Below are 71,860 nucleotides of genomic sequence, written 5' to 3' on the forward strand. Positions count from 1 at the left end.
ACTTGCTCCTATACTTCAATCCCAGTTTCTTCTATAGTCCAACTTTGTTTCTCTACCATCAAGCTTCTCCTTTGTTGCTGCTCCAAGCCCCGTCCAAGCTGACCTTGAATACTTTCAGGGATGGGACACCCACAACTTCTCTGGGCAACCTGTCCCAGTGTTCCAGCACTCCCACAGTAAAAAAGGCCTTCCTTTCATCTAATATGTGTAGGAAATCATAAATCTAGGCATAGAAACTTGGAGTGCAAATTTGAAATTCTTTTGATTTGAAGCACATTTTAGATGAATACTGACTTACAGATGACTAAAAGATGTTGATGGGCATTTGAGCTGACAAGTTTTGAAAAAGTGCACGGAAATTAAAATTGAAACCACTAAAATTAAAAACTTCTTGCCATTTTCTTTTTCCTCTCCTCTTCAAAATTGCATATGTCAGATATCAGTGCTTCGTGCAAACCTCTCAGATGCTCTCAGAGAAAAAGCTTTTCTTTCAGACTAAGTTGTGGTTGACGTAGAACACTAGCAGGAGTGAAAGTTTTTCTGGGCATCGGGGCAGCACCTTCTCCTTGGATTTGTGTGCAGAAAGCATTTTATCCAAACTGGAAAATAGACCCAACTCTGTTCTATTCATCATTCTTACTGCATCAGGCCTGAAGATGCTGTGAAAAGTAGCCTGTGGACCTTGAAGATAGCGCATGTGAAACAGATGAGAGGTGATGGAGAAGTTGAGAGAAGAAAGAGCACATGGCCCAGTACGGACGCCAGAAAGTATTTCTTCATGTGATCATGGCAGATTGCAGGAGCCACTTGGTACTATCAAACCAGCCCGACTTGGCACTGGTGCCACCTTGGGTCTGGGAACCATCCTGCGTATCGTGGATTTTCAGGAGCCAGCCGGCCACTCCCAGCCACAGGCCCTTAAACACAGACCTCGGCCCTCTTACCTGGCCAAAAAAACTCACCTGCCCCGCTTCTGCATGGCACATTGCAGGAGCCACTTGGTAATATCAAACCAGCCCGACTTGGCACTGGTGCCACCTTGGGTCTGGGAACCATCCTGCATATCATGGATTTTCAGGAGCCAGCAAGACACTCTTGGCCACAGGCCCCCAAACACAAACCTCGGCCCTTTTCCCTGGCAAAGAAAAGTCACCTGCCCTGCTTCTGCATGGCACATTGCAGGAGCAACTTGGTACTATCAAACCAGCCCGACTTGGCAATGTTGCTACCTTGGGTCTGAGAAACATCCTGCGGATCGTGGATTTTCAGGAGCCAGCCGGCCTCTCCCAGCCACAGGCCCCCAAACACAATCCACGGCCCTTTTCCCTGGCAAACAACACTCACCTGCCCTGCTTCTCGATGGCAGATTGCAGGAGTCCCTGGGTAATTTCAATCCAGCCCGACTTGGCAGCATTTCCACCTTGCGTCTGGGAATCATCCTGCATATCAAAGAATTTCAGGAGTCAGCCGGCACTCTCAGTCACAGGCCCCCAAACACAAACCATGGCCCTTTTCCCTTGCAAACAAAACTCACCTGCCCCGCTTCTGCATGGCAGATTGCAGCAGCCACTTAGTCCTATCAAACCAGCCCGAATTGGCACTGTGTTGAAAGCGAAGGGAAGCCAACCCACCTTGTCGTTTATCAGCATTGACTCCAATTTACTGATTAAATCAGCCACTTTATATAACAGTGTTAATTAACTTCATGCATATTGCAAAATCCAAGCTCACTATAGGTTAACAGAGAAAACTCTAAGCCCTCCTTTTGTTTTACCATACCCATGATTGTTTCTTGCAAACAGGACCAGCGTTCCCACTGTGATATGAAAGTCAAGTATTGGAGAGTGCTTTTGTTACTTCTTTAGAAGGTTAGAATATGCCGAAAAGATGCTAGCTGGGGACTTGCAATTAATGAATTATTTGCTGTAAGTAGGTCAAATGACATGAGCTTTCAAAAAGGAAAAGTAGTCTTATTCCACCTGCCAATTCTAAAGTAGATTAATAAGCCTTAAGCAGAAGATGGATGTGAAGAGGGATATGACATGAAAGCTTAAGCAACACTGCTGACAGCAAAAGGCTTACCTGCTGCAGATACAGGAGACAAAATACTATTTGGACACAAACATTGCTATTCAGACGACAGTAAAATTCTGAGGGACAGCAAAATTTACTCAGTCATCATGACAGTAAAATTTGCTCCCATCAAAATGTGCTCATCAATTCTTAGTGTAAGCTAAGCACCTTAAGCAGAGGGTAGTTCAAGCCTAACTGGTATTTGATGGCAAAAAAGGCAACTTGGCCTGCGTTTCTCACTTCTACTCCATTCAAAAGCTTACTCTGTCTCAGATTCCTTTGGTGGGATACCAACGCAAGCCGCCAAACTGCACGAAAATGATGATTTAAAGAAAGATAGATGAGAAAAATGGAATAATGGTTCATGTTCTTTTCCTTCCAACTGCTTTGTTTGCCCTTTTAAATTTTTGAAGTCCTTTCTGGTGTCACCATGGTTGCACTGCAGCAAGTGTTGGGCTGTAAGCTGTCCATATTGCCAGCTTCTGGACTGCCTTCAGAAAACTTCCCACTGGTTTTGTCTAGAAATCACAAGCAGTAGAGATGACAAAGACTGCAGAAACCTTCTCATCTCCTTCTAGAGCAAGACCATGTCTTTCAGCCACTCTTAACTAGACAACTTTCATCAGTCATGAGGGAGTCTCATGTTCAAGAGCTAAGCAGTGGTGACAGCTGTAAATGACAAAAAGCAGACTGAAATTCTCTTGGGACTCCAGCAGAGAGCAATGAAGGAGGTTGAATTCACCTTCTTGGGAAGTTCTAAAATGCACCTTCCCTTGAGCACAGGAGCTAAGCCATCGTAACCTTTGTTGAGTATGTCTGCGTAGACAGACATATTTAGACCATGTTATTTAAGCCACGTTATCATCTCTAGCTGCTAAGCTGCACTTCTTGCAAAGTATCTGCAACGTATTTTACAGGGTGGGCTTTGATGTGTAATCCCTGAGTAATATTGCAAAGAGAAGTACTTGGGGTGTGGGGTGGGGGGGGGAGCTGCAACTCTTAGGTTTTTCAAATCATGGTTCCATTTGAAAGTCAAAAAAGATGTCAAACCTTTCTTTCCTAGACCTATTACCAGCACAAACTGTACCAGAATTTATGACCTGTAACTGTACCGTGGACGCTCTTTCTCTGGACTATTCCTTAAGAAACAAAGTCCTCACTAGAAATAAAACAAAATTAGCCAAGTATTGGCCTGGATTAGTTCCAAGGCTCTGTACTAAAGGCCAAACACGTGTAATAATAGTAACCAGTGGACTAAAAGTTAAGTCAATAGAGCATGACTCAGTTCAAAGACATCTTGTGTCCTAATGTTCTCACAGAAGACTGTAAAAACCTGTCTGTTTTTGTGGGTTTCTTTTATCCATTTAGCTGTACCTTCTACTTCTCTCCACTGTCTGAGAACATTGATGATAAGGTTGGATGACCTCATGTCAACTTGTAGAAGTAAAGAAAGAGAAGCCAGTAAAGAAAGGCAAATTTGTTAATTGCAGGTGGAAAGAGGGAGGCCAACAAAAGAAAACAAAAGAACAGTACTAATGAAATGCTCCCCTGTCTTCTGTGAAAAGTAAAGGCACAGACAAGAAAGAACAAGTGCAAAATTCTCACTAGAGAAACGCACTTGATCTGACTCAAGTATTTTGCGGTACATTTCTTGCTGTTTTCTCATGCCAAACATATTAACCATTGAAGGTGTCCCTTTCCTCTCTCTGGAATCCAGCTAGGAAGATGGCTGTGTCATTGCTGACAAGCAGCTATTCTCAGAGGTGTCCAGCTGAAAGTCCTAGATCAATTGATTTGCTCTGTCACTTTGATATGGCATGACTTACAGTTTCAGCACCTGAACTTGCCAGCCCTACAATTCTTTGCCCCTTGAATGCTTAGATAGGCTCCTTGGCAACTGGCATTTGTAAGGACTTGAAACTATGCAGAATTTGCACCGTGAGATGATGCCAAATGAGTCACACCAGTAGATTAACTGGGGCATGCAAGGCAGAGAGAGGGAAATGAGAGCACAAGAAGAGAGTACACAAGAAGAGAGTACAATCTCCTTTTTTCTGAAACACTGAAGAGATCAAAGTGAACACAAATCCTCCTAGGAGTAGTTCTTGCAAAAGACTAAGAGTTCTTTTTGTGTTCACAGGCCTGGAATATTTAGCTTTGGATGACGGCAAAATGCAGATGACAAAACGAGGCCTTGAAGTCACATCCAGTATGAAGCAGTAGGAAAGAGGAAAGCAGCTGAGAGCGTCAGCCCTGCTAAGTAGTCTCAGTATTCTTCTTGACATGAGCAGAAATTTGAAATGAGTCTCTGAAAATGACAAAGGAGGCAGAAGAAAAGGGAGCGATGACTCCTCTGGCATAGTGCTTCCTAACAGGGATCTTCAAAATGTCAAGGTTGTATCATCCTTTCAACTGAAGGAAGGTATGAAAACAACAGGAAGGAAAAGGCATCCAATACTCTGGGCAGTGTACTTCTAGACAGAAAGGCCACTGATGGAAAAACCAACTAAACTGGCACCAATGCAGCAGCATTGTACTAAAGCCAGAAACGTCCAGCGCTTCGTTCTCTGCCATTCCATTCAGATGCACACAGCAGCTCTGCAACATTCCTACTGATCATCTCCTTGGCAAAGTGGCAGTGAGGGTCCGTGGTGATGCAGAGTCCCCAGGCAGATGCAAAGGAGAGCTGCTTTCTTGCAAAAACCAGGCTTTTGAAACACTCAGGCCTTTCTCATTTCCATAGCTTTAAGCCATAACAAACACAATTCAGCCAACCACCATGCACCACGCTGTGAACACACGACGCTTCTAGAACTTGTTGATCTACCTCGAAGTCAGCTGCCTCACCTTGCCACAGTCCTTTTCTACTTAGCCAAAGTAATGGGCCTCAGCCCAAGGCCTTCCTTTTGTAAGCTTCTAGCTCTATGCAGCAGCAAACCACTACTTTCTTCCGTGCCAAGACTTTAGGTAGACGATTTGCATCTGCCCTCCTTCCAGTGAAACCTAATGGGGAGAGAAAAGCCTCCCAGAGATGTTCAGTCATTCCATTTTCTAGACAGGCCAAATCCAAAGAAAAGCAAGCTATGGCATTGTGTACTTGCTCTTACAAAACACCTGCTGCCCTCTGACAATCAACTAGCAGAAAACCAGCCAAACTGAGACTTGAGGAAAACAACCCTTGGAAGGGAATAATGATGTGATCAATCAAGACAACACTTTTCCAGGCTACCGAGATACTGGAAATGTCAGCAAAGCCTTGAGAGCAAAGGCTGCACTAATGGGAAAAGGGTAAAAGAATCCCAAGAAAAACATGACCAAAGATTAAAACAATTCCAAGAAGAACATAGGCAACTAACCTGTTGAAGCCTTCAGAAAAACAGTGGCCGCTGATTTACATAGGCCATTCAAGTTAATTGACCCGTGCCCCTTCCACTCCCTTTTCGGCACCATATTGAGTGAATTGAGACCATGGAATCACAATTCCTTGGATTCTGTTCTTAACTTCAGGAGAGAAGAACAGCAGCTGAAGTACCTGTTACTGATATGATACCCAGGAACACCGAGTTGACACATTTCTTTCTTGGCCGATCACAACAAGCAAGGCTAAGAGGATAAGGCTGGCTTATTTCCATGACACTTTTCTTGTTTTACAGCCTGCTCTGATTCCGGTGAAACTTTTTCATTAGCTTCTCTCTAAAAGGAGAAAGTCCAATTCAACGTCCCGCCCTACTGCTGCAAGTATACCATTTGGTTTGTGGGGCTGAAAAAATTGAATTGGAAGGTACGATGCTCTCCGAAGCTAAGAGCCGCTCCCGGGCTTCTTTCGGCAGAAGCGGCGCTAAGAGAGCACTGTGAGCGGTACAATCGTCTTTGCGCGAAGAAGCCGCTTCTTCGGCTCCGGGAGCCGGAGAGAGCGGCAGCATCGCAAAGGTGAAGAAGGAAGCTGTACAACACTGGGATTGTGTGCGCAGCTTGCCAACTGATAGAAAACAGTACCTTACACTTTCCTGACGTTTCCAATCACATGAATCTTCGAATGGAAGCTGTTTTGGACAACTTTTCTTTCCTTCATGCCAAACACTTGGCAGACCTCCGTGCAACGTCCAGAAGACGATGGGAGATGTTTTCTGTGCTCCCGCAGGTTTTCCTTGCCAGACAGAGTGGAAAAGCTTTCTGCTAGGATGTAGACCACAAAAGACGCTAAAGACGAAGGTACGATGCTCTCCGGAGCTAAGAGCCGCTGCCGGGCTTCTTTCGGCAGAAGCGGCGCTAAGAGAGCACTGTGAGCGGTACAATCGTCTTTGCGCGAAGAAGCCGCTTCTTCGGCTCCGGGAGCCGGAGAGAGCGGCAGCATCGCAAAGGTGAAGAAGGAAGCTGTACAACACTGGGATTGTGTGCGCAGCTTGCCAACTGATAGAAAACAGTACCTTACACTTTCCTGACGTTTCCAATCACATGAATCTTCGAATGGAAGCTGTTTTGGACAACTTTTCTTTCCTTCATGCCAAACACTTGGCAGACCTCCGTGCAACGTCCAGAAGATGATGGGAGATGTTTTCTGTGCTCCCGCAGGTTTTCCTTGCCAGACAGAGTGGAAAAGCTTTCTGCTAGGATGTAGACCACAAAAGACGCTAAAGACGCAGGTACGATGCTCTCCGGAGCTAAGAGCCGCGGCCGGGCTTCTTTCGGCAGAAGCGGCGCTAAGAGAGCACTGTGAGCGGTACAATCGTCTTTGCGCGAAGAAGCCGCTTCTTCGGCTCCGGGAGCCGGAGAGAGCGGCAGCATCGGAAAGGTGAAGAAGGAAGCTGTATTGCACTGGGATTGTGTGCGCAGCTTGCCAACTGATAGAAAACAGTACCTTACACTTTCCTGACGTTTCCAATCACATGAATCTTCGATTGGAAGCTGTTTTGGACAACTTTTCTTTCCTTCATGCCAAACACTTGGCAGACCTCCGTGCAACATCCAGAAGACGATGGGAGATGTTTTCTGTGCTCCCGCAGGTTTTCCTTGCCAGACAGAGTGGAAAAGCTTTCTGCTAGGATGTAGACCACAAAAGACGCTAAAGACGAAGGTACGATGCTCTCCGGAGCTAAGAGCCGCTGCCGGGCTTCTTTCGGCAGAAGCGGCGCTAAGAGAGCACTGTGAGCGGTACAATCGTCTTTGCGCGAAGAAGCCGCTTCTTCGGCTCCGGGAGCCGGAGAGAGCGGCAGCATCGGAAAGGTGAAGAAGGAAGCTGTACAACACTGGGATTGTGTGCGCAGCTTGCCAACTGATAGAAAACAGTACCTTACACTTTCCTGACGTTTCCAATCACATGAACATGTAGTGGAAAAGCTTTTTGCTAAGATGTAGACGACAAGAGAGGCTAAAGACTGGATGAGAGCAAATGACACCCATCTCTATAAAAGGCAATTAGGAGGACTCGGAATAGTAGAAACCAGCCAGCTTCCTTTTTATCCCCAGGAAGTTGATGAAGCAGCTCTTCCTGGAAAACCTTGCCAGGCACATGCAAGACGACAAAATAATGTAGTTAGCATGATTTTTCAGGGGAATTTCATGCTGAACATCACTTTAAACTCCTCTGATGAATCAACTTGACTGGTAGATGAAGGGAATATTATCTGCCTGGGCTTCAGGGAGGTTTTTGACATATCTCTACATGGCAGCACGCATCCATATGGAAGCAATAGTGCAAAGGGGAGGGAACCAGTGTCTTTTCAGTGATGCTGAGTGAAAAAAACAAGAGGCAGTGGGCACTCTCTGAAATACAGGAGATTGCCATTGACCATCAGCAAATGATTCTTTACTGTGAGGGTGACTGAACCACGGCACAGACTGCCCAGAAAGATTGTGGAGCCTGGATCTTTGAAGACATTAAAAGTACACCCAGATAGAATCCTGGGCAAGAGGCTCTAGGTATCCTGGTTTAGGCAGGGGGATTGGGCCTGGTTAGCCTCACCAACCCCTTCCACTCTCATTCATTCTGTGCTAGTGAATTCTCTTCAAGATGCATTTCAAGCACTTGCATGACAAAGTTCTGTGAAGACAGAGATCCAAATGGACACGGCATCTAAGTTCCTTAAGCAGTGTTCAAGAAGAATGTAAAACTCTGGGACGAGTGTCTCTTCCCTAACTGAATCCCTTTCATGGGAAAATTCCCAGCTCTAGAAAGATCTTCTGATACGCATGCTTAAGACTGACACTGGCTGAGCAAATTTCTCCCTATGTGTATCCAAGACCAGTTAGGATCTTCACCCAAAGTGCTGTCAACATAGTCACAGAATGTCTATTGTTAAGAAGTGACAACTTCCATCAGCATGGCAACTATTGGTCCACCAAATGGATGAATGGATGGGAATTATCTACTTGGGTTAAAAACAAAAAGAAAGAGTTGGTCTTTAGTTATCAATTTCATTGCAATATTATAAGGGAAGAAAAAGACCTAAGTCCTTGACTTTCTTAACTCGAGGAAAGATTTTAAGAATTCCTTGTAAAAATGTGTGATCACAATCAGACTATTGAAACCATCTGAGTTGGGAAAAGAGTTCACAAATTGTCTAGAGAGTGGCAAAGAAGCCAAGAAAAATAGGAAAGAAACAAAAAGAGAGCAGAAGCGTCAGCTTCATTGTACAAGCTCGTTCTAGAAGTGGTCTGCTGGGAAAAGGAGGCCCCAGTTGAATTTCCAATGTATTCCTGCGCTTGATTCAGTAACCGGTCAATGTAAAAACCAATCCTTTTGTACAACTTCTTCCAGCAACAAAAACTCCAACAGGTTGACACTACCATCATGCCTGTTCCAGACATATTTCAAAGAGAAATGATGATTTTCTTGAAAACCTACTTGCATAAAAGTTGCAAGATGGTGGAGGGATTCCCACATCCTCCTGCCTCCATCTGGCTTGAAAGTAGATTTGATAAAATATGCAACAAAGCACATGATTTATAAGGTAGAGTCAAATGGATGATTTGGGAATTGATCTCTTGTTGATAGTAAACTTCATATCCACTCTGTGTGACCTTTCTAAAACAAAATGTGGAGCTGAGGCATGAATCTGCCACAACAATTGTAAAGCAAACATACACACTCCCCTTCACATGCCCCCCCTTCCACACACACCTAGGCACACACAGAGATCAGCATAGCAGATCATGAACACCTTGGAAAAGACTGAAATGCTCAATGCCTCTCTTGATGGGCAAAAGAGCTGGTGCAGTAATTCAAATGCCTGGTACAGAAATTCTGTTTCATATTTAGCTCCTATTTAAAACACAGCTTTTCATTTCATTCTATTTACAGAATATTTTCATGTCATTTGCTTCTTTAAAATTACTTAGTTCTCACCTGTTGTATGTCTAGGAATATTTTCTTCCAAAAATAGAAAAAAATAGATGCTATCTTTTCAGCAGAAAACATTGGTTGATACAATTTGAAACCATCATGATATGGAAGAATTGTTCTGTCCCTCTCGAAGGTGGAAGAAGCATTTGGATCACAGATCATCTACAATGAAATACTTGACATGTTTAAGATGCTTTCAATCAATTTTGATCGTCAATTGCTTCTTCGTTGTAAACAGTCATTTTTCAGTGAAGGGAAAGTGTGTGTGGTATATCTACATGATGTGGTCAAACCCAGTTCCTACTAATGGCCAGGCTGAACTCCAGTAAATAATGTCCCGAATGATATTTTGCCGCCTTCTTTGGCACTTCATGAAATCTTACCATGATGAAGTGCTGAAACACAGAGATTTTCTCTGAGAGAGTGTCTCATGTTGTAACCCGTCCCATGGATTTTATGCTGTAATTCTTATCTCTTTTAAAATTTGCTATCTTCTGTACAGTTTTCATGAACCTTTCTGTTACAGTAGTGAAAATCACAGATAAATGTCATTTTGTACAACTTTGAATTTACCCCAAGAGCTGAGAGAAAACTTGCTCCTATACTTCAATCCCAGTTTCTTCTATAGTCCAACTTTGTTTCTCTACCATCAAGCTTCTCCTTTGTTGCTGCTCCAAGCCCCGTCCAAGCTGACCTTGAATACTTTCAGGGATGGGACACCCACAACTTCTCTGGGCAACCTGTCCCAGTGTTCCAGCACTCCCACAGTAAAAAAGGCCTTCCTTTCATCTAATATGTGTAGGAAATCATAAATCTAGGCATAGAAACTTGGAGTGCAAATTTGAAATTCTTTTGATTTGAAGCACATTTTAGATGAATACTGACTTACAGATGACTAAAAGATGTTGATGGGCATTTGAGCTGACAAGTTTTGAAAAAGTGCACGGAAATTAAAATTGAAACCACTAAAATTAAAAACTTCTTGCCATTTTCTTTTTCCTCTCCTATTCAAAATTGCATATGTCAGATATCAGTGCTTCGTGCAAACCTCTCAGATGCTCTCAGAGAAAAAGCTTTTCTTTCAGACTAAGTTGTGGTTGACGTAGAACACTAGCAGGAGTGAAAGTTTTTCTGGGCATCGGGGCAGCACCTTCTCCTTGGATTTGTGTGCAGAAAGCATTTTATCCAAACTGGAAAATAGACCCAACTCTGTTCTATTCATCATTCTTACTGCATCAGGCCTGAAGATGCTGTGAAAAGTAGCCTGTGGACCTTGAAGATAGCGCATGTGAAACAGATGAGAGGTGATGGAGAAGTTGAGAGAAGAAAGAGCACATGGCCCAGTACGGACGCCAGAAAGTATTTCTTCATGTGATCATGGCAGATTGCAGGAGCCACTTGGTACTATCAAACCAGCCCGACTTGGCACTGGTGCCACCTTGGGTCTGGGAACCATCCTGCATATCGTGGATTTTCAGGAGCCAGCCGGCCACTCCCAGCCACAGGCCCTTAAACACAGACCTCGGCCCTCTTACCTGGCCAAAAAAACTCACCTGCCCCGCTTCTGCATGGCACATTGCAGGAGCCACTTGGTAATATCAAACCAGCCCGACTTGGCACTGGTGCCACCTTGGGTCTGGGAACCATCCTGCATATCATGGATTTTCAGGAGCCAGCAAGACACTCTTGGCCACAGGCCCCCAAACACAAACCTCGGCCCTTTTCCCTGGCAAAGAAAAGTCACCTGCCCTGCTTCTGCATGGCACATTGCAGGAGCAACTTGGTACTATCAAACCAGCCCGACTTGGCAATGTTGCTACCTTGGGTCTGAGAAACATCCTGCGGATCGTGGATTTTCAGGAGCCAGCCGGCCTCTCCCAGCCACAGGCCCCCAAACACAATCCACGGCCCTTTTCCCTGGCAAACAACACTCACCTGCCCCGCTTCTCGATGGCAGATTGCAGGAGTCCCTGGGTAATTTCAATCCAGCCCGACTTGGCAGCATTTCCACCTTGCGTCTGGGAATCATCCTGCATATCAAAGAATTTCAGGAGTCAGCCGGCACTCTCAGTCACAGGCCCCCAAACACAAACCATGGCCCTTTTCCCTTGCAAACAAAACTCACCTGCCCCGCTTCTGGATGGCAGATTGCAGCAGCCACTTAGTCCTATCAAACCAGCCCGAATTGGCACTGTGTTGAAAGCGAAGGGAAGCCAACCCACCTTGTCGTTTATCAGCATTGACTCCAATTTACTGATTAAATCAGCCACTTTATATAACAGTGTTAATTAACTTCATGCATATTGCAAAATCCAAGCTCACTATAGGTTAACAGAGAAAACTCTAAGCCCTCCTTTTGTTTTACCATACCCATGATTGTTTCTTGCAAACAGGACCAGCGTTCCCACTGTGATATGAAAGTCAAGTATTGGAGAGTGCTTTTGTTACTTCTTTAGAAGGTTAGAATATGCCGAAAAGATGCTAGCTGGGGACTTGCAATTAATGAATTATTTGCTGTAAGTAGGTCAAATGACATGAGCTTTCAAAAAGGAAAAGTAGTCTTATTCCACCTGCCAATTCTAAAGTAGATTAATAAGCCTTAAGCAGAAGATGGATGTGAAGAGGGATATGACATGAAAGCTTAAGCAACACTGCTGACAGCAAAAGGCTTACCTGCTGCAGATACAGGAGACAAAATACTATTTGGACACAAACATTGCTATTCAGACGACAGTAAAATTCTGAGGGACAGCAAAATTTACTCAGTCATCATGACAGTAAAATTTGCTCCCATCAAAATGTGCTCATCAATTCTTAGTGTAAGCTAAGCACCTTAAGCAGAGGGTAGTTCAAGCCTAACTGGTATTTGATGGCAAAAAAGGCAACTTGGCCTGCGTTTCTCACTTCTACTCCATTCAAAAGCTTACTCTGTCTCAGATTCCTTTGGTGGGATACCAACGCAAGCCGCCAAACTGCACGAAAATGATGATTTAAAGAAAGATAGATGAGAAAAATGGAATAATGGTTCATGTTCTTTTCCTTCCAACTGCTTTGTTTGCCCTTTTAAATTTTTGAAGTCCTTTCTGGTGTCACCATGGTTGCACTGCAGCAAGTGTTGGGCTGTAAGCTGTCCATATTGCCAGCTTCTGGACTGCCTTCAGAAAACTTCCCACTGGTTTTGTCTAGAAATCACAAGCAGTAGAGATGACAAAGACTGCAGAAACCTTCTCATCTCCTTCTAGAGCAAGACCATGTCTTTCAGCCACTCTTAACTAGACAACTTTCATCAGTCATGAGGGAGTCTCATGTTCAAGAGCTAAGCAGTGGTGACAGCTGTAAATGACAAAAAGCAGACTGAAATTCTCTTGGGACTCCAGCAGAGAGCAATGAAGGAGGTTGAATTCACCTTCTTGGGAAGTTCTAAAATGCACCTTCCCTTGAGCACAGGAGCTAAGCCATCGTAACCTTTGTTGAGTATGTCTGCGTAGACAGACATATTTAGACCATGTTATTTAAGCCACGTTATCATCTCTAGCTGCTAAGCTGCACTTCTTGCAAAGTATCTGCAACGTATTTTACAGGGTGGGCTTTGATGTGTAATCCCTGAGTAATATTGCAAAGAGAAGTACTTGGGGTGTGGGGTGGGGGGGGGAGCTGCAACTCTTAGGTTTTTCAAATCATGGTTCCATTTGAAAGTCAAAAAAGATGTCAAACCTTTCTTTCCTAGACCTATTACCAGCACAAACTGTACCAGAATTTATGACCTGTAACTGTACCGTGGACGCTCTTTCTCTGGACTATTCCTTAAGAAACAAAGTCCTCACTAGAAATAAAACAAAATTAGCCAAGTATTGGCCTGGATTAGTTCCAAGGCTCTGTACTAAAGGCCAAACACGTGTAATAATAGTAACCAGTGGACTAAAAGTTAAGTCAATAGAGCATGACTCAGTTCAAAGACATCTTGTGTCCTAATGTTCTCACAGAAGACTGTAAAAACCTGTCTGTTTTTGTGGGTTTCTTTTATCCATTTAGCTGTACCTTCTACTTCTCTCCACTGTCTGAGAACATTGATGATAAGGTTGGATGACCTCATGTCAACTTGTAGAAGTAAAGAAAGAGAAGCCAGTAAAGAAAGGCAAATTTGTTAATTGCAGGTGGAAAGAGGGAGGCCAACAAAAGAAAACAAAAGAACAGTACTAATGAAATGCTCCCCTGTCTTCTGTGAAAAGTAAAGGCACAGACAAGAAAGAACAAGTGCAAAATTCTCACTAGAGAAACGCACTTGATCTGACTCAAGTATTTTGCGGTACATTTCTTGCTGTTTTCTCATGCCAAACATATTAACCATTGAAGGTGTCCCTTTCCTCTCTCTGGAATCCAGCTAGGAAGATGGCTGTGTCATTGCTGACAAGCAGCTATTCTCAGAGGTGTCCAGCTGAAAGTCCTAGATCAATTGATTTGCTCTGTCACTTTGATATGGCATGACTTACAGTTTCAGCACCTGAACTTGCCAGCCCTACAATTCTTTGCCCCTTGAATGCTTAGATAGGCTCCTTGGCAACTGGCATTTGTAAGGACTTGAAACTATGCAGAATTTGCACCGTGAGATGATGCCAAATGAGTCACACCAGTAGATTAACTGGGGCATGCAAGGCAGAGAGAGGGAAATGAGAGCACAAGAAGAGAGTACACAAGAAGAGAGTACAATCTCCTTTTTTCTGAAACACTGAAGAGATCAAAGTGAACACAAATCCTCCTAGGGGTAGTTCTTGCAAAAGACTAAGAGTTCTTTTTGTGTTCACAGGCCTGGAATATTTAGCTTTGGATGACGGCAAAATGCAGATGACAAAACGAGGCCTTGAAGTCACATCCAGTATGAAGCAGTAGGAAAGAGGAAAGCAGCTGAGAGCGTCAGCCCTGCTAAGTAGTCTCAGTATTCTTCTTGACATGAGCAGAAATTTGAAATGAGTCTCTGAAAATGACAAAGGAGGCAGAAGAAAAGGGAGCGATGACTCCTCTGGCATAGTGCTTCCTAACAGGGATCTTCAAAATGTCAAGGTTGTATCATCCTTTCAACTGAAGGAAGGTATGAAAACAACAGGAAGGAAAAGGCATCCAATACTCTGGGCAGTGTACTTCTAGACAGAAAGGCCACTGATGGAAAAACCAACTAAACTGGCACCAATGCAGCAGCATTGTACTAAAGCCAGAAACGTCCAGCGCTTCGTTCTCTGCCATTCCATTCAGATGCACACAGCAGCTCTGCAACATTCCTACTGATCATCTCCTTGGCAAAGTGGCAGTGAGGGTCCGTGGTGATGCAGAGTCCCCAGGCAGATGCAAAGGAGAGCTGCTTTCTTGCAAAAACCAGGCTTTTGAAACACTCAGGCCTTTCTCATTTCCATAGCTTTAAGCCATAACAAACACAATTCAGCCAACCACCATGCACCACGCTGTGAACACACGACGCTTCTAGAACTTGTTGATCTACCTCGAAGTCAGCTGCCTCACCTTGCCACAGTCCTTTTCTACTTAGCCAAAGTAATGGGCCTCAGCCCAAGGCCTTCCTTTTGTAAGCTTCTAGCTCTATGCAGCAGCAAACCACTACTTTCTTCCGTGCCAAGACTTTAGGTAGACGATTTGCATCTGCCCTCCTTCCAGTGAAACCTAATGGGGAGAGAAAAGCCTCCCAGAGATGTTCAGTCATTCCATTTTCTAGACAGGCCAAATCCAAAGAAAAGCAAGCTATGGCATTGTGTACTTGCTCTTACAAAACACCTGCTGCCCTCTGACAATCAACTAGCAGAAAACCAGCCAAACTGAGACTTGAGGAAAACAACCCTTGGAAGGGAATAATGATGTGATCAATCAAGACAACACTTTTCCAGGCTACCGAGATACTGGAAATGTCAGCAAAGCCTTGAGAGCAAAGGCTGCACTAATGGGAAAAGGGTAAAAGAATCCCAAGAAAAACATGACCAAAGATTAAAACAATTCCAAGAAGAACATAGGCAACTAACCTGTTGAAGCCTTCAGAAAAACAGTGGCCGCTGATTTACATAGGCCATTCAAGTTAATTGACCCGTGCCCCTTCCACTCCCTTTTCGGCACCATATTGAGTGAATTGAGACCATGGAATCACAATTCCTTGGATTCTGTTCTTAACTTCAGGAGAGAAGAACAGCAGCTGAAGTACCTGTTACTGATATGATACCCAGGAACACCGAGTTGACACATTTCTTTATTGGCCGATCACAACAAGCAAGGCTAAGAGGATAAGGCTGGCTTATTTCCATGACACTTTTCTTGTTTTACAGCCTGCTCTGATTCCGGTGAAACTTTTTCATTAGCTTCTCTCTAAAAGGAGAAAGTCCAATTCAACGTCCCGCCCTACTGCTGCAAGTATACCATTTGGTTTGTGGAGCTGAAAAAATTGAATTGGAAGGTACGATGCTCTCCGAAGCTAAGAGCCGCTCCCGGGCTTCTTTCGGCAGAAGCGGCGCTAAGAGAGCACTGTGAGCGGTACAATCGTCTTTGCGCGAAGAAGCCGCTTCTTCGGCTCCGGGAGCCGGAGAGAGCGGCAGCATCGGAAAGGTGAAGAAGGAAGCTGTACAACACTGGGATTGTGTGCGCAGCTTGCCAACTGATAGAAAACAGTACCTTACACTTTCCTGACGTTTCCAATCACATGAATCTTCGAATGGAAGCTGTTTTGGACAACTTTTCTTTCCTTCATGCCAAACACTTGGCAGACCTCCGTGCAACGTCCAGAAGACGATGGGAGATGTTTTCTGTGCTCCCGCAGGTTTTCCTTGCCAGACAGAGTGGAAAAGCTTTCTGCTAGGATGTAGACCACAAAAGACGCTAAAGACGCAGGTACGATGCTCTCCGGAGCTAAGAGCCGCTGCCGGGCTTCTTTCGGCAGAAGCGGCGCTAAGAGAGCACTGTGAGCGGTACAATCGTCTTTGCGCGAAGAAGCCGCTTCTTCGGCTCCGGGAGCCGGAGAGAGCGGCAGCATCGGAAAACTGAAGAAGGAAGCTGTACAACACTGGGATTGTGTGCGCAGCTTGCCAACTGATAGAAAACAGTACCTTACACTTTCCTGACGTTTCCAATCACATGAATCTTCGAATGGAAGCTGTTTTGGACAACTTTTCTTTCCTTCATGCCAAACACTTGGCAGACCTCCGTGCAACGTCCAGAAGACGATGGGAGATGTTTTCTGTGCTCCCGCAGGTTTTCCTTGCCAGACAGAGTGGAAAAGCTTTCTGCTAGGATGTAGACCACAAAAGACGCTAAAGACGAAGGTACGATGCTCTCCGGAGCTAAGAGCCGCTGCCGGGCTTCTTTCGGCAGAAGCGGCGCTAAGAGAGCACTGTGAGCGGTACAATCGTCTTTGCGCGAAGAAGCCGCTTCTTCGGCTCCGGGAGCCGGAGAGAGCGGCAGCATCGGAAAACTGAAGAAGGAAGCTGTACAACACTGGGATTGTGTGCGCAGCTTGCCAACTGATAGAAAACAGTACCTTACACTTTCCTGACGTTTCCAATCACATGAATCTTCGAATGGAAGCTGTTTTGGACAACTTTTCTTTCCTTCATGCCAAACACTTGGCAGACCTCCGTGCAACGTCCAGAAGACGATGGGAGATGTTTTCTGTGCTCCCGCAGGTTTTCCTTGCCAGACAGAGTGGAAAAGCTTTCTGCTAGGATGTAGACCACAAAAGACGCTAAAGACGAAGGTACGATGCTCTCCGGAGCTAAGAGCCGCGGCCGGGCTTCTTTCGGCAGAAGCGGCGCTAAGAGAGCACTGTGAGCGGTACAATCGTCTTTGCGCGAAGAAGCCGCTTCTTCGGCTCCGGGAGCCGGAGAGAGCGGCAGCATCGGAAAGGTGAAGAAGGAAGCTGTACAACACTGGGATTGTGTGCGCAGCTTGCCAACTGATAGAAAACAGTACCTTACACTTTCCTGACGTTTCCAATCACATGAATCTTCGATTGGAAGCTGTTTTGGACAACTTTTCTTTCCTTCATGCCAAACACTTGGCAGACCTCCGTGCAACGTCCAGAAGACGATGGGAGATGTTTTCTGTGCTCCCGCAGGTTTTCCTTGCCAGACAGAGTGGAAAAGCTTTCTGCTAGGATGTAGACCACAAAAGACGCTAAAGACGAAGGTACGATGCTCTCCGTAGCTAAGAGCCGCTGCCGGGCTTCTTTCGGCAGAAGCGGCGCTAAGAGAGCACTGTGAGCGGTACAATCGTCTTTGCGCGAAGAAGCCGCTTCTTCGGCTCCGGGAGCCGGAGAGAGCGGCAGCATCGCAAAGGTGAAGAAGGAAGCTGTACAACACTGGGATTGTGTGCGCAGCTTGCCAACTGATAGAAAACAGTACCTTACACTTTCCTGACGTTTCCAATCACATGAATCTTCGATTGGAAGCTGTTTTGGACAACTTTTCTTTCCTTCATGCCAAACACTTGGCAGACCTCCGTGCAACGTCCAGAAGACGATGGGAGATGTTTTCTGTGCTCCCGCAGGTTTTCCTTGCCAGACAGAGTGGAAAAGCTTTCTGCTAGGATGTAGACCACAAAAGACGCTAAAGACGCAGGTACGATGCTCTCCGGAGCTAAGAGCCGCTGCCGGGCTTCTTTCGGCAGAAGCGGCGCTAAGAGAGCACTGTGAGCGGTACAATCGTCTTTGCGCGAAGAAGCCGCTTCTTCGGCTCCGGGAGCCGGAGAGAGCGGCAGCATCGGAAAGGTGAAGAAGGAAGCTGTACAACACTGGGATTGTGTGCGCAGCTTGCCAACTGATAGAAAACAGTACCTTACACTTTCCTGACGTTTCCAATCACATGAATCTTCGATTGGAAGCTGTTTTGGACAACTTTTCTTTCCTTCATGCCAAACACTTGGCAGACCTCCGTGCAACGTCCAGAAGACGATGGGAGATGTTTTCTGTGCTCCCGCAGGTTTTCCTTGCCAGACAGAGTGGAAAAGCTTTCTGCTAGGATGTAGACCACAAAAGACGCTAAAGACGAAGGTACGATGCTCTCCGGAGCTAAGAGCCGCTGCCGGGCTTCTTTCGGCAGAAGCGGCGCTAAGAGAGCACTGTGAGCGGTACAATCGTCTTTGCGCGAAGAAGCCGCTTCTTCGGCTCCGGGAGCCGGAGAGAGCGGCAGCATCGCAAAGGTGAAGAAGGAAGCTGTACAACACTGGGATTGTGTGCGCAGCTTGCCAACTGATAGAAAACAGTACCTTACACTTTCCTGACGTTTCCAATCACATGAATCTTCGAATGGAAGCTGTTTTGGACAACTTTTCTTTCCTTCATGCCAAACACTTGGCAGACCTCCGTGCAACGTCCAGAAGACGATGGGAGATGTTTTCTGTGCTCCCGCAGGTTTTCCTTGCCAGACAGAGTGGAAAAGCTTTCTGCTAGGATGTAGACCACAAAAGACGCTAAAGACGAAGGTACGATGCTCTCCGGAGCTAAGAGCCGCTCCCGGGCTTCTTTCGGCAGAAGCGGCGCTAAGAGAGCACTGTGAGCGGTACAATCGTCTTTGCGCGAAGAAGCCGCTTCTTCGGCTCCGGGAGCCGGAGAGAGCGGCAGCATCGGAAAACTGAAGAAGGAAGCTGTACAACACTGGGATTGTGTGCGCAGCTTGCCAACTGATAGAAAACAGTACCTTACACTTTCCTGACGTTTCCAATCACATGAACATGTAGTGGAAAAGCTTTTTGCTAAGATGTAGACGACAAGAGAGGCTAAAGACTGGATGAGAGCAAATGACACCCATCTCTATAAAAGGCAATTAGGAGGACTCGGAATAGTAGAAACCAGCCAGCTTCCTTTTTATCCCCAGGAAGTTGATGAAGCAGCTCTTCCTGGAAAACCTTGCCAGGCACATGCAAGACGACAAAATAATGTAGTCAGCATGATTTTTCAGGGGAATTTCATGCTGAACATCACTTTAAACTCCTCTGATGAATCAACTTGACTGGTAGATGAAGGGAATATTATCTGCCTGGGCTTCAGGGAGGTTTTTGACATATCTCTACATGGCAGCACGCATCCATATGGAAGCAATAGTGCAAAGGGGAGGGAACCAGTGTCTTTTCAGTGATGCTGAGTGAAAAAAACAAGAGGCAGTGGGCACTCTCTGAAATACAGGAGATTGCCATTGACCATCAGCAAATGATTCTTTACTGTGAGGGTGACTGAACCACGGCACAGACTGCCCAGAAAGATTGTGGAGCCTGGATCTTTGAAGACATTAAAAGTACACCCAGATAGAATCCTGGGCAAGAGGCTCTAGGTATCCTGGTTTAGGCAGGGGGATTGGGCCTGGTTAGCCTCACCAACCCCTTCCACTCTCATTCATTCTGTGCTAGTGAATTCTCTTCAAGATGCATTTCAAGCACTTGCATGACAAAGTTCTGTGAAGACAGAGATCCAAATGGACACGGCATCTAAGTTCCTTAAGCAGTGTTCAAGAAGAATGTAAAACTCTGGGACGAGTGTCTCTTCCCTAACTGAATCCCTTTCATGGGAAAATTCCCAGCTCTAGAAAGATCTTCTGATACGCATGCTTAAGACTGACACTGGCTGAGCAAATTTCTCCCTATGTGTATCCAAGACCAGTTAGGATCTTCACCCAAAGTGCTGTCAACATAGTCACAGAATGTCTATTGTTAAGAAGTGACAACTTCCATCAGCATGGCAACTATTGGTCCACCAAATGGATGAATGGATGGGAATTATCTACTTGGGTTAAAAACAAAAAGAAAGAGTTGGTCTTTAGTTATCAATTTCATTGCAATATTATAAGGGAAGAAAAAGACCTAAGTCCTTGACTTTCTTAACTCGAGGAAAGATTTTAAGAATTCCTTGTAAAAATGTGTGATCACAATCAGACTATTGAAACCATCTGAGTTGGGAAAAGAGTTCACAAATTGTCTAGAGAGTGGCAAAGAAGCCAAGAAAAATAGGAAAGAAACAAAAAGAGAGCAGAAGCGTCAGCTTCATTGTACAAGCTCGTTCTAGAAGTGGTCTGCTGGGAAAAGGAGGCCCCAGTTGAATTTCCAATGTATTCCTGCGCTTGATTCAGTAACCGGTCAATGTAAAAACCAATCCTTTTGTACAACTTCTTCCAGCAACAAAAACTCCAACAGGTTGACACTACCATCATGCCTGTTCCAGACATATTTCAAAGAGAAATGATGATTTTCTTGAAAACCTACTTGCATAAAAGTTGCAAGATGGTGGAGGGATTCCCACATCCTCCTGCCTCCATCTGGCTTGAAAGTAGATTTGATAAAATATGCAACAAAGCACATGATTTATAAGGTAGAGTCAAATGGATGATTTGGGAATTGATCTCTTGTTGATAGTAAACTTCATATCCACTCTGTGTGACCTTTCTAAAACAAAATGTGGAGCTGAGGCATGAATCTGCCACAACAATTGTAAAGCAAACATACACACTCCCCTTCACATGCCCCCCCTTCCACACACACCTAGGCACACACAGAGATCAGCATAGCAGATCATGAACACCTTGGAAAAGACTGAAATGCTCAATGCCTCTCTTGATGGGCAAAAGAGCTGGTGCAGTAATTCAAATGCCTGGTACAGAAATTCTGTTTCATATTTAGCTCCTATTTAAAACACAGCTTTTCATTTCATTCTATTTACAGAATATTTTCATGTCATTTGCTTCTTTAAAATTACTTAGTTCTCACCTGTTGTATGTCTAGGAATATTTTCTTCCAAAAATAGAAAAAAATAGATGCTATCTTTTCAGCAGAAAACATTGGTTGATACAATTTGAAACCATCATGATATGGAAGAATTGTTCTGTCCCTCTCGAAGGTGGAAGAAGCATTTGGATCACAGATCATCTACAATGAAATACTTGACATGTTTAAGATGCTTTCAATCAATTTTGATCGTCAATTGCTTCTTCGTTGTAAACAGTCATTTTTCAGTGAAGGGAAAGTGTGTGTGGTATATCTACATGATGTGGTCAAACCCAGTTCCTACTAATGGCCAGGCTGAACTCCAGTAAATAATGTCCCGAATGATATTTTGCCGCCTTCTTTGGCACTTCATGAAATCTTACCATGATGAAGTGCTGAAACACAGAGATTTTCTCTTAGAGAGTGTCTCATGTTGTAACCCGTCCCATGGATTTTATGCTGTAATTCTTATCTCTTTTAAAATTTGCTATCTTCTGTACAGTTTTCATGAACCTTTCTGTTACAGTAGTGAAAATCACAGATAAATGTCATTTTGTACAACTTTGAATTTACCCCAAGAGCTGAGAGAAAACTTGCTCCTATACTTCAATCCCAGTTTCTTCTATAGTCCAACTTTGTTTCTCTACCATCAAGCTTCTCCTTTGTTGCTGCTCCAAGCCCCGTCCAAGCTGACCTTGAATACTTTCAGGGATGGGACACCCACAACTTCTCTGGGCAACCTGTCCCAGTGTTCCAGCACTCCCACAGTAAAAAAGGCCTTCCTTTCATCTAATATGTGTAGGAAATCATAAATCTAGGCATAGAAACTTGGAGTGCAAATTTGAAATTCTTTTGATTTGAAGCACATTTTAGATGAATACTGACTTACAGATGACTAAAAGATGTTGATGGGCATTTGAGCTGACAAGTTTTGAAAAAGTGCATGGAAATTAAAATTGAAACCACTAAAATTAAAAACTTCTTGCCATGTTCTTTTTCCTCTCCTATTCAAAATTGCATATGTCAGATATCAGTGCTTCGTGCAAACCTCTCAGATGCTCTCAGAGAAAAAGCTTTTCTTTCAGACTAAGTTGTGGTTGACGTAGAACACTAGCAGGAGTGAAAGTTTTTCTGGGCATCGGGGCAGCACCTTCTCCTTGGATTTGTGTGCAGAAAGCATTTTATCCAAACTGGAAAATAGACCCAACTCTGTTCTATTCATCATTCTTACTGCATCAGGCCTGAAGATGCTGTGAAAAGTAGCCTGTGGACCTTGAAGATAGCGCATGTGAAACAGATGAGAGGTGATGGAGAAGTTGAGAGAAGAAAGAGCACATGGCCCAGTACGGACGCCAGAAAGTATTTCTTCATGTGATCATGGCAGATTGCAGGAGCCACTTGGTACTATCAAACCAGCCCGACTTGGCACTGGTGCCACCTTGGGTCTGGGAACCATCCTGCGTATCGTGGATTTTCAGGAGCCAGCCGGCCACTCCCAGCCACAGGCCCTTAAACACAGACCTCGGCCCTCTTACCTGGCCAAAAAAACTCACCTGCCCCGCTTCTGCATGGCACATTGCAGGAGCCACTTGGTAATATCAAACCAGCCCGACTTGGCACTGGTGCCACCTTGGGTCTGGGAACCATCCTGCATATCATGGATTTTCAGGAGCCAGCAAGACACTCTTGGCCACAGGCCCCCAAACACAAACCTCGGCCCTTTTCCCTGGCAAAGAAAAGTCACCTGCCCTGCTTCTGCATGGCACATTGCAGGAGCAACTTGGTACTATCAAACCAGCCCGACTTGGCAATGTTGCTACCTTGGGTCTGAGAAACATCCTGCGGATCGTGGATTTTCAGGAGCCAGCCGGCCTCTCCCAGCCACAGGCCCCCAAACACAATCCACGGCCCTTTTCCCTGGCAAACAACACTCACCTGCCCTGCTTCTCGATGGCAGATTGCAGGAGTCCCTGGGTAATTTCAATCCAGCCCGACTTGGCAGCATTTCCACCTTGCGTCTGGGAATCATCCTGCATATCAAAGAATTTCAGGAGTCAGCCGGCACTCTCAGTCACAGGCCCCCAAACACAAACCATGGCCCTTTTCCCTTGCAAACAAAACTCACCTGCCCCGCTTCTGGATGGCAGATTGCAGCAGCCACTTAGTCCTATCAAACCAGCCCGAATTGGCACTGTGTTGAAAGCGAAGGGAAGCCAACCCACCTTGTCGTTTATCAGCATTGACTCCAATTTACTGATTAAATCAGCCACTTTATATAACAGTGTTAATTAACTTCATGCATATTGCAAAATCCAAGCTCACTATAGGTTAACAGAGAAAACTCTAAGCCCTCCTTTTGTTTTACCATACCCATGATTGTTTCTTGCAAACAGGACCAGCGTTCCCACTGTGATATGAAAGTCAAGTATTGGAGAGTGCTTTTGTTACTTCTTTAGAAGGTTAGAATATGCCGAAAAGATGCTAGCTGGGGACTTGCAATTAATGAATTATTTGCTGTAAGTAGGTCAAATGACATGAGCTTTCAAAAAGGAAAAGTAGTCTTATTCCACCTGCCAATTCTAAAGTAGATTAATAAGCCTTAAGCAGAAGATGGATGTGAAGAGGGATATGACATGAAAGCTTAAGCAACACTGCTGACAGCAAAAGGCTTACCTGCTGCAGATACAGGAGACAAAATACTATTTGGACACAAACATTGCTATTCAGACGACAGTAAAATTCTGAGGGACAGCAAAATTTACTCAGTCATCATGACAGTAAAATTTGCTCCCATCAAAATGTGCTCATCAATTCTTAGTGTAAGCTAAGCACCTTAAGCAGAGGGTAGTTCAAGCCTAACTGGTATTTGATGGCAAAAAAGGCAACTTGGCCTGCGTTTCTCACTTCTACTCCATTCAAAAGCTTACTCTGTCTCAGATTCCTTTGGTGGGATACCAACGCAAGCCGCCAAACTGCACGAAAATGATGATTTAAAGAAAGATAGATGAGAAAAATGGAATAATGGTTCATGTTCTTTTCCTTCCAACTGCTTTGTTTGCCCTTTTAAATTTTTGAAGTCCTTTCTGGTGTCACCATGGTTGCACTGCAGCAAGTGTTGGGCTGTAAGCTGTCCATATTGCCAGCTTCTGGACTGCCTTCAGAAAACTTCCCACTGGTTTTGTCTAGAAATCACAAGCAGTAGAGATGACAAAGACTGCAGAAACCTTCTCATCTCCTTCTAGAGCAAGACCATGTCTTTCAGCCACTCTTAACTAGACAACTTTCATCAGTCATGAGGGAGTCTCATGTTCAAGAGCTAAGCAGTGGTGACAGCTGTAAATGACAAAAAGCAGACTGAAATTCTCTTGGGACTCCAGCAGAGAGCAATGAAGGAGGTTGAATTCACCTTCTTGGGAAGTTCTAAAATGCACCTTCCCTTGAGCACAGGAGCTAAGCCATCGTAACCTTTGTTGAGTATGTCTGCGTAGACAGACATATTTAGACCATGTTATTTAAGCCACGTTATCATCTCTAGCTGCTAAGCTGCACTTCTTGCAAAGTATCTGCAACGTATTTTACAGGGTGGGCTTTGATGTGTAATCCCTGAGTAATATTGCAAAGAGAAGTACTTGGGGTGTGGGGTGGGGGGGGGAGCTGCAACTCTTAGGTTTTTCAAATCATGGTTCCATTTGAAAGTCAAAAAAGATGTCAAACCTTTCTTTCCTAGACCTATTACCAGCACAAACTGTACCAGAATTTATGACCTGTAACTGTACCGTGGACGCTCTTTCTCTGGACTATTCCTTAAGAAACAAAGTCCTCACTAGAAATAAAACAAAATTAGCCAAGTATTGGCCTGGATTAGTTCCAAGGCTCTGTACTAAAGGCCAAACACGTGTAATAATAGTAACCAGTGGACTAAAAGTTAAGTCAATAGAGCATGACTCAGTTCAAAGACATCTTGTGTCCTAATGTTCTCACAGAAGACTGTAAAAACCTGTCTGTTTTTGTGGGTTTCTTTTATCCATTTAGCTGTACCTTCTACTTCTCTCCACTGTCTGAGAACATTGATGATAAGGTTGGATGACCTCATGTCAACTTGTAGAAGTAAAGAAAGAGAAGCCAGTAAAGAAAGGCAAATTTGTTAATTGCAGGTGGAAAGAGGGAGGCCAACAAAAGAAAACAAAAGAACAGTACTAATGAAATGCTCCCCTGTCTTCTGTGAAAAGTAAAGGCACAGACAAGAAAGAACAAGTGCAAAATTCTCACTAGAGAAACGCACTTGATCTGACTCAAGTATTTTGCGGTACATTTCTTGCTGTTTTCTCATGCCAAACATATTAACCATTGAAGGTGTCCCTTTCCTCTCTCTGGAATCCAGCTAGGAAGATGGCTGTGTCATTGCTGACAAGCAGCTATTCTCAGAGGTGTCCAGCTGAAAGTCCTAGATCAATTGATTTGCTCTGTCACTTTGATATGGCATGACTTACAGTTTCAGCACCTGAACTTGCCAGCCCTACAATTCTTTGCCCCTTGAATGCTTAGATAGGCTCCTTGGCAACTGGCATTTGTAAGGACTTGAAACTATGCAGAATTTGCACCGTGAGATGATGCCAAATGAGTCACACCAGTAGATTAACTGGGGCATGCAAGGCAGAGAGAGGGAAATGAGAGCACAAGAAGAGAGTACACAAGAAGAGAGTACAATCTCCTTTTTTCTGAAACACTGAAGAGATCAAAGTGAACACAAATCCTCCTAGGGGTAGTTCTTGCAAAAGACTAAGAGTTCTTTTTGTGTTCACAGGCCTGGAATATTTAGCTTTGGATGACGGCAAAATGCAGATGACAAAACGAGGCCTTGAAGTCACATCCAGTATGAAGCAGTAGGAAAGAGGAAAGCAGCTGAGAGCGTCAGCCCTGCTAAGTAGTCTCAGTATTCTTCTTGACATGAGCAGAAATTTGAAATGAGTCTCTGAAAATGACAAAGGAGGCAGAAGAAAAGGGAGCGATGACTCCTCTGGCATAGTGCTTCCTAACAGGGATCTTCAAAATGTCAAGGTTGTATCATCCTTTCAACTGAAGGAAGGTATGAAAACAACAGGAAGGAAAAGGCATCCAATACTCTGGGCAGTGTACTTCTAGACAGAAAGGCCACTGATGGAAAAACCAACTAAACTGGCACCAATGCAGCAGCATTGTACTAAAGCCAGAAACGTCCAGCGCTTCGTTCTCTGCCATTCCATTCAGATGCACACAGCAGCTCTGCAACATTCCTACTGATCATCTCCTTGGCAAAGTGGCAGTGAGGGTCCGTGGTGATGCAGAGTCCCCAGGCAGATGCAAAGGAGAGCTGCTTTCTTGCAAAAACCAGGCTTTTGAAACACTCAGGCCTTTCTCATTTCCATAGCTTTAAGCCATAACAAACACAATTCAGCCAACCACCATGCACCACGCTGTGAACACACGACGCTTCTAGAACTTGTTGATCTACCTCGAAGTCAGCTGCCTCACCTTGCCACAGTCCTTTTCTACTTAGCCAAAGTAATGGGCCTCAGCCCAAGGCCTTCCTTTTGTAAGCTTCTAGCTCTATGCAGCAGCAAACCACTACTTTCTTCCGTGCCAAGACTTTAGGTAGACGATTTGCATCTGCCCTCCTTCCAGTGAAACCTAATGGGGAGAGAAAAGCCTCCCAGAGATGTTCAGTCATTCCATTTTCTAGACAGGCCAAATCCAAAGAAAAGCAAGCTATGGCATTGTGTACTTGCTCTTACAAAACACCTGCTGCCCTCTGACAATCAACTAGCAGAAAACCAGCCAAACTGAGACTTGAGGAAAACAACCCTTGGAAGGGAATAATGATGTGATCAATCAAGACAACACTTTTCCAGGCTACCGAGATACTGGAAATGTCAGCAAAGCCTTGAGAGCAAAGGCTGCACTAATGGGAAAAGGGTAAAAGAATCCCAAGAAAAACATGACCAAAGATTAAAACAATTCCAAGAAGAACATAGGCAACTAACCTGTTGAAGCCTTCAGAAAAACAGTGGCCGCTGATTTACATAGGCCATTCAAGTTAATTGACCCGTGCCCCTTCCACTCCCTTTTCGGCACCATATTGAGTGAATTGAGACCATGGAATCACAATTCCTTGGATTCTGTTCTTAACTTCAGGAGAGAAGAACAGCAGCTGAAGTACCTGTTACTGATATGATACCCAGGAACACCGAGTTGACACATTTCTTTATTGGCCGATCACAACAAGCAAGGCTAAGAGGATAAGGCTGGCTTATTTCCATGACACTTTTCTTGTTTTACAGCCTGCTCTGATTCCGGTGAAACTTTTTCATTAGCTTCTCTCTAAAAGGAGAAAGTCCAATTCAACGTCCCGCCCTACTGCTGCAAGTATACCATTTGGTTTGTGGAGCTGAAAAAATTGAATTGGAAGGTACGATGCTCTCCGAAGCTAAGAGCCGCTCCCGGGCTTCTTTCGGCAGAAGCGGCGCTAAGAGAGCACTGTGAGCGGTACAATCGTCTTTGCGCGAAGAAGCCGCTTCTTCGGCTCCGGGAGCCGGAGAGAGCGGCAGCATCGGAAAGGTGAAGAAGGAAGCTGTACAACACTGGGATTGTGTGCGCAGCTTGCCAACTGATAGAAAACAGTACCTTACACTTTCCTGACGTTTCCAATCACATGAATCTTCGAATGGAAGCTGTTTTGGACAACTTTTCTTTCCTTCATGCCAAACACTTGGCAGACCTCCGTGCAACGTCCAGAAGACGATGGGAGATGTTTTCTGTGCTCCCGCAGGTTTTCCTTGCCAGACAGAGTGGAAAAGCTTTCTGCTAGGATGTAGACCACAAAAGACGCTAAAGACGCAGGTACGATGCTCTCCGGAGCTAAGAGCCGCTGCCGGGCTTCTTTCGGCAGAAGCGGCGCTAAGAGAGCACTGTGAGCGGTACAATCGTCTTTGCGCGAAGAAGCCGCTTCTTCGGCTCCGGGAGCCGGAGAGAGCGGCAGCATCGGAAAACTGAAGAAGGAAGCTGTACAACACTGGGATTGTGTGCGCAGCTTGCCAACTGATAGAAAACAGTACCTTACACTTTCCTGACGTTTCCAATCACATGAATCTTCGAATGGAAGCTGTTTTGGACAACTTTTCTTTCCTTCATGCCAAACACTTGGCAGACCTCCGTGCAACGTCCAGAAGACGATGGGAGATGTTTTCTGTGCTCCCGCAGGTTTTCCTTGCCAGACAGAGTGGAAAAGCTTTCTGCTAGGATGTAGACCACAAAAGACGCTAAAGACGAAGGTACGATGCTCTCCGGAGCTAAGAGCCGCGGCCGGGCTTCTTTCGGCAGAAGCGGCGCTAAGAGAGCACTGTGAGCGGTACAATCGTCTTTGCGCGAAGAAGCCGCTTCTTCGGCTCCGGGAGCCGGAGAGAGCGGCAGCATCGGAAAGGTGAAGAAGGAAGCTGTACAACACTGGGATTGTGTGCGCAGCTTGCCAACTGATAGAAAACAGTACCTTACACTTTCCTGACGTTTCCAATCACATGAATCTTCGATTGGAAGCTGTTTTGGACAACTTTTCTTTCCTTCATGCCAAACACTTGGCAGACCTCCGTGCAACGTCCAGAAGACGATGGGAGATGTTTTCTGTGCTCCCGCAGGTTTTCCTTGCCAGACAGAGTGGAAAAGCTTTCTGCTAGGATGTAGACCACAAAAGACGCTAAAGACGAAGGTACGATGCTCTCCGGAGCTAAGAGCCGCTGCCGGGCTTCTTTCGGCAGAAGCGGCGCTAAGAGAGCACTGTGAGCGGTACAATCGTCTTTGCGCGAAGAAGCCGCTTCTTCGGCTCCGGGAGCCGGAGAGAGCGGCAGCATCGCAAAGGTGAAGAAGGAAGCTGTACAACACTGGGATTGTGTGCGCAGCTTGCCAACTGATAGAAAACAGTACCTTACACTTTCCTGACGTTTCCAATCACATGAATCTTCGAATGGAAGCTGTTTTGGACAACTTTTCTTTCCTTCATGCCAAACACTTGGCAGACCTCCGTGCAACGTCCAGAAGACGATGGGAGATGTTTTCTGTGCTCCCGCAGGTTTTCCTTGCCAGACAGAGTGGAAAAGCTTTCTGCTAGGATGTAGACCACAAAAGACGCTAAAGACGAAGGTACGATGCTCTCCGGAGCTAAGAGCCGCTGCCGGGCTTCTTTCGGCAGAAGCGGCGCTAAGAGAGCACTGTGAGCGGTACAATCGTCTTTGCGCGAAGAAGCCGCTTCTTCGGCTCCGGGAGCCGGAGAGAGCGGCAGCATCGGAAAGGTGAAGAAGGAAGCTGTACAACACTGGGATTGTGTGCGCAGCTTGCCAACTGATAGAAAACAGTACCTTACACTTTCCTGACGTTTCCAATCACATGAATCTTCGAATGGAAGCTGTTTTGGACAACTTTTCTTTCCTTCATGCCAAACACTTGGCAGACCTCCGTGCAACGTCCAGAAGACGATGGGAGATGTTTTCTGTGCTCCCGCAGGTTTTCCTTGCCAGACAGAGTGGAAAAGCTTTCTGCTAGGATGTAGACCACAAAAGACGCTAAAGACGCAGGTACTATGCTCTCCGGAGCTAAGAGCCGCTGCCGGGCTTCTTTCGGCAGAAGCGGCGCTAAGAGAGCACTGTGAGCGGTACAATCGTCTTTGCGCGAAGAAGCCGCTTCTTCGGCTCCGGGAGCCGGAGAGAGCGGCAGCATCGGAAAACTGAAGAAGGAAGCTGTACAACACTGGGATTGTGTGCGCAGCTTGCCAACTGATAGAAAACAGTACCTTACACTTTCCTGACGTTTCCAATCACATGAATCTTCGAATGGAAGCTGTTTTGGACAACTTTTCTTTCCTTCATGCCAAACACTTGGCAGACCTCCGTGCAACGTCCAGAAGACGATGGGAGATGTTTTCTGTGCTCCCGCAGGTTTTCCTTGCCAGACAGAGTGGAAAAGCTTTCTGCTAGGATGTAGACCACAAAAGACGCTAAAGACGAAGGGACGATGCTCTCCGGAGCTAAGAGCCGCGGCCGGGCTTCTTTCGGCAGAAGCGGCGCTAAGAGAGCACTGTGAGCGGTACAATCGTCTTTGCGCGAAGAAGCCGCTTCTTCGGCTCCGGGAGCCGGAGAGAGCGGCAGCATCGCAAAGGTGAAGAAGGAAGCTGTACAACACTGGGATTGTGTGCGCAGCTTGCCAACTGATAGAAAACAGTACCTTACACTTTCCTGACGTTTCCAATCACATGAATCTTCGATTGGAAGCTGTTTTGGACAACTTTTCTTTCCTTCATGCCAAACACTTGGCAGACCTCCGTGCAACGTCCAGAAGACGATGGGAGATGTTTTCTGTGCTCCCGCAGGTTTTCCTTGCCAGACAGAGTGGAAAAGCTTTCTGCTAGGATGTAGACCACAAAAGACGCTAAAGACGAAGGTACGATGCTCTCCGGAGCTAAGAGCCGCTGCCGGGCTTCTTTCGGCAGAAGCGGCGCTAAGAGAGCACTGTGAGCGGTACAATCGTCTTTGCGCGAAGAAGCCGCTTCTTCGGCTCCGGGAGCCGGAGAGAGCGGCAGCATCGCAAAGGTGAAGAAGGAAGCTGTACAACACTGGGATTGTGTGCGCAGCTTGCCAACTGATAGAAAACAGTACCTTACACTTTCCTGACGTTTCCAATCACATGAATCTTCGAATGGAAGCTGTTTTGGACAACTTTTCTTTCCTTCATGCCAAACACTTGGCAGACCTCCGTGCAACGTCCAGAAGACGATGGGAGATGTTTTCTGTGCTCCCGCAGGTTTTCCTTGCCAGACAGAGTGGAAAAGCTTTCTGCTAGGATGTAGACCACAAAAGACGCTAAAGACGAAGGTACGATGCTCTCCGGAGCTAAGAGCCGCTGCCGGGCTTCTTTCGGCAGAAGCGGCGCTAAGAGAGCACTGTGAGCGGTACAATCGTCTTTGCGCGAAGAAGCCGCTTCTTCGGCTCCGGGAGCCGGAGAGAGCGGCAGCATCGCAAAGGTGAAGAAGGAAGCTGTACAACACTGGGATTGTGTGCGCAGCTTGCCAACTGATAGAAAACAGTACCTTACACTTTCCTGACGTTTCCAATCACATGAATCTTCGATTGGAAGCTGTTTTGGACAACTTTTCTTTCCTTCATGCCAAACACTTGGCAGACCTCCGTGCAACGTCCAGAAGACGATGGGAGATGTTTTCTGTGCTCCCGCAGGTTTTCCTTGCCAGACAGAGTGGAAAAGCTTTCTGCTAGGATGTAGACCACAAAAGACGCTAAAGACGAAGGTACGATGCTCTCCGGAGCTAAGAGCCGCTGCCGGGCTTCTTTCGGCAGAAGCGGCGCTAAGAGAGCACTGTGAGCGGTACAATCGTCTTTGCGCGAAGAAGCTGCTTCTTCGGCTCCGGGAGCCGGAGAGAGCGGCAGCATCGGAAAACTGAAGAAGGAAGCTGTACAACACTGGGATTGTGTGCGCAGCTTGCCAACTGATAGAAAACAGTACCTTACACTTTCCTGACGTTTCCAATCACATGAATCTTCGATTGGAAGCTGTTTTGGACAACTTTTCTTTCCTTCATGCCAAACACTTGGCAGACCTCCGTGCAACGTCCAGAAGACGATGGGAGATGTTTTCTGTGCTCCCGCAGGTTTTCCTTGCCAGACAGAGTGGAAAAGCTTTCTGCTAGGATGTAGACCACAAAAGACGCTAAAGACGAAGGTACGATGCTCTCCGGAGCTAAGAGCCGCTGCCGGGCTTCTTTCGGCAGAAGCGGCGCTAAGAGAGCACTGTGAGCGGTACAATCGTCTTTGCGCGAAGAAGCCGCTTCTTCGGCTCCGGGAGCCGGAGAGAGCGGCAGCATCGGAAAGGTGAAGAAGGAAGCTGTACAACACTGGGATTGTGTGCGCAGCTTGCCAACTGATAGAAAACAGTACCTTACACTTTCCTGACGTTTCCAATCACATGAATCTTCGATTGGAAGCTGTTTTGGACAACTTTTCTTTCCTTCATGCCAAACACTTGGCAGACCTCCGTGCAACGTCCAGAAGACGATGGGAGATGTTTTCTGTGCTCCCGCAGGTTTTCCTTGCCAGACAGAGTGGAAAAGCTTTCTGCTAGGATGTAGACCACAAAAGACGCTAAAGACGCAGGTACGATGCTCTCCGGAGCTAAGAGCCGCTGCCGGGCTTCTTTCGGCAGAAGCGGCGCTAAGAGAGCACTGTGAGCGGTACAATCGTCTTTGCGCGAAGAAGCCGCTTCTTCGGCTCCGGGAGCCGGAGAGAGCGGCAGCATCGGAAAGGTGAAGAAGGAAGCTGTACAACACTGGGATTGTGTGCGCAGCTTGCCAACTGATAGAAAACAGTACCTTACACTTTCCTGACGTTTCCAATCACATGAATCTTCGATTGGAAGCTGTTTTGGACAACTTTTCTTTCCTTCATGCCAAACACTTGGCAGACCTCCGTGCAACGTCCAGAAGACGATGGGAGATGTTTTCTGTGCTCCCGCAGGTTTTCCTTGCCAGACAGAGTGGAAAAGCTTTCTGCTAGGATGTAGACCACAAAAGACGCTAAAGACGAAGGTACGATGCTCTCCGGAGCTAAGAGCCGCTGCCGGGCTTCTTTCGGCAGAAGCGGCGCTAAGAGAGCACTGTGAGCGGTACAATCGTCTTTGCGCGAAGAAGCCGCTTCTTCAGCTCCGGGAGCCGGAGAGAGCGGCAGCATCGGAAAGGTGAAGAAGGAAGCTGTACAACACTGGGATTGTGTGCGCAGCTTGCCAACTGATAGAAAACAGTACCTTACACTTTCCTGACGTTTCCAATCACATGAATCTTCGATTGGAAGCTGTTTTGGACAACTTTTCTTTCCTTCATGCCAAACACTTGGCAGACCTCCGTGCAACGTCCAGAAGACGATGGGAGATGTTTTCTGTGCTCCCGCAGGTTTTCCTTGCCAGACAGAGTGGAAAAGCTTTCTGCTAGGATGTAGACCACAAAAGACGCTAAAGACGAAGGTACGATGCTCTCCGGAGCTAAGAGCCGCTGCCGGGCTTCTTTCGGCAGAAGCGGCGCTAAGAGAGCACTGTGAGCGGTACAATCGTCTTTGCGCGAAGAAGCCGCTTCTTCGGCTCCGGGAGCCGGAGAGAGCGGCAGCATCGGAAAACTGAAGAAGGAAGCTGTACAACACTGGGATTGTGTGCGCAGCTTGCCAACTGATAGAAAACAGTACCTTACACTTTCCTGACGTTTCCAATCACATGAATCTTCGATTGGAAGCTGTTTTGGACAACTTTTCTTTCCTTCATGCCAAACACTTGGCAGACCTCCGTGCAACGTCCAGAAGACGATGGGAGATGTTTTCTGTGCTCCCGCAGGTTTTCGTTGCCAGACAGAGTGGAAAAGCTTTCTGCTAGGATGTAGACCACAAAAGACGCTAAAGACGCAGGTACGATGCTCTCCGGAGCTAAGAGCCGCTGCCGGGCTTCTTTCGGCAGAAGCGGCGCTAAGAGAGCACTGTGAGCGGTACAATCGTCTTTGCGCGAAGAAGCCGCTTCTTCGGCTCCGGGAGCCGGAGAGAGCGGCAGCATCGGAAAACTGAAGAAGGAAGCTGTACAACACTGGGATTGTGTGCGCAGCTTGCCAACTGATAGAAAACAGTACCTTACACTTTCCTGACGTTTCCAATCACATGAATCTTCGATTGGAAGCTGTTTTGGACAACTTTTCTTTCCTTCATGCCAAACACTTGGCAGACCTCCGTGCAACGTCCAGAAGACGATGGGAGATGTTTTCTGTGCTCCCGCAGGTTTTCCTTGCCAGACAGAGTGGAAAAGCTTTCTGCTAGGATGTAGACCACAAAAGACGCTAAAGACGAAGGTACGATGCTCTCCGGAGCTAAGAGCCGCTGCCGGGCTTCTTTCGGCAGAAGCGGCGCTAAGAGAGCACTGTGAGCGGTACAATCGTCTTTGCGCGAAGAAGCCGCTTCTTCGGCTCCGGGAGCCGGAGAGAGCGGCAGCATCGGAAAGGTGAAGAAGGAAGCTGTACAACACTGGGATTGTGTGCGCAGCTTGCCAACTGATAGAAAACAGTACCTTACACTTTCCTGACGTTTCCAATCACATGAATCTTCGATTGGAAGCTGTTTTGGACAACTTTTCTTTCCTTCATGCCAAACACTTGGCAGACCTCCGTGCAACGTCCAGAAGACGATGGGAGATGTTTTCTGTGCTCCCGCAGGTTTTCCTTGCCAGACAGAGTGGAAAAGCTTTCTGCTAGGATGTAGACCACAAAAGACGCTAAAGACGAAGGTACGATGCTCTCCGGAGCTAAGAGCCGCTGCCGGGCTTCTTTCGGCAGAAGCGGCGCTAAGAGAGCACTGTGAGCGGTACAATCGTCTTTGCGCGAAGAAGCCGCTTCTTCGGCTCCGGGAGCCGGAGAGAGCGGCAGCATCGGAAAACTGAAGAAGGAAGCTGTACAACACTGGGATTGTGTGCGCAGCTTGCCAACTGATAGAAAACAGTACCTTACACTTTCCTGACGTTTCCAATCACATGAATCTTCGATTGGAAGCTGTTTTGGACAACTTTTCTTTCCTTCATGCCAAACACTTGGCAGACCTCCGTGCAACGTCCAGAAGACGATGGGAGATGTTTTCTGTGCTCCCGCAGGTTTTCCTTGCCAGACAGAGTGGAAAAGCTTTCTGCTAGGATGTAGACCACAAAAGACGCTAAAGACGAAGGTACGATGCTCTCCGGAGCTAAGAGCCGCTGCCGGGCTTCTTTCGGCAGAAGCGGCGCTAAGAGAGCACTGTGAGCGGTACAATCGTCTTTGCGCGAAGAAGCCGCTTCTTCGGCTCCGGGAGCCGGAGAGAGCGGCAGCATCGGAAAGGTGAAGAAGGAAGCTGTACAACACTGGGATTGTGTGCGCAGCTTGCCAACTGATAGAAAACAGTACCTTACACTTTCCTGACGTTTCCAATCACATGAATCTTCGATTGGAAGCTGTTTTGGACAACTTTTCTTTCCTTCATGCCAAACACTTGGCAGACCTCCGTGCAACGTCCAGAAGACGATGGGAGATGTTTTCTGTGCTCCCGCAGGTTTTCCTTGCCAGACAGAGTGGAAAAGCTTTCTGCTAGGATGTAGACCACAAAAGACGCTAAAGACGAAGGTACGATGCTCTCCGGAGCTAAGAGCCGCTGCCGGGCTTCTTTCGGCAGAAGCGGCGCTAAGAGAGCACTGTGAGCGGTACAATCGTCTTTGCGCGAAGAAGCCGCTTCTTCGGCTCCGGGAGCCGGAGAGAGCGGCAGCATCGGAAAACTGAAGAAGGAAGCTGTACAACACTGGGATTGTGTGCGCAGCTTGCCAACTGATAGAAAACAGTACCTTACACTTTCCTGACGTTTCCAATCACATGAATCTTCGATTGGAAGCTGTTTTGGACAACTTTTCTTTCCTTCATGCCAAACACTTGGCAGACCTCCGTGCAACGTCCAGAAGACGATGGGAGATGTTTTCTGTGCTCCCGCAGGTTTTCCTTGCCAGACAGAGTGGAAAAGCTTTCTGCTAGGATGTAGACCACAAAAGACGCTAAAGACGAAGGTACGATGCTCTCCGGAGCTAAGAGCCGCTGCCGGGCTTCTTTCGGCAGAAGCGGCGCTAAGAGAGCACTGTGAGCGGTACAATCGTCTTTGCGCGAAGAAGCCGCTTCTTCGGCTCCGGGAGCCGGAGAGAGCGGCAGCATCGCAAAGGTGAAGAAGGAAGCTGTACAACACTGGGATTGTGTGCGCAGCTTGCCAACTGATAGAAAACAGTACCTTACACTTTCCTGACGTTTCCAATCACATGAATCTTCGATTGGAAGCTGTTTTGGACAACTTTTCTTTCCTTCATGCCAAACACTTGGCAGACCTCCGTGCAACGTCCAGAAGACGATGGGAGATGTTTTCTGTGCTCCCGCAGGTTTTCCTTGCCAGACAGAGTGGAAAAGCTTTCTGCTAGGATGTAGACCACAAAAGACGCTAAAGACGCAGGTACGATGCTCTCCGGAGCTAAGAGCCGCTGCCGGGCTTCTTTCAGCAGAAGCGGCGCTAAGAGAGCACTGTGAGCGGTACAATCGTCTTTGCGCGAAGAAGCCGCTTCTTCGGCTCCGGGAGCCGGAGAGAGTGGCAGCATCGGAAAACTGAAGAAGGAAGCTGTACAACACTGGGATTGTGTGCGCAGCTTGCCAACTGATAGAAAACAGTACCTTACACTTTCCTGACGTTTCCAATCACATGAATCTTCGATTGGAAGCTGTTTTGGACAACTTTTCTTTCCTTCATGCCAAACACTTGGCAGACCTCCGTGCAACGTCCAGAAGACGATGGGAGATGTTTTCTGTGCTCCCGCAGGTTTTCCTTGCCAGACAGAGTGGAAAAGCTTTCTGCTAGGATGTAGACCACAAAAGACGCTAAAGACGCAGGTACGATGCTCTCCGGAGCTAAGAGCCGCTGCCGGGCTTCTTTCGGCAGAAGCGGCGCTAAGAGAGCACTGTGAGCGGTACAATCGTCTTTGCGCGAAGAAGCCGCTTCTTCGGCTCCGGGAGCCGGAGAGAGCGGCAGCATCGGAAAGGTGAAGAAGGAAGCTGTACAACACTGGGATTGTGTGCGCAGCTTGCCAACTGATAGAAAACAGTACCTTACACTTTCCTGACGTTTCCAATCACATGAATCTTCGATTGGAAGCTGTTTTGGACAACTTTTCTTTCCTTCATGCCAAACACTTGGCAGACCTCCGTGCAACGTCCAGAAGACGATGGGAGATGTTTTCTGTGCTCCCGCAGGTTTTCCTTGCCAGACAGAGTGGAAAAGCTTTCTGCTAGGATGTAGACCACAAAAGACGCTAAAGACGAAGGTACGATGCTCTCCGGAGCTAAGAGCCGCTGCCGGGCTTCTTTCGGCAGAAGCGGCGCTAAGAGAGCACTGTGAGCGGTACAATCGTCTTTGCGCGAAGAAGCCGCTTCTTCGGCTCCGGGAGCCAGAGAGAGCGGCAGCATCGGAAAACTGAAGAAGGAAGCTGTACAACACTGGGATTGTGTGCGCAGCTTGCCAACTGATAGAAAACAGTACCTTACACTTTCCTGACGTTTCCAATCACATGAATATTCGATTGGAAGCTGTTTTGGACAACTTTTCTTTCCTTCATGCCAAACACTTGGCAGACCTCCGTGCAACGTCCAGAAGACGATGGGAGATGTTTTCTGTGCTCCCGCAGGTTTTCCTTGCCAGACAGAGTGGAAAAGCTTTCTGCTAGGATGTAGACCACAAAAGACGCTAAAGACGAAGGTACGATGCTCTCCGGAGCTAAGAGCCGCTGCCGGGCTTCTTTCGGCAGAAGCGGCGCTAAGAGAGCACTGTGAGCGGTACAATCGTCTTTGCGCGAAGAAGCCGCTTCTTCGGCTCCGGGAGCCGGAGAGAGCGGCAGCATCGGAAAGGTGAAGAAGGAAGCTGTACAACACTGGGATTGTGTGCGCAGCTTGCCAACTGATAGAAAACAGTACCTTACACTTTCCTGACGTTTCCAATCACATGAATCTTCGATTGGAAGCTGTTTTGGACAACTTTTCTTTCCTTCATGCCAAACACTTGGCAGACCTCCGTGCAACGTCCAGAAGACGATGGGAGATGTTTTCTGTGCTCCCGCAGGTTTTCCTTGCCAGACAGAGTGGAAAAGCTTTCTGCTAGGATGTAGACCACAAAAGACGCTAAAGACGAAGGTACGATGCTCTCCGGAGCTAAGAGCCGCTGCCGGGCTTCTTTCGGCAGAAGCGGCGCTAAGAGAGCACTGTGAGCGGTACAATCGTCTTTGCGCGAAGAAGCCGCTTCTTCAGCTCCGGGAGCCGGAGAGAGCGGCAGCATCGGAAAGGTGAAGAAGGAAGCTGTACAACACTGGGATTGTGTGCGCAGCTTGCCAACTGATAGAAAACAGTACCTTACACTTTCCTGACGTTTCCAATCACATGAATCTTCGATTGGAAGCTGTTTTGGACAACTTTTCTTTCCTTCATGCCAAACACTTGGCAGACCTCCGTGCAACGTCCAGAAGACGATGGGAGATGTTTTCTGTGCTCCCGCAGGTTTTCCTTGCCAGACAGAGTGGAAAAGCTTTCTGCTAGGATGTAGACCACAAAAGACGCTAAAGACGCAGGTACGATGCTCTCCAGAGCTAAGAGCCGCTGCCGGGCTTCTTTCGGCAGAAGCGGCGCTAAGAGAGCACTGTGAGCGGTACAATCGTCTTTGCGCGAAGAAGCCGCTTCTTCGGCTCCGGGAGCCGGAGAGAGCGGCAGCATCGCAAAGGTGAAGAAGGAAGCTGTACAACACTGGGATTGTGTGCGCAGCTTGCCAACTGATAGAAAACAGTACCTTACACTTTCCTGACGTTTCCAATCACATGAATCTTCGATTGGAAGCTGTTTTGGACAACTTTTCTTTCCTTCATGCCAAACACTTGGCAGACCTCCGTGCAACGTCCAGAAGACGATGGGAGATGTTTTCTGTGCTCCCGCAGGTTTTCCTTGCCAGACAGAGTGGAAAAGCTTTCTGCTAGGATGTAGACCACAAAAGACGCTAAAGACGAAGGTACGATGCTCTCCGGAGCTAAGAGCCGCTGCCGGGCTTCTTTCGGCAGAAGCGGCGCTAAGAGAGCACTGTGAGCGGTACAATCGTCTTTGCGCGAAGAAGCCGCTTCTTCGGCTCCGGGAGCCGGAGAGAGCGGCAGCATCGCAAAGGTGAAGAAGGAAGCTGTACAACACTGGGATTGTGTGCGCAGCTTGCCAACTGATAGAAAACAGTACCTTACACTTTCCTGACGTTTCCAATCACATGAATCTTCGATTGGAAGCTGTTTTGGACAACTTTTCTTTCCTTCATGCCAAACACTTGGCAGACCTCCGTGCAACGTCCAGAAGACGATGGGAGATGTTTTCTGTGCTCCCGCAGGTTTTCCTTGCCAGACAGAGTGGAAAAGCTTTCTGCTAGGATGTAGACCACAAAAGACGCTAAAGACGAAGGTACGATGCTCTCCGGAGCTAAGAGCCGCTGCCGGGCTTCTTTCGGCAGAAGCGGCGCTAAGAGAGCACTGTGAGCGGTACAATCGTCTTTGCGCGAAGAAGCCGCTTCTTCGGCTCCGGGAGCCGGAGAGAGCGGCAGCATCGCAAAGGTGAAGAAGGAAGCTGTACAACACTGGGATTGTGTGCGCAGCTTGCCAACTGATAGAAAACAGTACCTTACACTTTCCTGACGTTTCCAATCACATGAATCTTCGATTGGAAGCTGTTTTGGACAACTTTTCTTTCCTTCATGCCAAACACTTGGCAGACCTCCGTGCAACGTCCAGAAGACGATGGGAGATGTTTTCTGTGCTCCCGCAGGTTTTCCTTGCCAGACAGAGTGGAAAAGCTTTCTGCTAGGATGTAGACCACAAAAGACGCTAAAGACGAAGGTACGATGCTCTCCGGAGCTAAGAGCCGCTGCCGGGCTTCTTTCGGCAGAAGCGGCGCTAAGAGAGCACTGTGAGCGGTACAATCGTCTTTGCGCGAAGAAGCCGCTTCTTCGGCTCCGGGAGCCGGAGAGAGCGGCAGCATCGGAAAACTGAAGAAGGAAGCTGTACAACACTGGGATTGTGTGCGCAGCTTGCCAACTGATAGAAAACAGTACCTTACACTTTCCTGACGTTTCCAATCACATGAATCTTCGATTGGAAGCTGTTTTGGACAACTTTTCTTTCCTTCATGCCAAACACTTGGCAGACCTCCGTGCAACGTCCAGAAGACGATGGGAGATGTTTTCTGTGCTCCCGCAGGTTTTCCTTGCCAGACAGAGTGGAAAAGCTTTCTGCTAGGATGTAGACCACAAAAGACGCTAAAGACGAAGGTACGATGCTCTCCGGAGCTAAGAGCCGCTGCCGGGCTTCTTTCGGCAGAAGCGGCGCTAAGAGAGCACTGTGAGCGGTACAATCGTCTTTGCGCGAAGAAGCCGCTTCTTCGGCTCCGGGAGCCGGAGAGAGCGGCAGCATCGGAAAGGTGAAGAAGGAAGCTGTACAACACTGGGATTGTGTGCGCAGCTTGCCAACTGATAGAAAACAGTACCTTACACTTTCCTGACGTTTCCAATCACATGAATCTTCGATTGGAAGCTGTTTTGGACAACTTTTCTTTCCTTCATGCCAAACACTTGGCAGACCTCCGTGCAACGTCCAGAAGACGATGGGAGATGTTTTCTGTGCTCCCGCAGGTTTTCCTTGCCAGACAGAGTGGAAAAGCTTTCTGCTAGGATGTAGACCACAAAAGACGCTAAAGACGAAGGGACGATGCTCTCCGGAGCTAAGAGCCGCTGCCGGGCTTCTTTCGGCAGAAGCGGCGCTAAGAGAGCACTGTGAGCGGTACAATCGTCTTTGCGCGAAGAAGCCGCTTCTTCGGCTCCGGGAGCCGGAGAGAGCGGCAGCATCGGAAAGGTGAAGAAGGAAGCTGTACAACACTGGGATTGTGTGCGCAGCTTGCCAACTGATAGAAAACAGTACCTTACACTTTCCTGACGTTTCCAATCACATGAATCTTCGATTGGAAGCTGTTTTGGACAACTTTTCTTTCCTTCATGCCAAACACTTGGCAGACCTCCGTGCAACGTCCAGAAGACGATGGGAGATGTTTTCTGTGCTCCCGCAGGTTTTCCTTGCCAGACAGAGTGGAAAAGCTTTCTGCTAGGATGTAGACCACAAAAGACGCTAAAGACGCAGGTACGATGCTCTCCGGAGCTAAGAGCCGCTGCCGGGCTTCTTTCGGCAGAAGCGGCGCTAAGAGAGCACTGTGAGCGGTACAATCGTCTTTGCGCGAAGAAGCCGCTTCTTCGGCTCCGGGAGCCGGAGAGAGCGGCAGCATCGGAAAACTGAAGAAGGAAGCTGTACAACACTGGGATTGTGTGCGCAGCTTGCCAACTGATAGAAAACAGTACCTTACACTTTCCTGACGTTTCCAATCACATGAATCTTCGATTGGAAGCTGTTTTGGACAACTTTTCTTTCCTTCATGCCAAACACTTGGCAGACCTCCGTGCAACGTCCAGAAGACGATGGGAGATGTTTTCTGTGCTCCCGCAGGTTTTCCTTGCCAGACAGAGTGGAAAAGCTTTCTGCTAGGATGTAGACCACAAAAGACGCTAAAGACGCAGGTACGATGCTCTCCGGAGCTAAGAGCCGCTGCCGGGCTTCTTTCGGCAGAAGCGGCGCTAAGAGAGCACTGTGAGCGGTACAATCGTCTTTGCGCGAAGAAGCCGCTTCTTCGGCTCCGGGAGCCGGAGAGAGCGGCAGCATCGGAAAGGTGAAGAAGGAAGCTGTACAACACTGGGATTGTGTGCGCAGCTTGCCAACTGATAGAAAACAGTACCTTACACTTTCCTGACGTTTCCAATCACATGAATCTTCGATTGGAAGCTGTTTTGGACAACTTTTCTTTCCTTCATGCCAAACACTTGGCAGACCTCCGTGCAACGTCCAGAAGACGATGGGAGATGTTTTCTGTGCTCCCGCAGGTTTTCCTTGCCAGACAGAGTGGAAAAGCTTTCTGCTAGGATGTAGACCACAAAAGACGCTAAAGACGAAGGTACGATGCTCTCCGGAGCTAAGAGCCGCTGCCGGGCTTCTTTCGGCAGAAGCGGCGCTAAGAGAGCACTGTGAGCGGTACAATCGTCTTTGCGCGAAGAAGCCGCTTCTTCGGCTCCGGGAGCCGGAGAGAGCGGCAGCATCGCAAAGGTGAAGAAGGAAGCTGTACAACACTGGGATTGTGTGCGCAGCTTGCCAACTGATAGAAAACAGTACCTTACACTTTCCTGACGTTTCCAATCACATGAATATTCGATTGGAAGCTGTTTTGGACAACTTTTCTTTCCTTCATGCCAAACACTTGGCAGACCTCCGTGCAACGTCCAGAAGACGATGGGAGATGTTTTCTGTGCTCGCGCAGGTTTTCCTTGCCAGACAGAGTGGAAAAGCTTTCTGCTAGGATGTAGACCACAAAAGACGCTAAAGACGAAGGTACGATGCTCTCCGGAGCTAAGAGCCGCTGCCGGGCTTCTTTCGGCAGAAGCGGCGCTAAGAGAGCACTGTGAGCGGTACAATCGTCTTTGCGCGAAGAAGCCGCTTCTTCGGCTCCGGGAGCCGGAGAGAGCGGCAGCATCGGAAAGGTGAAGAAGGAAGCTGTACAACACTGGGATTGTGTGCGCAGCTTGCCAACTGATAGAAAACAGTACCTTACACTTTCCTGACGTTTCCAATCACATGAATCTTCGATTGGAAGCTGTTTTGGACAACTTTTCTTTCCTTCATGCCAAACACTTGGCAGACCTCCGTGCAACGTCCAGAAGACGATGGGAGATGTTTTCTGTGCTCCCGCAGGTTTTCCTTGCCAGACAGAGTGGAAAAGCTTTCTGCTAGGATGTAGACCACAAAAGACGCTAAAGACGAAGGTACGATGCTCTCCGGAGCTAAGAGCCGCTGCCGGGCTTCTTTCGGCAGAAGCGGCGCTAAGAGAGCACTGTGAGCGGTACAATCGTCTTTGCGCGAAGAAGCCGCTTCTTCGGCTCCGGGAGCCGGAGAGAGCGGCAGCATCGGAAAGGTGAAGAAGGAAGCTGTACAGCACTGGGATTGTGTGCGCAGCTTGCCAACTGATAGAAAACAGTACCTTACACTTTCCTGACGTTTCCAATCACATGAATCTTCGATTGGAAGCTGTTTTGGACAACTTTTCTTTCCTTCATGCCAAACACTTGGCAGACCTCCGTGCAACGTCCAGAAGATGATGGGAGATGTTTTCTGTGCTCCCGCAGGTTTTCCTTGCCAGACAGAGTGGAAAAGCTTTCTGCTAGGATGTAGACCACAAAAGACGCTAAAGACGCAGGTACGATGCTCTCCGGAGCTAAGAGCCGCGGCCGGGCTTCTTTCGGCAGAAGCGGCGCTAAGAGAGCACTGTGAGCGGTACAATCGTCTTTGCGCGAAGAAGCCGCTTCTTCGGCTCCGGGAGCCGGAGAGAGCGGCAGCATCGGAAAGGTGAAGAAGGAAGCTGTACAACACTGGGATTGTGTGCGCAGCTTGCCAACTGATAGAAAACAGTACCTTACACTTTCCTGACGTTTCCAATCACATGAATCTTCGATTGGAAGCTGTTTTGGACAACTTTTCTTTCCTTCATGCCAAACACTTGGCAGACCTCCGTGCAACGTCCAGAAGACGATGGGAGATGTTTTCTGTGCTCCCGCAGGTTTTCCTTGCCAGACAGAGTGGAAAAGCTTTCTGCTAGGATGTAGACCACAAAAGACGCTAAAGACGAAGGTACGATGCTCTCCGGAGCTAAGAGCCGCTGCCGGGCTTCTTTCGGCAGAAGCGGCGCTAAGAGAGCACTGTGAGCGGTACAATCGTCTTTGCGCGAAGAAGCCGCTTCTTCGGCTCCGGGAGCCGGAGAGAGCGGCAGCATCGGAAAGGTGAAGAAGGAAGCTGTACAACACTGGGATTGTGTGCGCAGCTTGCCAACTGATAGAAAACAGTACCTCACACTTTCCTGACGTTTCCAATCACATGATCATGTAGTGGAAAAGCTTTTTGCTAAGATGTAGACGACAAGAGAGGCTAAAGACTGGATGAGAGCAAATGACGCCCATCTCTATAAAAGGCAATTAGGTGGACTCGGAATAGTAGAAACCAGCCAGCTTCCTTTTTATCCCCAGGAAGTTGATGAAGCAGCTCTTCCTGGAAAACCTTGCCAGGCACATGCAAGACGACAAAATAATGTAGTCAGCATGATTTTTCAGGGGAATTTCATGCTGAACATCACTTTAAACTCCTCTGATGAATCAACTTGACTGGTAGATGAAGGGAATATTATCTGCCTGGGCTTCAGGGAGGTTTTTGACATATCTCTACATGGCAGCACGCATCCATATGGAAGCAATAGTGCAAAGGGGAGGGAACCAGTGTCTTTTCAGTGATGCTGAGTGAAAAAATCAAGAGGCAGTGGGCACTCTCTGAAATACAGGAGATTGCCATTGACCATCAGCAAATGATTCTTTACTGTGAGGGTGACTGAACCACGGCACAGACTGCCCAGAAAGATTGTGGAGCCTGGATCTTTGAAGACATTAAAAGTACACCCAGATAGAATCCTGGGCAAGAGGCTCTAGGTATCCTGGTTTAGGCAGGGGGATTGGGCCTGGTTAGCCTCACCAACCCCTTCCACTCTCATTCATTCTGTGCTAGTGAATTCTCTTCAAGATGCATTTCAAGCACTTGCATGACAAAGTTCTGTGAAGACAGAGATCCAAATGGACACGGCATCTAAGTTCCTTAAGCAGTGTTCAAGAAGAATGTAAAACTCTGGGACGAGTGTCTCTTCCCTAACTGAATCCCTTTCATGGGAAAATTCCCAGCTCTAGAAAGATCTTCTGATACGCATGCTTAAGACTGACACTGGCTGAGCAAATTTCTCCCTATGTGTATCCAAGACCAGTTAGGATCTTCACCCAAAGTGCTGTCAACATAGTCACAGAATGTCTATTGTTAAGAAGTGACAACTTCCATCAGCATGGCAACTATTGGTCCACCAAATGGATGAATGGATGGGAATTATCTACTTGGGTTAAAAACAAAAAGAAAGAGTTGGTCTTTAGTTATCAATTTCATTGCAATATTATAAGGGAAGAAAAAGACCTAAGTCCTTGACTTTCTTAACTCGAGGAAAGATTTTAAGAATTCCTTGTAAAAATGTGTGATCACAATCAGACTATTGAAACCATCTGAGTTGGGAAAAGAGTTCACAAATTGTCTAGAGAGTGGCAAAGAAGCCAAGAAAAATAGGAAAGAAACAAAAAGAGAGCAGAAGCATCAGCTTCATTGTACAAGCTCGTTCTAGAAGTGGTCTGCTGGGAAAAGGAGGCCCCAGTTGAATTTCCAATGTATTCCTGCGCTTGATTCAGTAACCGGTCAATGTAAAAACCAATCCTTTTGTACAACTTCTTCCAGCAACAAAAACTCCAACAGGTTGACACTACCATCATGCCTGTTCCAGACATATTTCAAAGAGAAATGATGATTTTCTTGAAAACCTACTTGCATAAAAGTTGCAAGATGGTGGAGGGATTCCCACATCCTCCTGCCTCCATCTGGCTTGAAAGTAGATTTGATAAAATATGCAACAAAGCACATGATTTATAAGGTAGAGTCAAATGGATGATTTGGGAATTGATCTCTTGTTGATAGTAAACTTCATATCCACTCTGTGTGACCTTTCTAAAACAAAATGTGGAGCTGAGGCATGAATCTGCCACAACAATTGTAAAGCAAACATACACACTCCCCTTCACATGCCCCCCCTTCCACACACACCTAGGCACACACAGAGATCAGCATAGCAGATCATGAACACCTTGGAAAAGACTGAAATGCTCAATGCCTCTCTTGATGGGCAAAAGAGCTGGTGCAGTAATTCAAATGCCTGGTACAGAAATTCTGTTTCATATTTAGCTCCTATTTAAAACACAGCTTTTCATTTCATTCTATTTACAGAATATTTTCATGTCATTTGCTTCTTTAAAATTACTTAGTTCTCACCTGTTGTATGTCTAGGAATATTTTCTTCCAAAAATAGAAAAAAATAGATGCTATCTTTTCAGCAGAAAACATTGGTTGATACAATTTGAAACCATCATGATATGGAAGAATTGTTCTGTCCCTCTCGAAGGTGGAAGAAGCATTTGGATCACAGATCATCTACAATGAAATACTTGACATGTTTAAGATGCTTTCAATCAATTTTGATCGTCAATTGCTTCTTCGTTGTAAACAGTCATTTTTCAGTGAAGGGAAAGTGTGTGTGGTATATCTACATGATGTGGTCAAACCCAGTTCCTACTAATGGCCAGGCTGAACTCCAGTAAATAATGTCCCGAATGATATTTTGCCGCCTTCTTTGGCACTTCATGAAATCTTACCATGATGAAGTGCTGAAACACAGAGATTTTCTCTTAGAGAGTGTCTCATGTTGTAACCCGTCCCATGGATTTTATGCTGTAATTCTTATCTCTTTTAAAATTTGCTATCTTCTGTACAGTTTTCATGAACCTTTCTGTTACAGTAGTGAAAATCACAGATAAATGTCATTTTGTACAACTTTGAATTTACCCCAAGAGCTGAGAGAAAACTTGCTCCTATACTTCAATCCCAGTTTCTTCTATAGTCCAACTTTGTTTCTCTACCATCAAGCTTCTCCTTTGTTGCTGCTCCAAGCCCCGTCCAAGCTGACCTTGAATACTTTCAGGGATGGGACACCCACAACTTCTCTGGGCAACCTGTCCCAGTGTTCCAGCACTCCCACAGTAAAAAAGGCCTTCCTTTCATCTAATATGTGTAGGAAATCATAAATCTAGGCATAGAAACTTGGAGTGCAAATTTGAAATTCTTTTGATTTGAAGCACATTTTAGATGAATACTGACTTACAGATGACTAAAAGATGTTGATGGGCATTTGAGCTGACAAGTTTTGAAAAAGTGCACGGAAATTAAAATTGAAACCACTAAAATTAAAAACTTCTTGCCATTTTCTTTTTCCTCTCCTATTCAAAATTGCATATGTCAGATATCAGTGCTTCGTGCAAACCTCTCAGATGCTCTCAGAGAAAAAGCTTTTCTTTCAGACTAAGTTGTGGTTGACGTAGAACACTAGCAGGAGTGAAAGTTTTTCTGGGCATCGGGGCAGCACCTTCTCCTTGGATTTGTGTGCAGAAAGCATTTTATCCAAACTGGAAAATAGACCCAACTCTGTTCTATTCATCATTCTTACTGCATCAGGCCTGAAGATGCTGTGAAAAGTAGCCTGTGGACCTTGAAGATAGCGCATGTGAAGCAGATGAGAGGTGATGGAGAAGTTGAGAGAAGAAAGAGCACATGGCCCAGTACGGACGCCAGAAAGTATTTCTTCATGTGATCATGGCAGATTGCAGGAGCCACTTGGTACTATCAAACCAGCCCGACTTGGCACTGGTGCCACCTTGGGTCTGGGAACCATCCTGCGTATCGTGGATTTTCAGGAGCCAGCCGGCCACTCCCAGCCACAGGCCCTTAAACACAGACCTCGGCCCTCTTACCTGGCCAAAAAAACTCACCTGCCCCGCTTCTGCATGGCACATTGCAGGAGCCACTTGGTAATATCAAACCAGCCCGACTTGGCACTGGTGCCACCTTGGGTCTGGGAACCATCCTGCATATCATGGATTTTCAGGAGCCAGCAAGACACTCTTGGCCACAGGCCCCCAAACACAAACCTCGGCCCTTTTCCCTGGCAAAGAAAAGTCACCTGCCCTGCTTCTGCATGGCACATTGCAGGAGCAACTTGGTACTATCAAACCAGCCCGACTTGGCAATGTTGCTACCTTGGGTCTGAGAAACATCCTGCGGATCGTGGATTTTCAGGAGCCAGCCGGCCTCTCCCAGCCACAGGCCCCCAAACACAATCCACGGCCCTTTTCCCTGGCAAACAACACTCACCTGCCCTGCTTCTCGATGGCAGATTGCAGGAGTCCCTGGGTAATTTCAATCCAGCCCGACTTGGCAGCATTTCCACCTTGCGTCTGGGAATCATCCTGCATATCAAAGAATTTCAGGAGTCAGCCGGCACTCTCAGTCACAGGCCCCCAAACACAAACCATGGCCCTTTTCCCTTGCAAACAAAACTCACCTGCCCCGCTTCTGCATGGCAGATTGCAGCAGCCACTTAGTCCTATCAAACCAGCCCGAATTGGCACTGTGTTGAAAGCGAAGGGAAGCCAACCCACCTTGTCGTTTATCAGCATTGACTCCAATTTACTGATTAAATCAGCCACTTTATATAACAGTGTTAATTAACTTCATGCATATTGCAAAATCCAAGCTCACTATAGGTTAACAGAGAAAACTCTAAGCCCTCCTTTTGTTTTACCATACCCATGATTGTTTCTTGCAAACAGGACCAGCGTTCCCACTGTGATATGAAAGTCAAGTATTGGAGAGTGCTTTTGTTACTTCTTTAGAAGGTTAGAATATGCCGAAAAGATGCTAGCTGGGGACTTGCAATTAATGAATTATTTGCTGTAAGTAGGTCAAATGACATGAGCTTTCAAAAAGGAAAAGTAGTCTTATTCCACCTGCCAATTCTAAAGTAGATTAATAAGCCTTAAGCAGAAGATGGATGTGAAGAGGGATATGACATGAAAGCTTAAGCAACACTGCTGACAGCAAAAGGCTTACCTGCTGCAGATACAGGAGACAAAATACTATTTGGACACAAACATTGCTATTCAGACGACAGTAAAATTCTGAGGGACAGCAAAATTTACTCAGTCATCATGACAGTAAAATTTGCTCCCATCAAAATGTGCTCATCAATTCTTAGTGTAAGCTAAGCACCTTAAGCAGAGGGTAGTTCAAGCCTAACTGGTATTTGATGGCAAAAAAGGCAACTTGGCCTGCGTTTCTCACTTCTACTCCATTCAAAAGCTTACTCTGTCTCAGATTCCTTTGGTGGGATACCAACGCAAGCCGCCAAACTGCACGAAAATGATGATTTAAAGAAAGATAGATGAGAAAAATGGAATAATGGTTCATGTTCTTTTCCTTCCAACTGCTTTGTTTGCCCTTTTAAATTTTTGAAGTCCTTTCTGGTGTCACCATGGTTGCACTGCAGCAAGTGTTGGGCTGTAAGCTGTCCATATTGCCAGCTTCTGGACTGCCTTCAGAAAACTTCCCACTGGTTTTGTCTAGAAATCACAAGCAGTAGAGATGACAAAGACTGCAGAAACCTTCTCATCTCCTTCTAGAGCAAGACCATGTCTTTCAGCCACTCTTAACTAGACAACTTTCATCAGTCATGAGGGAGTCTCATGTTCAAGAGCTAAGCAGTGGTGACAGCTGTAAATGACAAAAAGCAGACTGAAATTCTCTTGGGACTCCAGCAGAGAGCAATGAAGGAGGTTGAATTCACCTTCTTGGGAAGTTCTAAAATGCACCTTCCCTTGAGCACAGGAGCTAAGCCATCGTAACCTTTGTTGAGTATGTCTGCGTAGACAGACATATTTAGACCATGTTATTTAAGCCACGTTATCATCTCTAGCTGCTAAGCTGCACTTCTTGCAAAGTATCTGCAACGTATTTTACAGGGTGGGCTTTGATGTGTAATCCCTGAGTAATATTGCAAAGAGAAGTACTTGGGGTGTGGGGTGGGGGGGGGAGCTGCAACTCTTAGGTTTTTCAAATCATGGTTCCATTTGAAAGTCAAAAAAGATGTCAAACCTTTCTTTCCTAGACCTATTACCAGCACAAACTGTACCAGAATTTATGACCTGTAACTGTACCGTGGACGCTCTTTCTCTGGACTATTCCTTAAGAAACAAAGTCCTCACTAGAAATAAAACAAAATTAGCCAAGTATTGGCCTGGATTAGTTCCAAGGCTCTGTACTAAAGGCCAAACACGTGTAATAATAGTAACCAGTGGACTAAAAGTTAAGTCAATAGAGCATGACTCAGTTCAAAGACATCTTGTGTCCTAATGTTCTCACAGAAGACTGTAAAAACCTGTCTGTTTTTGTGGGTTTCTTTTATCCATTTAGCTGTACCTTCTACTTCTCTCCACTGTCTGAGAACATTGATGATAAGGTTGGATGACCTCATGTCAACTTGTAGAAGTAAAGAAAGAGAAGCCAGTAAAGAAAGGCAAATTTGTTAATTGCAGGTGGAAAGAGGGAGGCCAACAAAAGAAAACAAAAGAACAGTACTAATGAAATGCTCCCCTGTCTTCTGTGAAAAGTAAAGGCACAGACAAGAAAGAACAAGTGCAAAATTCTCACTAGAGAAACGCACTTGATCTGACTCAAGTATTTTGCGGTACATTTCTTGCTGTTTTCTCATGCCAAACATATTAACCATTGAAGGTGTCCCTTTCCTCTCTCTGGAATCCAGCTAGGAAGATGGCTGTGTCATTGCTGACAAGCAGCTATTCTCAGAGGTGTCCAGCTGAAAGTCCTAGATCAATTGATTTGCTCTGTCACTTTGATATGGCATGACTTACAGTTTCAGCACCTGAACTTGCCAGCCCTACAATTCTTTGCCCCTTGAATGCTTAGATAGGCTCCTTGGCAACTGGCATTTGTAAGGACTTGAAACTATGCAGAATTTGCACCGTGAGATGATGCCAAATGAGTCACACCAGTAGATTAACTGGGGCATGCAAGGCAGAGAGAGGGAAATGAGAGCACAAGAAGAGAGTACACAAGAAGAGAGTACAATCTCCTTTTTTCTGAAACACTGAAGAGATCAAAGTGAACACAAATCCTCCTAGGGGTAGTTCTTGCAAAAGACTAAGAGTTCTTTTTGTGTTCACAGGCCTGGAATATTTAGCTTTGGATGACGGCAAAATGCAGATGACAAAACGAGGCCTTGAAGTCACATCCAGTATGAAGCAGTAGGAAAGAGGAAAGCAGCTGAGAGCGTCAGCCCTGCTAAGTAGTCTCAGTATTCTTCTTGACATGAGCAGAAATTTGAAATGAGTCTCTGAAAATGACAAAGGAGGCAGAAGAAAAGGGAGCGATGACTCCTCTGGCATAGTGCTTCCTAGCAAGGATCTTCAAAATGTCAAGGTTGTATCATCCTTTCAACTGAAGGAAGGTATGAAAACAACAGGAAGGAAAAGGCATCCAATACTCTGGGCAGTGTACTTCTAGACAGAAAGGCCACTGATGGAAAAACCAACTAAACTGGCACCAATGCAGCAGCATTGTACTAAAGCCAGAAACGTCCAGCGCTTCGTTCTCTGCCATTCCATTCAGATGCACACAGCAGCTCTGCAACATTCCTACTGATCATCTCCTTGGCAAAGTGGCAGTGAGGGTCCGTGGTGATGCAGAGTCCCCAGGCAGATGCAAAGGAGAGCTGCTTTCTTGCAAAAACCAGGCTTTTGAAACACTCAGGCCTTTCTCATTTCCATAGCTTTAAGCCATAACAAACACAATTCAGCCAACCACCATGCACCACGCTGTGAACACACGACGCTTCTAGAACTTGTTGATCTACCTCGAAGTCAGCTGCCTCACCTTGCCACAGTCCTTTTCTACTTAGCCAAAGTAATGGGCCTCAGCCCAAGGCCTTCCTTTTGTAAGCTTCTAGCTCTATGCAGCAGCAAACCACTACTTTCTTCCGTGCCAAGACTTTAGGTAGACGATTTGCATCTGCCCTCCTTCCAGTGAAACCTAATGGGGAGAGAAAAGCCTCCCAGAGATGTTCAGTCATTCCATTTTCTAGACAGGCCAAATCCAAAGAAAAGCAAGCTATGGCATTGTGTACTTGCTCTTACAAAACACCTGCTGCCCTCTGACAATCAACTAGCAGAAAACCAGCCAAACTGAGACTTGAGGAAAACAACCCTTGGAAGGGAATAATGATGTGATCAATCAAGACAACACTTTTCCAGGCTACCGAGATACTGGAAATGTCAGCAAAGCCTTGAGAGCAAAGGCTGCACTAATGGGAAAAGGGTAAAAGAATCCCAAGAAAAACATGACCAAAGATTAAAACAATTCCAAGAAGAACATAGGCAACTAACCTGTTGAAGCCTTCAGAAAAACAGTGGCCGCTGATTTACATAGGCCATTCAAGTTAATTGACCCGTGCCCCTTCCACTCCCTTTTCGGCACCATATTGAGTGAATTGAGACCATGGAATCACAATTCCTTGGATTCTGTTCTTAACTTCAGGAGAGAAGAACAGCAGCTGAAGTACCTGTTACTGATATGATACCCAGGAACACCGAGTTGACACATTTCTTTATTGGCCGATCACAACAAGCAAGGCTAAGAGGATAAGGCTGGCTTATTTCCATGACACTTTTCTTGTTTTACAGCCTGCTCTGATTCCGGTGAAACTTTTTCATTAGCTTCTCTCTAAAAGGAGAAAGTCCAATTCAACGTCCCGCCCTACTGCTGCAAGTATACCATTTGGTTTGTGGAGCTGAAAAAATTGAATTGGAAGGTACGATGCTCTCCGAAGCTAAGAGCCGCTGCCGGGCTTCTTTCGGCAGAAGCGGCGCTAAGAGAGCACTGTGAGCGGTACAATCGTCTTTGCGCGAAGAAGCCGCTTCTTCGGCTCCGGGAGCCGGAGAGAGCGGCAGCATCGCAAAGGTGAAGAAGGAAGCTGTACAACACTGGGATTGTGTGCGCAGCTTGCCAACTGATAGAAAACAGTACCTTACACTTTCCTGACGTTTCCAATCACATGAATCTTCGATTGGAAGCTGTTTTGGACAACTTTTCTTTCCTTCATGCCAAACACTTGGCAGACCTCCGTGCAACGTCCAGAAGACGATGGGAGATGTTTTCTGTGCTCCCGCAGGTTTTCCTTGCCAGACAGAGTGGAAAAGCTTTCTGCTAGGATGTAGACCACAAAAGACGCTAAAGACGAAGGTACGATGCTCTCCGGAGCTAAGAGGCGCTGCCGGGCTTCTTTCGGCAGAAGCGGCGCTAAGAGAGCACTGTGAGCGGTACAATCGTCTTTGCGCGAAGAAGCCGCTTCTTCGGCTCCGGGAGCCGGAGAGAGCGGCAGCATCGGAAAGGTGAAGAAGGAAGCTGTACAACACTGGGATTGTGTGCGCAGCTTGCCAACTGATAGAAAACAGTACCTTACACTTTCCTGACGTTTCCAATCACATGAATCTTCGATTGGAAGCTGTTTTGGACAACTTTTCTTTCCTTCATGCCAAACACTTGGCAGACCTCCGTGCAACGTCCAGAAGACGATGGGAGATGTTTTCTGTGCTCCCGCAGGTTTTCCTTGCCAGACAGAGTGGAAAAGCTTTCTGCTAGGATGTAGACCACAAAAGACGCTAAAGACGAAGGTACGATGCTCTCCGGAGCTAAGAGCCGCTGCCGGGCTTCTTTCGGCAGAAGCGGCGCTAAGAGAGCACTGTGAGCGGTACAATCGTCTTTGCGCGAAGAAGCCGCTTCTTCGGCTCCGGGAGCCGGAGAGAGCGGCAGCATCGCAAAGGTGAAGAAGGAAGCTGTACAACACTGGGATTGTGTGCGCAGCTTGCCAACTGATAGAAAACAGTACCTTACACTTTCCTGACGTTTCCAATCACATGAATATTCGATTGGAAGCTGTTTTGGACAACTTTTCTTTCCTTCATGCCAAACACTTGGCAGACCTCCGTGCAACGTCCAGAAGACGATGGGAGATGTTTTCTGTGCTCCCGCAGGTTTTCCTTGCCAGACAGAGTGGAAAAGCTTTCTGCTAGGATGTAGACCACAAAAGACGCTAAAGACGCAGGTACGATGCTCTCCGGAGCTAAGAGCCGCTGCCGGGCTTCTTTCGGCAGAAGTGGTGCTAAGAGAGCACTGTGAGCGGTACAATCGTCTTTGCGCGAAGAAGCCGCTTCTTCGGCTCCGGGAGCCGGAGAGAGCGGCAGCATCGGAAAGGTGAAGAAGGAAGCTGTACAACACTGGGATTGTGTGCGCAGCTTGCCAACTGATAGAAAACAGTACCTTACACTTTCCTGACGTTTCCAATCACATGAATCTTCGATTGGAAGCTGTTTTGGACAACTTTTCTTTCCTTCATGCCAAACACTTGGCAGACCTCCGTGCAACGTCCAGAAGACGATGGGAGATGTTTTCTGTGCTCCCGCAGGTTTTCCTTGCCAGACAGAGTGGAAAAGCTTTCTGCTAGGATGTAGACCACAAAAGACGCTAAAGACGAAGGTACGATGCTCTCCGGAGCTAAGAGCCGCTGCCGGGCTTCTTTCGGCAGAAGCGGCGCTAAGAGAGCACTGTGAGCGGTACAATCGTCTTTGCGCGAAGAAGCCGCTTCTTCGGCTCCGGGAGCCGGAGAGAGCGGCAGCATCGCAAAGGTGAAGAAGGAAGCTGTACAACACTGGGATTGTGTGCGCAGCTTGCCAACTGATAGAAAACAGTACCTTACACTTTCCTGACGTTTCCAATCACATGAATATTCGATTGGAAGCTGTTTTGGACAACTTTTCTTTCCTTCATGCCAAACACTTGGCAGACCTCCGTGCAACGTCCAGAACACGATGGGAGATGTTTTCTGTGCTCCCGCAGGTTTTCCTTGCCAGACAGAGTGGAAAAGCTTTCTGCTAGGATGTAGACCACAAAAGACGCTAAAGACGAAGGTACGATGCTCTCCGGAGCTAAGAGCCGCTGCCGGGCTTCTTTCGGCAGAAGCGGCGCTAAGAGAGCACTGTGAGCGGTACAATCGTCTTTGCGCGAAGAAGCCGCTTCTTCGGCTCCGGGAGCCGGAGAGAGCGGCAGCATCGCAAAGGTGAAGAAGGAAGCTGTACAACACTGGGATTGTGTGCGCAGCTTGCCAACTGATAGAAAACAGTACCTTACACTTTCCTGACGTTTCCAATCACATGAATCTTCGAATAGAAGCTGTTTTGGACAACTTTTCTTTCCTTCATGCCAAACACTTGGCAGACCTCCGTGCAACGTCCAGAAGACGATGGGAGATGTTTTCTGTGCTCCCGCAGGTTTTCCTTGCCAGACAGAGTGGAAAAGCTTTCTGCTAGGATGTAGACCACAAAAGACGCTAAAGACGCAGGTACGATGCTCTCCGGAGCTAAGAGCCGCTGCCGGGCTTCTTTCGGCAGAAGCGGCGCTAAGAGAGCACTGTGAGCGGTACAATCGTCTTTGCGCGAAGAAGCCGCTTCTTCGGCTCCGGGAGCCGGAGAGAGTGGCAGCATCGGAAAGGTGAAGAAGGAAGCTGTACAACACTGGGATTGTGTGCGCAGCTTGCCAACTGATAGAAAACAGTACCTTACACTTTCCTGACGTTTCCAATCACATGAATCTTCGATTGGAAGCTGTTTTGGACAACTTTTCTTTCCTTCATGCCAAACACTTGGCAGACCTCCGTGCAACGTCCAGAAGACGATGGGAGATGTTTTCTGTGCTCCCGCAGGTTTTCCTTGCCAGACAGAGTGGAAAAGCTTTCTGCTAGGATGTAGACCACAAAAGACGCTAAAGACGAAGGTACGATGCTCTCCGGAGCTAAGAGCCGCTGCCGGGCTTCTTTCGGCAGAAGCGGCGCTAAGAGAGCACTGTGAGCGGTACAATCGTCTTTGCGCGAAGAAGCCGCTTCTTCGGCTCCGGGAGCCGGAGAGAGCGGCAGCATCGGAAAGGTGAAGAAGGAAGCTGTACAACACTGGGATTGTGTGCGCAGCTTGCCAACTGATAGAAAACAGTACCTTACACTTTCCTGACGTTTCCAATCACATGAATCTTCGATTGGAAGCTGTTTTGGACAACTTTTCTTTCCTTCATGCCAAACACTTGGCAGACCTCCGTGCAACGTCCAGAAGACGATGGGAGATGTTTTCTGTGCTCCCGCAGGTTTTCCTTGCCAGACAGAGTGGAAAAGCTTTCTGCTAGGATGTAGACCACAAAAGACGCTAAAGACGAAGGTACGATGCTCTCCGGAGCTAAGAGCCGCTGCCGGGCTTCTTTCGGCAGAAGCGGCGCTAAGAGAGCACTGTGAGCGGTACAATCGTCTTTGCGCGAAGAAGCCGCTTCTTCGGCTCCGGGAGCCGGAGAGAGTGGCAGCATCGCAAAGGTGAAGAAGGAAGCTGTACAACACTGGGATTGTGTGCGCAGCTTGCCAACTGATAGAAAACAGTACCTTACACTTTCCTGACGTTTCCAATCACATGAATCTTCGAATGGAAGCTGTTTTGGACAACTTTTCTTTCCTTCATGCCAAACACTTGGCAGACCTCCGTGCAACGTCCAGAAGACGATGGGAGATGTTTTCTGTGCTCCCGCAGGTTTTCCTTGCCAGACAGAGTGGAAAAGCTTTCTGCTAGGATGTAGACCACAAAAGACGCTAAAGACGCAGGTACGATGCTCTCCGGAGCTAAGAGCCGCGGCCGGGCTTCTTTCGGCAGAAGCGGCGCTAAGAGAGCACTGTGAGCGGTACAATCGTCTTTGCGCGAAGAAGCCGCTTCTTCGGCTCCGGGAGCCGGAGAGAGCGGCAGCATCGGAAAGGTGAAGAAGGAAGCTGTACAACACTGGGATTGTGTGCGCAGCTTGCCAACTGATAGAAAACAGTACCTTACACTTTCCTGACGTTTCCAATCACATGAATCTTCGATTGGAAGCTGTTTTGGACAACTTTTCTTTCCTTCATGCCAAACACTTGGCAGACCTCCGTGCAACGTCCAGAAGACGATGGGAGATGTTTTCTGTGCTCCCGCAGGTTTTCCTTGCCAGACAGAGTGGAAAAGCTTTCTGCTAGGATGTAGACCACAAAAGACGCTAAAGACGAAGGTACGATGCTCTCCGGAGCTAAGAGCCGCTGCCGGGCTTCTTTCGGCAGAAGCGGCGCTAAGAGATCACTGTGAGCGGTACAATCGTCTTTGCGCGAAGAAGCCGCTTCTTCGGCTCCGGGAGCCGGAGAGAGCGGCAGCATCGCAAAGGTGAAGAAGGAAGCTGTACAACACTGGGATTGTGTGCGCAGCTTGCCAACTGATAGAAAACAGTACCTTACACTTTCCTGACGTTTCCAATCACATGAATCTTCGATTGGAAGCTGTTTTGGACAACTTTTCTTTCCTTCATGCCAAACACTTGGCAGACCTCCGTGCAACGTCCAGAAGACGATGGGAGATGTTTTCTGTGCTCCCGCAGGTTTTCCTTGCCAGACAGAGTGGAAAAGCTTTCTGCTAGGATGTAGACCACAAAAGACGCTAAAGACGAAGGTACGATGCTCTCCGGAGCTAAGAGCCGCTGCCGGGCTTCTTTCGGCAGAAGCGGCGCTAAGAGAGCACTGTGAGCGGTACAATCGTCTTTGCGCGAAGAAGCCGCTTCTTCGGCTCCGGGAGCCGGAGAGAGCGGCAGCATCGGAAAACTGAAGAAGGAAGCTGTACAACACTGGGATTGTGTGCGCAGCTTGCCAACTGATAGAAAACAGTACCTTACACTTTCCTGACGTTTCCAATCACATGAATCTTCGATTGGAAGCTGTTTTGGACAACTTTTCTTTCCTTCATGCCAAACACTTGGCAGACCTCCGTGCAACGTCCAGAAGACGATGGGAGATGTTTTCTGTGCTCCCGCAGGTTTTCCTTGCCAGACAGAGTGGAAAAGCTTTCTGCTAGGATGTAGACCACAAAAGACGCTAAAGACGAAGGTACGATGCTCTCCGGAGCTAAGAGCCGCTGCCGGGCTTCTTTCGGCAGAAGCGGCGCTAAGAGAGCACTGTGAGCGGTACAATCGTCTTTGCGCGAAGAAGCCGCTTCTTCGGCTCCGGGAGCCGGAGAGAGCGGCAGCATCGGAAAACTGAAGAAGGAAGCTGTACAACACTGGGATTGTGTGCGCAGCTTGCCAACTGATAGAAAACAGTACCTTACACTTTCCTGACGTTTCCAATCACATGAATATTCGATTGGAAGCTGTTTTGGACAACTTTTCTTTCCTTCATGCCAAACACTTGGCAGACCTCCGTGCAACGTCCAGAAGACGATGGGAGATGTTTTCTGTGCTCCCGCAGGTTTTCCTTGCCAGACAGAGTGGAAAAGCTTTCTGCTAGGATGTAGACCACAAAAGACGCTAAAGACGAAGGGACGATGCTCTCCGGAGCTAAGAGCCGCTGCCGGGCTTCTTTCGGCAGAAGCGGCGCTAAGAGAGCACTGTGAGCGGTACAATCGTCTTTGCGCGAAGAAGCCGCTTCTTCGGCTCCGGGAGCCGGAGAGAGCGGCAGCATCGGAAAGGTGAAGAAGGAAGCTGTACAACACTGGGATTGTGTGCGCAGCTTGCCAACTGATAGAAAACAGTACCTTACACTTTCCTGACGTTTCCAATCACATGAATCTTCGATTGGAAGCTGTTTTGGACAACTTTTCTTTCCTTCATGCCAAACACTTGGCAGACCTCCGTGCAACGTCCAGAAGACGATGGGAGATGTTTTCTGTGCTCCCGCAGGTTTTCCTTGCCAGACAGAGTGGAAAAGCTTTCTGCTAGGATGTAGACCACAAAAGACGCTAAAGACGAAGGTACGATGCTCTCCGGAGCTAAGAGCCGCTGCCGGGCTTCTTTCGGCAGAAGCGGCGCTAAGAGAGCACTGTGAGCGGTACAATCGTCTTTGCGCGAAGAAGCCGCTTCTTCGGCTCCGGGAGCCGGAGAGAGCGGCAGCATCGCAAAGGTGAAGAAGGAAGCTGTACAACACTGGGATTGTGTGCGCAGCTTGCCAACTGATAGAAAACAGTACCTTACACTTTCCTGACGTTTCCAATCACATGAATATTCGATTGGAAGCTGTTTTGGACAACTTTTCTTTCCTTCATGCCAAACACTTGGCAGACCTCCGTGCAACGTCCAGAAGACGATGGGAGATGTTTTCTGTGCTCCCGCAGGTTTTCCTTGCCAGACAGAGTGGAAAAGCTTTCTGCTAGGATGTAGACCACAAAAGACGCTAAAGACGAAGGTACGATGCTCTCCGGAGCTAAGAGCCGCTGCCGGGCTTCTTTCGGCAGAAGCGGCGCTAAGAGAGCACTGTGAGCGGTACAATCGTCTTTGCGCGAAGAAGCCGCTTCTTCGGCTCCGGGAGCCGGAGAGAGCGGCAGCATCGGAAAGGTGAAGAAGGAAGCTGTACAACACTGGGATTGTGTGCGCAGCTTGCCAAGTGATAGAAAACAGTACCTTACACTTTCCTGACGTTTCCAATCACATGAATCTTCGATTGGAAGCTGTTTTGGACAACTTTTCTTTCCTTCATGCCAAACACTTGGCAGACCTCCGTGCAACGTCCAGAAGACGATGGGAGATGTTTTCTGTGCTCCCGCAGGTTTTCCTTGCCAGACAGAGTGGAAAAGCTTTCTGCTAGGATGTAGACCACAAAAGACGCTAAAGACGAAGGTACGATGCTCTCCGGAGCTAAGAGCCGCTGCCGGGCTTCTTTCGGCAGAAGCGGCGCTAAGAGAGCACTGTGAGCGGTACAATCGTCTTTGCGCGAAGAAGCCGCTTCTTCGGCTCCGGGAGCCGGAGAGAGCGGCAGCATCGGAAAGGTGAAGAAGGAAGCTGTACAACACTGGGATTGTGTGCGCAGCTTGCCAACTGATAGAAAACAGTACCTTACACTTTCCTGACGTTTCCAATCACATGAATCTTCGATTGGAAGCTGTTTTGGACAACTTTTCTTTCCTTCATGCCAAACACTTGGCAGACCTCCGTGCAACGTCCAGAAGACGATGGGAGATGTTTTCTGTGCTCCCGCAGGTTTTCCTTGCCAGACAGAGTGGAAAAGCTTTCTGCTAGGATGTAGACCACAAAAGACGCTAAAGACGAAGGTACGATGCTCTCCGGAGCTAAGAGCCGCTGCCGGGCTTCTTTCGGCAGAAGCGGCGCTAAGAGAGCACTGTGAGCGGTACAATCGTCTTTGCGCGAAGAAGCCGCTTCTTCGGCTCCGGGAGCCGGAGAGAGCGGCAGCATCGGAAAGGTGAAGAAGGAAGCTGTACAACACTGGGATTGTGTGCGCAGCTTGCCAACTGATAGAAAACAGTACCTTACACTTTCCTGACGTTTCCAATCACATGAATCTTCGATTGGAAGCTGTTTTGGACAACTTTTCTTTCCTTCATGCCAAACACTTGGCAGACCTCCGTGCAACGTCCAGAAGACGATGGGAGATGTTTTCTGTGCTCCCGCAGGTTTTCCTTGCCAGACAGAGTGGAAAAGCTTTCTGCTAGGATGTAGACCACAAAAGACGCTAAAGACGAAGGTACGATGCTCTCCGGAGCTAAGAGGCGCTGCCGGGCTTCTTTCGGCAGAAGCGGCGCTAAGAGAGCACTGTGAGCGGTACAATCGTCTTTGCGCGAAGAAGCCGCTTCTTCGGCTCCGGGAGCCGGAGAGAGCGGCAGCATCGGAAAGGTGAAGAAGGAAGCTGTACAACACTGGGATTGTGTGCGCAGCTTGCCAACTGATAGAAAACAGTACCTTACACTTTCCTGACGTTTCCAATCACATGAATATTCGATTGGAAGCTGTTTTGGACAACTTTTCTTTCCTTCATGCCAAACACTTGGCAGACCTCCGTGCAACGTCCAGAAGACGATGGGAGATGTTTTCTGTGCTCCCGCAGGTTTTCCTTGCCAGACAGAGTGGAAAAGCTTTCTGCTAGGATGTAGACCACAAAAGACGCTAAAGACGAAGGTACGATGCTCTCCGGAGCTAAGAGCCGCTGCCGGGCTTCTTTCGGCAGAAGCGGCGCTAAGAGAGCACTGTGAGCGGTACAATCGTCTTTGCGCGAAGAAGCCGCTTCTTCGGCTCCGGGAGCCGGAGAGAGCGGCAGCATCAGAAAGGTGAAGAAGGAAGCTGTACAACACTGGGATTGTGTGCGCAGCTTGCCAACTGATAGAAAACAGTACCTTACACTTTCCTGACGTTTCCAATCACATGAATCTTCGATTGGAAGCTGTTTTGGACAACTTTTCTTTCCTTCATGCCAAACACTTGGCAGACCTCCGTGCAACGTCCAGAAGACGATGGGAGATGTTTTCTGTGCTCCCGCAGGTTTTCCTTGCCAGACAGAGTGGAAAAGCTTTCTGCTAGGATGTAGACCACAAAAGACGCTAAAGACGAAGGTACGATGCTCTCCGGAGCTAAGAGCCGCTGCCGGGCTTTTTTCAGCAGAAGCGGCGCTAAGAGAGCACTGTGAGCGGTACAATCGTCTTTGCGCGAAGAAGCCGCTTCTTCGGCTCCGGGAGCCGGAGAGAGCGGCAGCATCGGAAAGGTGAAGAAGGAAGCTGTACAACACTGGGATTGTGTGCGCAGCTTGCCAACTGATAGAAAACAGTACCTTACACTTTCCTGACGTTTCCAATCACATGAATATTCGATTGGAAGCTGTTTTGGACAACTTTTCTTTCCTTCATGCCAAACACTTGGCAGACCTCCGTGCAACGTCCAGAAGACGATGGGAGATGTTTTCTGTGCTCCCGCAGGTTTTCCTTGCCAGACAGAGTGGAAAAGCTTTCTGCTAGGATGTAGACCACAAAAGACGCTAAAGACGAAGGTACGATGCTCTCCGGAGCTAAGAGCCGCTGCCGGGCTTCTTTCGGCAGAAGCGGCGCTAAGAGAGCACTGTGAGCGGTACAATCGTCTTTGCGCGAAGAAGCCGCTTCTTCGGCTCCGGGAGCCGGAGAGAGCGGCAGCATCGCAAAGGTGAAGAAGGAAGCTGTACAACACTGGGATTGTGTGCGCAGCTTGCCAACTGATAGAAAACAGTACCTTACACTTTCCTGACGTTTCCAATCACATGAATCTTCGATTGGAAGCTGTTTTGGACAACTTTTCTTTCCTTCATGCCAAACACTTGGCAGACCTCCGTGCAACGTCCAGAAGACGATGGGAGATGTTTTCTGTGCTCCCGCAGGTTTTCCTTGCCAGACAGAGTGGAAAAGCTTTCTGCTAGGATGTAGACCACAAAAGACGCTAAAGACGAAGGTACGATGCTCTCCGGAGCTAAGAGCCGCTGCCGGGCTTCTTTCGGCAGAAGCGGCGCTAAGAGAGCACTGTGAGCGGTACAATCGTCTTTGCGCGAAGAAGCCGCTTCTTCGGCTCCGGGAGCCGGAGAGAGCGGCAGCATCGCAAAGGTGAAGAAGGAAGCTGTACAACACTGGGATTGTGTGCGCAGCTTGCCAACTGATAGAAAACAGTACCTTACACTTTCCTGACGTTTCCAATCACATGAATCTTCGATTGGAAGCTGTTTTGGACAACTTTTCTTTCCTTCATGCCAAACACTTGGCAGACCTCCGTGCAACGTCCAGAAGACGATGGGAGATGTTTTCTGTGCTCCCGCAGGTTTTCCTTGCCAGACAGAGTGGAAAAGCTTTCTGCTAGGATGTAGACCACAAAAGACGCTAAAGACGAAGGTACGATGCTCTCCGGAGCTAAGAGCCGCTGCCGGGCTTCTTTCGGCAGAAGCGGCGCTAAGAGAGCACTGTGAGCGGTACAATCGTCTTTGCGCGAAGAAGCCGCTTCTTCGGCTCCGGGAGCCGGAGAGAGCGGCAGCATCGGAAAGGTGAAGAAGGAAGCTGTACAACACTGGGATTGTGTGCGCAGCTTGCCAACTGATAGAAAACAGTACCTTACACTTTCCTGACGTTTCCAATCACATGAATCTTCGATTGGAAGCTGTTTTGGACAACTTTTCTTTCCTTCATGCCAAACACTTGGCAGACCTCCGTGCAACGTCCAGAAGACGATGGGAGATGTTTTCTGTGCTCGCGCAGGTTTTCCTTGCCAGACAGAGTGGAAAAGCTTTCTGCTAGGATGTAGACCACAAAAGACGCTAAAGACGAAGGTACGATGCTCTCCGGAGCTAAGAGCCGCTGCCGGGCTTCTTTCGGCAGAAGCGGCGCTAAGAGAGCACTGTGAGCGGTACAATCGTCTTTGCGCGAAGAAGCCGCTTCTTCGGCTCCGGGAGCCGGAGAGAGCGGCAGCATCGGAAAGGTGAAGAAGGAAGCTGTACAACACTGGGATTGTGTGCGCAGCTTGCCAACTGATAGAAAACAGTACCTTACACTTTCCTGACGTTTCCAATCACATGAATCTTCGATTGGAAGCTGTTTTGGACAACTTTTCTTTCCTTCATGCCAAACACTTGGCAGACCTCCGTGCAACGTCCAGAAGACGATGGGAGATGTTTTCTGTGCTCCCGCAGGTTTTCCTTGCCAGACAGAGTGGAAAAGCTTTCTGCTAGGATGTAGACCACAAAAGACGCTAAAGACGAAGGTACGATGCTCTCCGGAGCTAAGAGCCGCTGCCGGGCTTCTTTCGGCAGAAGCGGCGCTAAGAGAGCACTGTGAGCGGTACAATCGTCTTTGCGCGAAGAAGCCGCTTCTTCGGCTCCGGGAGCCGGAGAGAGCGGCAGCATCGCAAAGGTGAAGAAGGAAGCTGTACAACACTGGGATTGTGTGCGCAGCTTGCCAACTGATAGAAAACAGTACCTTACACTTTCCTGACGTTTCCAATCACATGAATCTTCGATTGGAAGCTGTTTTGGACAACTTTTCTTTCCTTCATGCCAAACACTTGGCAGACCTCCGTGCAACGTCCAGAAGACGATGGGAGATGTTTTCTGTGCTCCCGCAGGTTTTCCTTGCCAGACAGAGTGGAAAAGCTTTCTGCTAGGATGTAGACCACAAAAGACGCTAAAGACGAAGGTACGATGCTCTCCGGAGCTAAGAGCCGCTGCCGGGCTTCTTTCGGCAGAAGCGGCGCTAAGAGAGCACTGTGAGCGGTACAATCGTCTTTGCGCGAAGAAGCCGCTTCTTCGGCTCCGGGAGCCGGAGAGAGCGGCAGCATCGGAAAGGTGAAGAAGGAAGCTGTACAACACTGGGATTGTGTGCGCAGCTTGCCAACTGATAGAAAACAGTACCTTACACTTTCCTGACGTTTCCAATCACATGAATCTTCGATTGGAAGCTGTTTTGGACAACTTTTCTTTCCTTCATGCCAAACACTTGGCAGACCTCCGTGCAACGTCCAGAAGACGATGGGAGATGTTTTCTGTGCTCCCGCAGGTTTTCCTTGCCAGACAGAGTGGAAAAGCTTTCTGCTAGGATGTAGACCACAAAAGACGCTAAAGACGAAGGTACGATGCTCTCCGGAGCTAAGAGCCGCTGCCGGGCTTCTTTCGGCAGAAGCGGCGCTAAGAGAGCACTGTGAGCGGTACAATCGTCTTTGCGCGAAGAAGCCGCTTCTTCGGCTCCGGGAGCCGGAGAGAGCGGCAGCATCGCAAAGGTGAAGAAGGAAGCTGTACAACACTGGGATTGTGTGCGCAGCTTGCCAACTGATAGAAAACAGTACCTTACACTTTCCTGACGTTTCCAATCACATGAATCTTCGAATGGAAGCTGTTTTGGACAACTTTTCTTTCCTTCATGCCAAACACTTGGCAGACCTCCGTGCAACGTCCAGAAGACGATGGGAGATGTTTTCTGTGCTCCCGCAGGTTTTCCTTGCCAGACAGAGTGGAAAAGCTTTCTGCTAGGATGTAGACCACAAAAGACGCTAAAGACGAAGGTACGATGCTCTCCGGAGCTAAGAGCCGCTGCCGGGCTTCTTTCGGCAGAAGCGGCGCTAAGAGAGCACTGTGAGCGGTACAATCGTCTTTGCGCGAAGAAGCCGCTTCTTCGGCTCCGGGAGCCGGAGAGAGCGGCAGCATCGCAAAGGTGAAGAAGGAAGCTGTACAACACTGGGATTGTGTGCGCAGCTTGCCAACTGATAGAAAACAGTACCTTACACTTTCCTGACGTTTCCAATCACATGAATCTTCGATTGGAAGCTGTTTTGGACAACTTTTCTTTCCTTCATGCCAAACACTTGGCAGACCTCCGTGCAACGTCCAGAAGACGATGGGAGATGTTTTCTGTGCTCCCGCAGGTTTTCCTTGCCAGACAGAGTGGAAAAGCTTTCTGCTAGGATGTAGACCACAAAAGACGCTAAAGACGAAGGTACGATGCTCTCCGGAGCTAAGAGCCGCTGCCGGGCTTCTTTCGGCAGAAGCGGCGCTAAGAGAGCACTGTGAGCGGTACAATCGTCTTTGCGCGAAGAAGCCGCTTCTTCGGCTCCGGGAGCCGGAGAGAGCGGCAGCATCGGAAAGGTGAAGAAGGAAGCTGTACAACACTGGGATTGTGTGCGCAGCTTGCCAACTGATAGAAAACAGTACCTTACACTTTCCTGACGTTTCCAATCACATGAATCTTCGAATGGAAGCTGTTTTGGACAACTTTACTTTCCTTCATGCCAAACACTTGGCAGACCTCCGTGCAACGTCTAGAAGACGATGGGAGATGTTTTCTGTGCTCCCGCAGGTTTTCCTTGCCAGACAGAGTGGAAAAGCTTTCTGCTAGGATGTAGACCACAAAAGACGCTAAAGACGCAGGTACGATGCTCTCCGGAGCTAAGAGCCGCGGCCGGGCTTCTTTCGGCAGAAGCGGCGCTAAGAGAGCACTGTGAGCGGTACAATCGTCTTTGCGCGAAGAAGCCGCTTCTTCGGCTCCGGGAGCCGGAGAGAGCGGCAGTATCGCAAAGGTGAAGAAGGAAGCTGTACAACACTGGGATTGTGTGCGCAGCTTGCCAACTGATAGAAAACAGTACCTTACACTTTCCTGACGTTTCCAATCACATGAATCTTCGATTGGAAGCTGTTTTGGACAACTTTTCTTTCCTTCATGCCAAACACTTGGCAGACCTCCGTGCAACGTCCAGAAGACGATGGGAGATGTTTTCTGTGCTCCCGCAGGTTTTCCTTGCCAGACAGAGTGGAAAAGCTTTCTGCTAGGATGTAGACCACAAAAGACGCTAAAGACGAAGGTACGATGCTCTCCGGAGCTAAGAGCCGCTGCCGGGCTTTTTTCAGCAGAAGCGGCGCTAAGAGAGCACTGTGAGCGGTACAATCGTCTTTGCGCGAAGAAGCCGCTTCTTCGGCTCCGGGAGCCGGAGAGAGCGGCAGCATCGCAAAGGTGAAGAAGGAAGCTGTACAACACTGGGATTGTGTGCGCAGCTTGCCAACTGATAGAAAACAGTACCTTACACTTTCCTGACGTTTCCAATCACATGAATCTTCGATTGGAAGCTGTTTTGGACAACTTTTCTTTCCTTCATGCCAAACACTTGGCAGACCTCCGTGCAACGTCCAGAAGACGATGGGAGATGTTTTCTGTGCTCCCGCAGGTTTTCCTTGCCAGACAGAGTGGAAAAGCTTTCTGCTAGGATGTAGACCACAAAAGACGCTAAAGACGAAGGTACGATGCTCTCCGGAGCTAAGAGCCGCTGCCGGGCTTCTTTCGGCAGAAGCGGCGCTAAGAGAGCACTGTGAGCGGTACAATCGTCTTTGCGCGAAGAAGCCGCTTCTTCGGCTCCGGGAGCCGGAGAGAGCGGCAGCATCGCAAAGGTGAAGAAGGAAGCTGTACAACACTGGGATTGTGTGCGCAGCTTGCCAACTGATAGAAAACAGTACCTTACACTTTCCTGACGTTTCCAATCACATGAATATTCGATTGGAAGCTGTTTTGGACAACTTTTCTTTCCTTCATGCCAAACACTTGGCAGACCTCCGTGCAACGTCCAGAAGACGATGGGAGATGTTTTCTGTGCTCCCGCAGGTTTTCCTTGCCAGACATAGTGGAAAAGCTTTCTGCTAGGATGTAGACCACAAAAGACGCTAAAGACGAAGGTACGATGCTCTCCGGAGCTAAGAGCCGCTGCCGGGCTTCTTTCGGCAGAAGCGGCGCTAAGAGAGCACTGTGAGCGGTACAATCGTCTTTGCGCGAAGAAGCCGCTTCTTCGGCTCCGGGAGCCGGAGAGAGCGGCAGCATCGCAAAGGTGAAGAAGGAAGCTGTACAACACTGGGATTGTGTGCGCAGCTTGCCAACTGATAGAAAACAGTACCTTACACTTTCCTGACGTTTCCAATCACATGAATATTCGATTGGAAGCTGTTTTGGACAACTTTTCTTTCCTTCATGCCAAACACTTGGCAGACCTCCGTGCAACGTCCAGAAGACGATGGGAGATGTTTTCTGTGCTCCCGCAGGTTTTCCTTGCCAGACAGAGTGGAAAAGCTTTCTGCTAGGATGTAGACCACAAAAGACGCTAAAGACGAAGGTACGATGCTCTCCGGAGCTAAGAGCCGCTGCCGGGCTTCTTTCGGCAGAAGCGGCGCTAAGAGAGCACTGTGAGCGGTACAATCGTCTTTGCGCGAAGAAGCCGCTTCTTCGGCTCCGGGAGCCGGAGAGAGCGGCAGCATCGGAAAGGTGAAGAAGGAAGCTGTACAACACTGGGATTGTGTGCGCAGCTTGCCAACTGATAGAAAACAGTACCTTACACTTTCCTGACGTTTCCAATCACATGAATCTTCGAATGGAAGCTGTTTTGGACAACTTTTCTTTCCTTCATGCCAAACACTTGGCAGACCTCCGTGCAACGTCCAGAAGATGATGGGAGATGTTTTCTGTGCTCCCGCAGGTTTTCCTTGCCAGACAGAGTGGAAAAGCTTTCTGCTAGGATGTAGACCACAAAAGACGCTAAAGACGAAGGTACGATGCTCTCCGGAGCTAAGAGCCGCTGCCGGGCTTCTTTCGGCAGAAGCGGCGCTAAGAGAGCACTGTGAGCGGTACAATCGTCTTTGCGCGAAGAAGCCGCTTCTTCGGCTCCGGGAGCCGGAGAGAGCGGCAGCATCGGAAAGGTGAAGAAGGAAGCTGTACAACACTGGGATTGTGTGCGCAGCTTGCCAACTGATAGAAAACAGTACCTTACACTTTCCTGACGTTTCCAATCACATGAATCTTCGATTGGAAGCTGTTTTGGACAACTTTTCTTTCCTTCATGCCAAACACTTGGCAGACCTCCGTGCAACGTCCAGAAGACGATGGGAGATGTTTTCTGTGCTCCCGCAGGTTTTCCTTGCCAGACAGAGTGGAAAAGCTTTCTGCTAGGATGTAGACCACAAAAGACGCTAAAGACGAAGGTACGATGCTCTCCGGAGCTAAGAGCCGCTGCCGGGCTTCTTTCGGCAGAAGCGGCGCTAAGAGAGCACTGTGAGCGGTACAATCGTCTTTGCGCGAAGAAGCCGCTTCTTCGGCTCCGGGAGCCGGAGAGAGCGGCAGCATCGCAAAGGTGAAGAAGGAAGCTGTACAACACTGGGATTGTGTGCGCAGCTTGCCAACTGATAGAAAACAGTACCTTACACTTTCCTGACGTTTCCAATCACATGAATCTTCGAATGGAAGCTGTTTTGGACAACTTTTCTTTCCTTCATGCCAAACACTTGGCAGACCTCCGTGCAACGTCCAGAAGACGATGGGAGATGTTTTCTGTGCTCCCGCAGGTTTTCCTTGCCAGACAGAGTGGAAAAGCTTTCTGCTAGGATGTAGACCACAAAAGACGCTAAAGACGCAGGTACGATGCTCTCCGGAGCTAAGAGCCGCGGCCGGGCTTCTTTCGGCAGAAGCGGCGCTAAGAGAGCACTGTGAGCGGTACAATCGTCTTTGCGCGAAGAAGCCGCTTCTTCGGCTCCGGGAGCCGGAGAGAGCGGCAGCATCGCAAAGGTGAAGAAGGAAGCTGTACAACACTGGGATTGTGTGCGCAGCTTGCCAACTGATAGAAAACAGTACCTTACACTTTCCTGACGTTTCCAATCACATGAATCTTCGATTGGAAGCTGTTTTGGACAACTTTTCTTTCCTTCATGCCAAACACTTGGCAGACCTCCGTGCAACGTCCAGAAGATGATGGGAGATGTTTTCTGTGCTCCCGCAGGTTTTCCTTGCCAGACAGAGTGGAAAAGCTTTCTGCTAGGATGTAGACCACAAAAGACGCTAAAGACGAAGGTACGATGCTCTCCGGAGCTAAGAGCCGCTGCCGGGCTTCTTTCGGCAGAAGCGGCGCTAAGAGAGCACTGTGAGCGGTACAATCGTCTTTGCGCGAAGAAGCCGCTTCTTCGGCTCCGGGAGCCGGAGAGAGCGGCAGCATCGCAAAGGTGAAGAAGGAAGCTGTACAACACTGGGATTGTGTGCGCAGCTTGCCAACTGATAGAAAACAGTACCTTACACTTTCCTGACGTTTCCAATCACATGAATATTCGATTGGAAGCTGTTTTGGACAACTTTTCTTTCCTTCATGCCAAACACTTGGCAGACCTCCGTGCAACGTCCAGAAGACGATGGGAGATGTTTTCTGTGCTCCCGCAGGTTTTCCTTGCCAGACAGAGTGGAAAAGCTTTCTGCTAGGATGTAGACCACAAAAGACGCTAAAGACGAAGGTACGATGCTCTCCGGAGCTAAGAGCCGCTGCCGGGCTTCTTTCGGCAGAAGCGGCGCTAAGAGAGCACTGTGAGCGGTACAATCGTCTTTGCGCGAAGAAGCCGCTTCTTCGGCTCCGGGAGCCGGAGAGAGCGGCAGCATCGCAAAGGTGAAGAAGGAAGCTGTATTGCACTGGGATTGTGTGCGCAGCTTGCCAACTGATAGAAAACAGTACCTTACACTTTCCTGACGTTTCCAATCACATGAATATTCGATTGGAAGCTGTTTTGGACAACTTTTCTTTCCTTCATGCCAAACACTTGGCAGACCTCCGTGCAACGTCCAGAAGACGATGGGAGATGTTTTCTGTGCTCCCGCAGGTTTTCCTTGCCAGACATAGTGGAAAAGCTTTCTGCTAGGATGTAGACCACAAAAGACGCTAAAGACGAAGGTACGATGCTCTCCGGAGCTAAGAGCCGCTGCCGGGCTTCTTTCGGCAGAAGCGGCGCTAAGAGAGCACTGTGAGCGGTACAATCGTCTTTGCGCGAAGAAGCCGCTTCTTCGGCTCCGGGAGCCGGAGAGAGCGGCAGCATCGGAAAGGTGAAGAAGGAAGCTGTACAACACTGGGATTGTGTGCGCAGCTTGCCAACTGATAGAAAACAGTACCTTACACTTTCCTGACGTTTCCAATCACATGAATATTCGATTGGAAGCTGTTTTGGACAACTTTTCTTTCCTTCATGCCAAACACTTGGCAGACCTCCGTGCAACGTCCAGAAGACGATGGGAGATGTTTTCTGTGCTCCCGCAGGTTTTCCTTGCCAGACAGAGTGGAAAAGCTTTCTGCTAGGATGTAGACCACAAAAGACGCTAAAGACGAAGGTACGATGCTCTCCGGAGCTAAGAGCCGCTGCCGGGCTTCTTTCGGCAGAAGCGGCGCTAAGAGAGCACTGTGAGCGGTACAATCGTCTTTGCGCGAAGAAGCCGCTTCTTCGGCTCCGGGAGCCGGAGAGAGCGGCAGCATCGGAAAGGTGAAGAAGGAAGCTGTACAACACTGGGATTGTGTGCGCAGCTTGCCAACTGATAGAAAACAGTACCTTACACTTTCCTGACGTTTCCAATCACATGAATCTTCGATTGGAAGCTGTTTTGGACAACTTTTCTTTCCTTCATGCCAAACACTTGGCAGACCTCCGTGCAACGTCCAGAAGACGATGGGAGATGTTTTCTGTGCTCCCGCAGGTTTTCCTTGCCAGACAGAGTGGAAAAGCTTTCTGCTAGGATGTAGACCACAAAAGACGCTAAAGACGAAGGTACGATGCTCTCCGGAGCTAAGAGCCGCTGCCGGGCTTCTTTCGGCAGAAGCGGCGCTAAGAGAGCACTGTGAGCGGTACAATCGTCTTTGCGCGAAGAAGCCGCTTCTTCGGCTCCGGGAGCCGGAGAGAGCGGCAGCATCGCAAAGGTGAAGAAGGAAGCTGTACAACACTGGGATTGTGTGCGCAGCTTGCCAACTGATAGAAAACAGTACCTTACACTTTCCTGACGTTTCCAATCACATGAATCTTCGATTGGAAGCTGTTTTGGACAACTTTTCTTTCCTTCATGCCAAACACTTGGCAGACCTCCGTGCAACGTCCAGAAGACGATGGGAGATGTTTTCTGTGCTCGCGCAGGTTTTCCTTGCCAGACAGAGTGGAAAAGCTTTCTGCTAGGATGTAGACCACAAAAGACGCTAAAGACGAAGGTACGATGCTCTCCGGAGCTAAGAGCCGCTGCCGGGCTTCTTTCGGCAGAAGCGGCGCTAAGAGAGCACTGTGAGCGGTACAATCGTCTTTGCGCGAAGAAGCCGCTTCTTCGGCTCCGGGAGCCGGAGAGAGCGGCAGCATCGCAAAGGTGAAGAAGGAAGCTGTACAACACTGGGATTGTGTGCGCAGCTTGCCAACTGATAGAAAACAGTACCTTACACTTTCCTGACGTTTCCAATCACATGAATATTCGATTGGAAGCTGTTTTGGACAACTTTTCTTTCCTTCATGCCAAACACTTGGCAGACCTCCGTGCAACGTCCAGAAGACGATGGGAGATGTTTTCTGTGCTCCCGCAGGTTTTCCTTGCCAGACAGAGTGGAAAAGCTTTCTGCTAGGATGTAGACCACAAAAGACGCTAAAGACGAAGGTACGATGCTCTCCGGAGCTAAGAGCCGCTGCCGGGCTTCTTTCGGCAGAAGCGGCGCTAAGAGAGCACTGTGAGCGGTACAATCGTCTTTGCGCGAAGAAGCCGCTTCTTCGGTTCCGGGAGCCGGAGAGAGCGGCAGCATCGGAAAACTGAAGAAGGAAGCTGTACAACACTGGGATTGTGTGCGCAGCTTGCCAACTGATAGAAAACAGTACCTTACACTTTCCTGACGTTTCCAATCACATGAATCTTCGAATGGAAGCTGTTTTGGACAACTTTTCTTTCCTTCATGCCAAACACTTGGCAGACCTCCGTGCAACGTCCAGAAGACGATGGGAGATGTTTTCTGTGCTCCCGCAGGTTTTCCTTGCCAGACAGAGTGGAAAAGCTTTCTGCTAGGATGTAGACCACAAAAGACGCTAAAGACGAAGGTACGATGCTCTCCGGAGCTAAGAGCCGCTGCCGGGCTTCTTTCGGCAGAAGCGGCGCTAAGAGAGCACTGTGAGCGGTACAATCGTCTTTGCGCGAAGAAGCCGCTTCTTCGGCTCCGGGAGCCGGAGAGAGCGGCAGCATCGGAAAGGTGAAGAAGGAAGCTGTACAACACTGGGATTGTGTGCGCAGCTTGCCAACTGATAGAAAACAGTAC

This window comes from Ammospiza nelsoni, chromosome 6 (assembly GCF_027579445.1).
Source record: "Ammospiza nelsoni isolate bAmmNel1 chromosome 6, bAmmNel1.pri, whole genome shotgun sequence".
NCBI lineage: Eukaryota > Metazoa > Chordata > Aves > Passeriformes > Passerellidae > Ammospiza > Ammospiza nelsoni.